We start from the raw sequence: 72,089 nt of genomic DNA, 5'->3' as shown, positions 1-72,089 counted from the left end.
TGGCAGAGCTCCAGAGGGAACCCAAAGTAAAGGCTAAGCGTTCAATGCGAACGGTTCGGGCTGGTCGTAGTTAGCAGAGCTCAACAAGACAAGAGGCAGTGAGTGACCCAACAACATTGATAGTTAGTAGCGCAACAATAGAATTACAATGTAGTTCTCTAATCAGACAATGAGTAGGCACACACTTACTTTCGCTTTTTCAATATTTTCCTTGTCTCCTTCAATCTGGACCCACACAGTAGCATCGGCGTCGTCACACGACACGATGTGGATACACCCGGAATCTCCAGCGTCATCCTCGCCGCTCTCTCCCGGCTGCGAGCAGCGCAGGAGGACGTCGAACGTTTGCTCAATACGCCTTTCATTTTCGACCACTGCCACTCGCTTTTCAGCGGGCACCACGAATTCGGCGCTCATTTTACCATGTTTCTGCTGTCGACCAGCAGAATAAAAATCACTGCTGCGGTCTATAGTACAACACGACCCACGCCATGGGTCGTAATTTTCACACGGAACGAAGACAGGCGTAGAATTAGAGATGTTGTTACAACAGTAATTGGTAGAAGTAGGGACGATCGTGCAACAAACAAGCGAAGCTTAGTTATACAGCGCCTGCGGCGGCGCGATCAGCGCGAACTTACAGCTCAGGAAGGGCTATACAAACGGTATACCATGCATGCCACGGGTAACCCTGAGCGCGCTAGCCAGCCCTTTGCTGTACTGTTTAACGTAAAATGTTATGGGCCACCTTCCGCAGGATCACTATGCATACAATACGATCAATTAGCTCGGTGTGTGGCGCCCTTCAGATCGGTAAAAAGCGGAAGTCCAGCAAATCAAATTCCTTCTTCGAAAGCATTAAAAGTAATTATTGAAGTAGAATAAATGTGATTTCGATGATTCAGCAATAAACGAAAGAAATTGAGGATATGAGTAATTGTAAATGCATGTAGAGCATACATACCATAAAGACAAAAATGCTGAGTAGTGTGGAACGGTTTGTGATTCATCATATGTGTATGTATAACCAATCATAGATCTATAAAGTGTTCGCATCCAGTAGCAAGTACCAATATCAATTTCATTTATCGGAACACAACTTTGAACGTTGAACTTTCGAATTCAATTAACTTGTTATACACGTGTTTTTTTTTTCTCACTGTTATACATTGGATTATTATTATAATTTCATTTTTCATTTCATTCATTAGTTTCATTTAATCCGTTAATTTTAATTGTATTGCATAGATTACATTCCAGTCAACCTTTTTTTTTTCACTTTCAATGTATCCCTTAAATATGGATGTAATATTTAGGGAAGGACCATATCTCAGAATTTTTGATAGGCCTATGTCCACGTCCTTTTATTTGTTTGTTTGTTGTTGTTGTTTTTTTTTTTTATTCCTATCTTCCTCGTGTTCATAACATCAGTTGCCACAATCCATTCAGCTGTTTAGTAGACCCGTTTCATTCAAGGGTATCACAAATAATATAGTCTTGCTGGTTGTCAAATGCTTCAAAAACTAATATTTTGTCCGTATTCGATGTGTTCATGTATATACTCTACTCTATAGCAGCCGCTAAAGTCGTGTATAGAAGTAAAATGTGCATGTACGTGTATGCCGATGAAGTAATATGAGCTAACTAGCGAGTATACAAATAACAATTTAAGTCCCATTTTGCCTTGATGCAAAGCGCCTTGAGCATTTAATCAGTGTGGAGAATGGCGCTATAGAAATTGTAATTGATGATAATTTCATTTGTTAACCTCATTCTTTTTTTTAATTTCATTATCACAGTTGAGGTTATACGCTCTACTACTCAATGATACGCAAAGCTATATATTATAGTGAAAATGTAAACATGACAAAGGAAATTGGCCATCCAAAACGACAACCGGAAACATTAATTAATGTCTGCCAAAAATATGTCTATCTTAGCATTTAAAAGTATTATCATTAATAATCATTGTAGATTTCTCATAACGAGCGACCCGTGCCTAAAAGGAAAGGGAGGCACTATAATGATGGATTCTTTCATTTCTGCAATATTTTTAAAGCAAAATATGTTTCCACATAAACATATTAAAGGGCCGCAGAAGGAGACGTACACACACACACACACACACACACACACACACACATATATATATATATATATATATATATATATATATATATATATATATATATATACATGATATATCAACACACGCAAACACATAGCCATAAACACACACAAATAGTAACACACGCAAACACATAGCCATAAACACACACAAATAGTTACATAGGCTATTACATAATAACCAACCACGAGCACTACCAAGGACCCCCTTTCCAACTCCAATACTACAGGTAAACACATCGCAGTAAAAGTATTTCGCTGCTCATGACGTTGACTTGTAGCAATAATTTATTCTTTGACGTTCATTATACGTATAGGCCTATAAATCTATTCATATATTTTATGCACATTGACTACATGTTCATGATTTATTGAGAAACAAAAGCACACTGCTAACCGCCGAGATTTTACGAAAAAAAAAAATCTTAATGAGATATTATCGACGTGAATTACTAAGAAAAATGAGAAAGCCAACAGAAACCGAAATCAACGTAAATCATTGATATCACTGATGAATATTACTCAGGCTACCCTTACGCAAGGTCGTGAATATGATTATGCAGTATTTTCCCTCTTTTCCCCCTCTAGTCCACCCCCGACTTTTCTCTTTAAAATCATGCATAAAGAATGTCGAGTCATATGCATTATAATAGACAAGAAAATTTAATGATGCTGTTCAAGTAATATCACATGAGTCATACCTAAAGATCGATGATAATGTTAGCGGGTAGCCCAATATCAGTTATGGTAAACTTGTCTGTGGCTATGGGTTGATATAGTTCGAGTGCATTATTTCTTCCTCGCGCTGTGTGTGATTAAGTTTCAGGTCTTATCTCGGCGTGATTCAATTCTGATTCCAACAATATATTATCACAAATTATTTCAAGTAGGCCTATACAACAATTGCAACAAATCAATATCATACATGCAAATTGACATGAAACCATACATTATTGAAAGCGGGGAAAGAATACAAAATTTGCTCAAAGTCATTAATAGCATATTCCGGGGTTATATTGGAAAATAAAGGTCCGCGTCTAGATTCTATATGTATGGTCTCATAGTATACAGAGATGTAATGGTCAGCCTTGTTATCCGTGTTATAGGCCTTGACGTGGCCAGATCTTAAGCTTTTTGTGGTTGGCTATCGACAGTTACTTCCGTCTAACACTAAACATGAAGCGTCCAAAAGGGGAAGTGGTTCAGAAACATCAAATTTTGCGTCCGTGAATGCAGAAAGAGGAGCGAAGAAAACTCGGTGACTAGGAGAAAGGTTGAGGAAGCAGAAAAGAAATAACCATTCAAAAGTAAAAAATCAATACTAGTACCCCCAATATGCAGTATAGTTTTAGTGTTTGGAAATTCCCCGTGTCGCCCTCTCTCATTTGTTTTGTGGAAAGTTATTGTCATGTCACACTATGATAAGAGGGGAAGGATAAATCATAACCAAGGGATTTCCATGCAAATCTTTCTTTCTCATGATATCACACACTCCTTTCTCCTCTGGTTACTGAATGAAGGCATAAGCTAGAAATATGTATATACCATGATCTTGGATACGGTTGAGCTATTATATTATGCCTATACGTCACAAATGCACTTGATGTCCCGGAAAATTGAATTTACGAATATTTAAATTATTCGGGACACCCGCATAGGTCATCTTGCAAGAATACTATCTTAGTAGGACGCGGAAACATGCTGATTACATGTACACTGAACCCTCAATTTAAGGAGTACTCACTACTAGTAACAGCTATTATGCTTATCATTTGTCAAATCATACATGATTATCGATGATAATAATGATGATGATAATAATAATGATTATAATAATAATGATTATAATCATCATCATCATAGTCATCATCATAAGCATCATCATAATAAAGTGCCTGTAATTGTATAGGGCACAGGTCCACCTCTAGGTGCTCATGGCGCTTCAAAAGAAATATGAATATGTAGATATATAAATAAATAAGCATATATATATATATATATATATATATATATACATACATATATACTAGGTGCTCATGGCGCTTCAAAAGAAATATGAATATATAGCTATATAGATAAATAAGCATATATATACATATATAGTGTATGATATCTTTGTGTTCATAGGCACTGCGTAGGCCCTATGCATTGGCACTGTCCATCTTTCTATACATATATCTCATCATTTTGGCCCAGGAAAACGAAACATATCAACCTATCAATCATAAAATTATCAATGATATTGTAGGAAGACCAGCAGCTGAAAGAGAGTTTCCCTTCTTTGTCCATTTGGTATATCTTGTACATAGGTCTACTGGTGTACGTTATGCTGTTCCTCTATGGTATACTCAGGGAGCACCTCCCTGGGTATACTGTATTCCGTGTGTGTGTGTGTGTGTGTGTGTGTGTGTGTGTGTGTGTGTGTGTGTGTGAAAGGGTGTTTGTGTGTGCATGTGAGTGTGTGTGTGTGTGTGTGTGTGCGTGTGTGTGTGTGTGTGTGCATGTGTGTGTGTGTGTGTGTGTGTGTGTGTGTGTGTGTGTGTGTGTGTGTGTGATTAGATCATTTCTGTTAATTCTCCGTATCAACCAACAAACGAACAATAAATTATTTATATCCAACAATGTAAACCCTTCACCCCGGGCAAACACTTTAAACCGTATGCATGTCATTGTCGTTGTTATGTAATATAAATTCTTGCCTCATTGTAGGTTCCTATGAACATGATAAGATTAGATTTGGCATAATGTATTGATAGAATGGTGTGGATGTGTGTTACATGTTCGAACCTGGTTATCAATTAGAGGTATATGCCTATATGGGGCACACGATATGACAAGTCATAACACGATATTAGTCCTCAGAAGTTCCAAAAACAATTAATGCATCGTTTATACGTATACCCTTTGTCCACTCAAAAATCATTAATTGCTTTCGTCACTGACGAGAGATTCGTAACTGCGATTGCCAATTTAATTTCTATTCATTCTTACGTCACAATGCCGTGATTCATTGCGTCGGAACGCCTCATCCAATCTAATCCGCGGACGCAACGCAGCTATCTCCGCCGTCCGCCCACATGATCATGATTGTCACACACAGCTATTGTCTGTATGTTGCCAATTAAGTTTCTACACTCATTAGTAATCATGAATGATTGTCAGTGACCTCTACAAAACATGGGCGTAGAGGGCAATGTTTTCTTAAGTGGGGACCAGACCATTAGGCATTACGGCGGCACTGAGTGGGGACCATCGATAGATACTAGTAATGAGTTCTTGATAGGTCGACGTGTATTTAAATTCTCTATTTACCATGTAGCCTGTACGGTATAGGGACATGGATAGTGCCAGTTTGGCACGGTGGCTTTCCCCTTGATTTTGCACCTACTATGTGAAACAAGTCCATGTGAATAGTTTGAATGCAAACATACACACGCACACACATACACACACACACACACACAAGTACACACACATATTTATTATAATATACATTTTACCTCAGTTTGTGACTAAAGCTACTGAAAAACAAAAGAAAATAATTGAAAATAATTATGTGATGATTTTGATAATGATTACCTTTGAATTGAGTGTAGTATAATTGGCAATATCTTATTTTTCTCTATGATGATTCTATTTGATGAATGGTGATTATCTATTTCTGTATCCAAACTTTTCATGTATAGTGTTTACCTTTATACACATCAGTACACAGTAAGCACCGTGTTGACATAAATAGCCAGGGTAAATTCAGGAAAAAAAAAAAACTAGTAGAGGATTCATCAAGACCGGATGTAAGAGTATATATAAGATTGTTATGGATTCTCGTATTTTCACACGTCTTCTTCAGTGGCGAATACGAGGGGGGGGGGGGGACGCACCGAGCGAGCCCCTCCCCCTTTATTTCTTTTAAAATAAAAGAAATAAAGAGAAAAAATGAAAGGGGCGCATGGGTCACACTTTATTTTAATTATGTGTCCCCTTTCATAATTCCAGGATCCGCATCGTTCACGGTATTAGGAATAACCACATAAGTAAATTGCAGGAGGTAAAGATCACCATCATAATTTAATTAATCACAAAAACATGTTTTACAATAAATTGTTTTGTTTACACACAAAATGGTATTGGCAATGTAAAGCGATAACATATCTATAAATACCTCTCATGCCTATATTGTAAAAACTGTTTTAGCACGTAGAACCACGCAGTTACAACTCAGATCTTTCCTCTTGAATTTTATTCATTCACTGGAAACAAAATGGAAAGATAATGGGACAAACGCTCTTACAAAAACGACAGCTGGTTTTATACAAATAACGTAACCTCTTCACCAACTTTGTGCACTCGGCTTACAATTTGATGTTGATAAATATATGGACACCAGACACGATTCAGAATGGATGGACAAAACCGCGAAGTTGTCCTCCTATTTCAGAAATGTCAAGAAATCTCAGAGATGTCAGCCCATACGTCGTGATTTCAGAAAAGAATTATATTTGTTATCTTTCTGTACTTCTCCTTTCTTTCTTCCAGATCTTTTTTTTTTCGAGACACGACAGTTTTTAGAGGTCTTTGTTTTTGAGCATACATAATTTCAAACATCAATAATGCAAAGGAACCTGTAATTAGTTATAAATTCATCATTAGTTCCTAATCTTTATTATGATTCACACTGGGATGATCTTTGGCATGGTTTTACACATAGGCACTGCTAGGTGTTAATGAGCATAAAAATATTCACTTATTTACCACGGTAGTTCAAAAAAGAACTATCATTACAGCTTCCGCGAAAAGCGCCAAAATTCCGCCAAAGCCAGACTAGCTATATATATATATATATATATATATATATATATATATATATATATATATATATATAACGCCATGAACTTGTGGTTGTATAATCTTTCAAGAAAATGAAAAAAGAAAAAAAAATGATAACTATGATACAAAAACCCTTAGATCCGGATCATGATCCGGATCACAAAACCAATTATTTATCTGTTCCTTTCACCGCAACTGCCCTTTCCTGAAAAGCCTTAATTCCGTTCATAACGTTTTGAGTAAGAAAAGAGTAATACTGCTCTTCGAGAAACAGACACAGGTAAACAACAACTACTACAACAACAATAACAACAGCAACACTTAAAAACAGAAAAAACAAACAAACTAAAAACCTCAAACCATATGACGAATCCACTTTGGATACTAACGGTTGATCAGTCACTATATACAGAGAAAATGATATATTCTCAATTTCTAGTGCTTTTATACAACATTACTCAGTGAATAGACAACGACGGTGATAATTCTTCCTATGTGTTGCAGAGGCCAGTGAAGTGTCTGCACGCTATAAGCCAAACATAAATTCTACTCACAAACCTTACCCATAGCTTTATTCTTATCCTCATATCAAAATAAACTTAAAACCCTAAAGTAACCCTAACCCTAACCCTAAGTCCATGGAGAAAATAAGGCCGGAGCAACTGTCGCAGGAGCAAATGTCATAATATTCATTTTCACCGTTGCAGATACGATACTTATAGTTGTTTTCTTTTCCTTCCTTGTCGTTTTGATTCTTTACTCATTAACACCGTCTGATTTGTCGTAAGTCCCTTGTTGTTTTTGTTGTTGTTTTTTTATGCCCGTCTTCAGATAAAAAAAAATATACACAATTTGTAAGAATTTACTATTATACGTAGTATGAAAAAATGGGGCATTGCCCCCGTCACGACAATACCTATACGACAATAATCCTATTATATCCCGGTATTGTCGTAAGTCCCTGGTTTCAATGATAAAAAAAAAAAAAAATCATTGTCTAAGGGAGACATACACCCTCGGATCCGCAAATTCGACGCAGCTCTTCCAGGGGGCTCTGCTTATTACACCCAAAATAATAATAATGATGATGATGATAATAATAATGATAATGATAATGATAATAATAAGAAGATAATAAGAATGAAAATAATGATAATAATAACAACAATAATAATAGTAATAATGATAACAATAAGAAGAAGAAGAAAAAGAAAAAGAAGAAGAAGAAGAAGAAGAATGAAATGAATAAAAAGAAAGAGAAAGACATCCCAATGCATTACAGATTTCAGATCTGCATGGGTGAAACATTTTGTTCAAACGTTGAACTCAACGGGCTATATACAAGATTCGAACGATTCAGAACCTTTTGTTATTTTCCAGGCAAAAAGAAAGAGGAAAAAACAACAACAGAGTCTTATCCATGGTATGTTTTTGTTACCATGGTTACACCATGTCGGAGCCGTTGTTCGTCGCGTCGCGCAAATCCAAGACGTTCCGCCATTGCGGGAACGTGGTGATGAAAATATCGTGCACTCGCGCTGACGACTGGCATGGCGGCTGGGGGGTATTCATCGCGGTCGTCTGCGTTTCTGCAAACATAAAAACAAGAGAGAGAAAGATATATATTATTATATGAGAGGAATGGGGGGGGGGGAGAGAAGACTTGAGAAGATACAAGAAGAGAAGATAGGAGAGAAGAAGTTTGGAGAGAAGAGAGTAGAAAAGAAGAAAGGATAAGAAGAAGATGAGGAGAAGAGAAGAGATAAGAAGAAGGGAACAGGTAAGAGAAAGACGAAAGAGAGAAGAGGAGAACAGAAAAGAAGAGAGAAGACAAGAAAAGAGAGAAAAAGAAGAGAGAATTTTAGAGAAAGAGAGAAGAGAGGAGAAAGAAAGAGGAAAGAGGAGAAGAGAAAAAAAAAGAAGAAGAGTGGAGTAAAGAAAAGAGAGGAGGGAAGAAAAATACCCCAAAAGGAAAGAACAGAAAGGAAGAGTGCAGAGTAAGGAACAAAATCGATGAAATATAATAAAAACAGAAAGGAAATGGTATATAAATGAAACAAAATGACTAAAAGTCAGAGGAAAAGAAATGGAAAGAAAAGAAAGTACTCAAATTATTAAGAAATGAGACGAGGCATGTAGTTCAATTAGTGAAACAGGTGCAGTTCTAATCAAAGGCTTGACCTTTTGTTGATGTTTGTCTGGTGCAAATGCATCACCCAAAAAAAAAAAGTGAATAGAATAAAATAGACAAATAATTTAACGAATATAGGTAAGTGAGTAATAAATAAATAAATAAATAAATAAATAAATAAATAAATAAATAAATAAATAAATAAATAAGTAAATAAATATAAACATACATGCACATAAATAAATGCATTCGCACATACAACTGTATGAGATACATATACACACATACATGCACACACTCTTGCGTACATACATACATACATACATACATACATACATACATACACAAAGGAATAGATGAGAAGGTACGATACGAGGGATACAGGATGTACACAGTAAGAATTACAAATATGCGCAAGATTGGCCGTCCGGTACGATATCTATTATACATTGTACCATATTTATGATATCACACACATAGTGCATCCGGTATAAGTATAATGTTATTATGAAGTTGATTAATGAGGCGAATCAGAAGCCCCTATAAAGAAGGCCGAACCTGCAGTGGTGTGGTTCCGGCCCGCAGTGCTCGCGCCTTTCTTGGGATCGCTGGAGGCGGTGAAAGGGGTGAGCGAGTAGATCCCGATAACGCCATCTCTCGACCTCCCGATCAGCTGGAGGACTTTGGAGCGCACCGAGTTCTTCGAGACGAGAAAGACGATAGGATCCAGAGTGTGGTTGGCCAGCAATAAGTGGGAAGCAAGAATGTCGCCCACTAACGTCGTCTTTATGCCAAGTTTCATTAGAGTAAACGTCACCTAAAGAAAACAACAACAAACAAACACACACATAAACAGATTATCCATCGTTGTATCATTCAAACATCATTATTATCTTCAACAATAGCAAAATGAGTGACTCTTCAGTTCTGACAGGAGCAGTCACAGAACAGGGCCGGCGATTGTTATTTTTTTTTTCAAAGTGACGGGGGGGGGGGCGGCATTTTATGGGAACAGGGACATCGATCCATTGACAGGATGGGGGGGGGGAGGGAGCGACATTTTGGAGGATAATGTTCGAGGGCGAGAAGTTATTTTGCCAACGGGGGGGGGGGGGGGGGCGTTTGACCCAATTATGATGGATCATGACAAGCAAAGAAAAAAAAAAGGATCTTATCACTTTTTGCTGCCACTTAAAATAGGCCGACAAGCAAAAAAGACAACAAAAATGTCTTAACATTTTTTGGCTGCCACGACCCTTTCAAAATCGGCTGACAAGCCCCCCGCCCCCCAAAACAACAACAACAATAACAAACAAACAAACAGAGAAACAAAACATAAAACAAACAAACAAACAAAAACTCAGGCTCTGTATTTTTTTCTGCTAACTAGGTTATAGCACAAAAAGTGCCCCCCCCCCCCCCGGTTGCGCCGGCCTTGCAGAAAATGATGTCATTTCAATCGTCAATATTATGAATCCTTGCTCCTTGGTAGTCAATACATTGTACATGTCAATTCCCATCCAGCCCATAGCACCCCTCCCCGTCTAGTAGTATGTACTATTAGTACTATGCAAACCAACTTGAGATACATATTTATGGATATATTCTATGATTATAATATATGAATAAAACGATTTATATATTTATATATTCATATATTTATATATTTGTATATTTATATATTCATATAGTCATATGTTTATATATTTATATATTCATATATTTATATATTTGTATATTTATACATTCATATATTCATATGTTTATATATTTATATATTCATATATGTATATATTTATATATTTATATATTTATATATTTATATTTTATATATTTATATGTTTATATATTTATATATTTATATATTTCTTTCGAAGTTATACCATCCAAGGTAGCCAGCAGATGACGAAGAGCAAGGTGGTGGCGAGGGTGGTACGAACAAACCGCACCTCACGGCCCTGATACATCTGGAAGCCCGGAACCATGGCGGCTACCTAACAAATTCAAATTCAAATTCAAATTGATATTCCTTTCCATCAAATAAACAGAGAGATGACATACAATGTATAATAGCAGAACATATTTGTAATAATTGCACAAAAAAAAAAGTAGATTAACAGAATACGTGTGAAAATGAGTAGCAAAATCAAGAAAGCATAATTGTGATTTATCAATATATATGTACATAACATGCATAGTACGGGAATGGAAATGGAGGGTCCTACTAAAAAGCAAAGTTTGGATTATTTGACAATGAAAAGGTGATTATTAGATACAAGGTCTTGCCACCCCATCGACGCTTTTTCTGCTGAATCAGAAACTCTAGCTCTCTCTCTCTCTCTCTTCGAGAAAAAATAAAACCACGAAAAAAAAATCACTACTTCTACGTATAGGTCATTACTAACATTACTGTTAGATTACATAATTTGAAGAATGCGACGACCCCCGTTTGAAATCATCAAAACGAATGAATTCTAATCATTTCTCTTTTTTTTTTTTTGTGCCAGCAGGCTAATGAAGCGTCAGCATCTCATTTATACTAATTACGTCACTGTGACTGCCATCGCTGTTCCGTGGAAATGTGATATCCTGAATCGAATGAATCTTTTGTAAACGTTTGGACAATATCATTTCATGACATGTATACTTTGTATTATGTTTTGATTTTCGTTGATTGGAAATAAACTATAATTGAATTGAATTGAATTGAATTGAATTGAATTGAAATGTTGACTCCTGCCTCTTATTTTCGTTTTCACTTTCAAGCTATTTCTCCAACACCTTTTACAATGCACCATCGAAAATAGAACAGTAACCTAGGCACCTTTTTTTTAACAATTATATTTTCCAAAAGAAAAAAATCAAGTTTTACTAACAAATCTTTTAAAGGGATGGCTAGTAACTGATCAGTGGAAATCAGTGGGAATGCTGGGGGATGATTGTTCCAATTCTTGGGGGATTCATTTAAGAGTGCATTAAATATCTATTATTGTGTGAAAATTATTTGCTTCAGAATGGTCTCATATTCAAGTAATGTGCAGTTTAATGGTTCCATGCTGGTATGCCTGTACAGTGACGGAGCATCAAACTGCACATTACTTCAATATGAGACCGTTCTGAAGCAAATGATTTTCACAAAACAATAGATATTTTTAATGTGCTCTTAAATGAATCCCACAAGAATTGGAACAATCATCCCCAGCATTCCCACTGATTCCCACTGATCAGTTACTAGCCATCCCCTTTAAGGTACAAAGAACAGTAAATCATTGCTGCACATTTTTTTTCTTCTAGGACATTATGGTATGTTGCATGGGCCGTATAGATAATCATAGTGATACATTAATAACAGGACTCGTCCTTAGCGGTGCGCCTTAGGGGCCTAGGGCGGTTTTAAAGGGGAAATCCAGTCCTAAAGTAAATTCTGATAAAAAAGAGTAAAATCTTGAGAGTTCAGCGGTAAAGATTTGACTGAAATCGGATGAAAAATAAAGAAGTCATGAAATTTTGAAGTTTTGCTAATTTCTGCGAACCCAATTTGTTTTTTGGAACAGTGGATATGGATATGCAAATGAGTGAGCTGACCATGTCATAACCTCACATCTTATTTTCCATTAATCGTGTACGAAAAGTGAAGAAAATTCAGTGTTTCTGCCATTGAAGTCTGAAACATGATGTTACTCCTGTGTGAATAGTGATCAGTAAGATATATCAGGATTTGAGCCTCGAGTATAATGGCGTTTGAATTGAAAAACTGGAAATTGAAAAAAAAAAAATGTTATGTACAAACTATATGACAAGTTGTGAGGGGATGACATGCTTACTTTGCTATTTGCATATTATTCATATTGACCGTTCAAGAACTGTTTCCTCAAAAATTAGCGAAACTGCAAAATGTCCTAACTTCCTTATTTTTTATCCGATTTCGATCAAAATTTTACTGTTGCACTCGTAATATTTTACTCTTTCTTATCAGACTAACTTACATTTGGACTGGAATTTCCCTTTAAATCGTAAATACCTTGCGTTTCATGCGAAAGAGTTCGAACACCACACGAACGTTGCACGCTATCACGATTGCAAGCAGACTCCATCCGCAGGTCGAATAAATGACAAAATGAACACAGTAGGTGGCGGTCTCGCTAGGTTGCCAAAACAGCTTGCACGACATAACCCCGTGGTACAGCACCTGATGGAGTATTTGAAGTGCAGGCTGAAATGATTATCTAATGACTGGCTGATGATAATGATGATAACGATAATGATAAGAGGAAATATGATAACAACAATAGTTACTATTATTATCATGATTATTATCATTACATTCATCATCATCATCATCATCATCATCATCATCATCATCATCATCATCATCATCATCATCTTCATCATAATCATCATGGCCGGCGTAGCCACTTTGGGTCCCCACTTTTTTTTTTTTACCCCGGAAGTGGCAGTAGAAAAAAAAAAAAAAAAGATTGAGGCCGGTGATGCTCTGAAGACCCCCCCCCCCTTTTTTTTTTTTTAATAAAAAGGATAATAATAGTAACTAAAGAAACCCAGAAGTCGTTCCCACTTTTAAAAACGTGGCGCCGCCGGTGATCATAACATATGAATTGTGAATGAATGATAATGACATATATTTTAATGTCACTTGGGTCAGAGGAACATGGTAGTGAACAAGTATGATGTGAAGGACGACGTGCACTGGACAGGATAATGGGGGATATTATCATTGAGGATTAAGTACAATAATCTCTCTCTTTTGCAGTTCTATTTTGTTAATTGTCCAAGTATAATGAAGTTTAAATGAGATGCTGTAAGGGAATATGGTTTACATGGAAACTTCAAATTCATACATTGTGCATTAACTGTATGTATTTTTAAGTGAGTCAGGTTTTGATGTCGGTAGCCATTTAAGAGCTGACATGCATATGCAATGTATTGTTCATATTTTTTTTTTTTTTGCTATTTTTTTTTATGCAGAAAATGACCTCTGATATTAATGGAATAAGAAAGATTGGTAGTTACACATATCCTAAATTGACACTTATAAAAAACAGTTGTTTTGTTTATGTTTTTGTTTGTTTTTATATATGCCTCTTAATGAAATGCCCCCCTGGGGGCCATTATCATGAAGGAACTTGTCGGATAAAATATCTGACAAGTCAATTATATCCGACAAGTTTTGAGAAATTCTTTCGTCTGATTGGCTGATTTCTCTGAACTTGTCGGATATAATTGACTTGTCGGACATTTTATTCGACATGTTCCTTCATGAAATGCCCCCCTGATCTCAATTATGACGTAATGAAATGGGGAAATGCATGCAGTGCAAACAAACATTAGACACAATACTTTTGTTACAGAAAAGAGAAATGCGATTGATATGCAATACCACTTATAGATCACACACTGATGTCTTGTTTATATCCAGAGAAAAACGCATTCTTAAGATTGATAATTTGACTTCAACTGTTTTTTTTTTATTTCATGTACAATGTAGAAATTAAAGCTATCCCCGCTGCATTTAAGGAAATGTTCCAAAAGAATACAGTTAGAAGGCAAGTGAATGATTGTCATCTTTCTAAAAATAGAACTAGTTTTGGCAACATGAATATCTTATGTTTATCCCTGTTACGCTTTGGAATAATAATTCTTTCGATCATTCACTGAAAAAGGCATGAGGCGTTCATACAGCTTTAAAAATGAGCTAAAAACGTTTCTTGATAAGTATTGTAGTTGAATGTCTATATTTTAACCAATATTTTCTCATAGTATTTAAAAATGTATACTCGAATGATAATCTTCTCTCTCATTCATAATTTTGAAAGCATATCAATGCATACGGTAAGCACTTTGTACATAAACTTTTACAAAGTAACCTTACATATACATCCATATGCAGGTCTCATATAGATGAACCCCTGTTTGTACACCATCATGTATATATTCGTTATAGCATTTTGTTTTTCTTTGAAATCTTTAAACTATATATTTGTATGTATTCCGGAGGGGGTCTACATTCTACAAGCACTGATTTCTTAGTAGTCCCCTCCCCATTTGCTAATCATATGCAAAATTTCACGATATTTTGTATAATGTCCACTATATGGAATATGAATAAACTAATTCAATTTCACTTGATTACATTTCATTTCATTACATTATACATTACATTTCATTTCATTTCATTTCGTTTCATTTCATTTCATTTCATTTCGTTTCATTTCATTTCATTTCATTTCATTTTACTTTATCTCATCTCACAACTTGGCATATAATAATGTGTAAAACATCTTGACAATCCATGGTTAGCCAATTAACCAAATCTCGTATAAACCATGAGGTGAGTTATCATTCGCTTTTGAAGAAAGTGTGTGTGTTATCTTTTTTTTTTGGGGGGGGGGGGTTGACTTTTGGACGGCAGAAATGCTGTTTTTGCCTAGGCTTATTCAATTTCTATTCTCTAATTTTTATAATCACTTTAGGCCTGCGCACTTATTTGAAAAATGAATAAATGAAAAAACAAATCTTTAAAGTGATACTCGTAATAAAAAGTAATATATAATGCGGACACCATGTCGTCACTATTATAAAAAGAATTTTATTGACAAAAAACAACAACGATATAATGATATGAATATGCAGTATCAAAAAAAAAAACACACACACACACACACACAACAAAACTATGGGGTTTTTTTCTTATCGAGGTGAAATGGTGTTTATACTGTTGATGTTCGTTAATCTGAAGGTTTGTTAATACGAAAATGAAATGAGGGTCCTTACTCCGAATGTGTAAAGACTGCGCGTAGGCCTACTGATTCGGAACTACAAGCCTTTTTTTTATCTCGTATTCGGCTTTTCTAACGAACCTTCGGAATAACGAACAGTAACCGTTTGTACTATCAGCCAACACACACACACACACACACACACACACACACACACACACACATACAAGTACCTTGATGACATCCGTGAGAAGTGAGCTGCTGCTATGAGTGGATGACAAAATATTCTTACGCGTGCAATCATTTTGCATAAAACTTGCGAAAACTATTTAAATGTGTGAACAAAAGGGGCTCTTAATGGCTTTGATAAAACAAAACCAAAAAAAAAAAAAAAAAAAAAAAACTTTTACGTGTTGCCACTGCCTTAGTGGTAAGGTATGAAAGAAATAATTGTTCTTTCTCTCTTGAACAAGTTTGCTTGCATGCACTGGCTAAAAGGTTTTTGCTGCGAGGGCTTTCGAAAGCTCTTCAAAATCAATTCCAGTTTTCTGAAGCATCTTTTTTAATGCGTAAATGGCATCTGCTCGTATGTAATTATTTTGTATCACATAAAGAAAACCTTGCTACACATCTAAGTCAATCATTCCATTGTTTCTGTGTATTTTCACAGTTCAAATATTAATCAGTATCTTTGTTCAATTTGCTTTATTTAAAAAGAAAAGGAGAAATCAAATTAAATCAAATAAAATTCAACCAAAAACAAAACTTACCCTCTGGTAAGATCCGATCCTCAAAAAAGGTAGCGATGCAATCAAGGCAGACATACACAACATTACCATTGTCATGCATCTGACCTTGGTGACCGCGAACAGGTTCTGGTATTTGAAGGGCTTCACGAGGGCGGTGTAGCGCTCGACCGAGAGCAGGGCGGTCATGCAGCCGGAGGCGATGGGGTAAAAGTTGGTCAAGAACCCGAAGAGATCGCAGTAGGCGGGATGCGTCGCGTCTGCGATAACGGCATTCACGCCCTTCCGCACCAGATAGGACAGCATGGCGGCGAGATCGACCCATGATAACGTGGTGATGAGGAGGGTGAACGGAGTCAGTCTCCGACCACACCCTGGTCGCGTGTAGACGACCACGGCCATGACGTTGCAGAAGAGGCCCGTGACGATGGTCAGATAGGTTTGAATCCTCGCCGGATTGACCATCACTGTGTCCATAGGTTGGTCAGCAGCGACGGTCGTGGTAGGCCACGTTTCGTTCTCGTAGGTTGTTGATGCATTTGGAGTCGCATGAGGAAAGTTTGGTACTTGAAATTGATCCATCTGAAGTAAATCGTCTTTTATCCTATTCTTTCACTGATACTTGAGAAACGATTTCTCCTTTTTGTGCATCTGTGAGAATTCTGTAACAAAAGTAAGAACTATTTACACTGTATAACGTCCACAAGATTTATAGAAGATCCAAAGATAAGCTGCAGATCTTTGAAATCTGATCGTGAGATTTCAAGTTTCGCATTGCAAGAAATTGCCAAAAATTTACCATATCATTATCGTTGTCTAAATTGATAAAGATTATGCTGGAGCAATTTAAAAACGTCCCGGCACAAATTGATTAAGGGTAAGAAAAAGTCTAAGTTATTAGAATACATCCCCCTGAAAAAAAAAAAATAAATTGCCCGAGAAACAAACTTGCTATGATGTCAATCTTTACTTATATAGCCTGAGCTCTGTAGCCATTGCAACTTAAAGAAGACGTACATAATGCATTTATTCTTTTCTTGAAAGGTATTTACTTATCACCTGCTCATATAGTAAAGAAATTCGACGATATATCGGGCACAATATTCGACACATCAGGATAGAATGAAATATATGCCCACATCTAAAATGCTGCTTGTCCTTACGCTTTCATCATTTTTCTGTGGGCTTGTGGTGTCTATAGGTTACATGCACATAGGCCCGAATTCTCAAAGCTTAGTTATTCCGGGGAATAAGTTATTCCGGGAAATTAATCGCGTCATTTTACGTCACGAGGGCCTGATTTGCATAAGAGGCGTAATAAATCGGCGGTATAAGCGGTGTAATAAAGTTATTCCACCTTTGAGAATTCGGGTCCCAAAGTCTAAGACTATATATAGATGACGTTCCTTTCTATAGAACCACGATAGTTGCAGATTGATGCTTTGTGCTCCCTGATCTGTTTTTCTACCCGCATTTCTTTCCCTATAGTCTAAGAGTCGGTGGAAAAAAAAATCCTGTCAATCCCTTTGCTGCATTTCTTTGGACCAAGGTATGAAATAATGATTACTAAAAATTGATCAATCTTGTTCCCGCCTATTATATCAGCTTGCAAATTGGCTTGAAAACGACCGGAGGTTATCAATAATCCCATTGGGGATATTGACAGAGCAAATCCAAGCTGAAGTTATCGTTGAAACATTGTTAAGTAATGATTGCAGGCCTTAATCATTAATGATGCTATTTTAGGGAGAGTTCTAAATTAATGATCACCACGAAATTATCACAGCTTGAGTCTTCGTCTTCTCGCAGATTAACTTCCCAGGTCATTTTGTTGTGACTATTTTGAATAGCGGCATATGATCATTTATCATCACGGAGCTACTACAATACGAGTATAGAAACTCCATAATATCATCCAGACTTAATTCATATTTCACACACACACACACAAACGCTCTTGCCAAGAACATCGGAGAGAGCGATAGCTACGGTTGACCGCTAACGATCCTGGCTAATCAGTGATTATCTCCCGCGTAAAAATTCAGTTGCTTTCATGCATGCTTCGCTGTGATTTTAACATAAATATATACTATGCGCATGACGCAGATTGCAACAAGTGCACGTCTGTCTTTGTCGAACTATTCTACTACATGTATTATTATTTTCTAACTAAGAAAAGGTTGTTGGGTGAATTTCTACGCGGTCAAATAGAATAGGACATGGATAAATCTATTTTTAACCGTCACGGTATACATATTTGTCAATGATGCTTCAATGGTGATGAATATCATTGCATATACATGATTATGTGGGTAAAAGTCATTATATATCATTTTAATAACAGTAACATCAAACTTGAATGTTGTTTGTATGCCGATGATGGCATGTTTCAGATATTGTGATTAGCCTACAATGCTGATGGCATAATTATGAGAATTTTGATTTGTAATCTAAGTTTCTACTGCTTTTTCAGCGCCATTCTATATCAATTTGCAATTCCTCCACCTGCTTATAGAGGCTTTTTCAAATCAGATTTGAGTTAGCTGTTTCCGGCTGCAAAACAAGGCCGAATAATCTTCATTATTATTTTGTATTTGGGGAAAAATCCTGTCTTATAGGCATTCTCTGCATGAAGTTTTGAATACATATGCGAGCCCATGTACATGTGTATTGAATGAATGCAGCAATATTAGTAGAATACAGCAGTGAAAGTCTGGGGGAAGATCGGACAATCCGTTCAAAAGTTATGAATTTTTAAAGTGTCTGCGCAGTCACTGCTGGATGAGAAGACTACTACAGTGTATGATGTAACATGCGTGGAACGATATATAATGAAAATATAAAGAGAATTTCACAAAATTTTAATTTGTGAAAAAAAGTGCACATTTCCTCGACTTGTCAGTGACGTATATGTTAAAGGGTGTGTACAGTTCTGGTCTAGGTGAGGATTTAGCTTTTAACATTTTGCGAGATTTTCAGAAACCACTCTATGAGACTGATGTCAAAGAGCATGCAATATTAAGGGGTATCAAAAGTTTATTTGATGAAAATCGGTTTTGAAATGGCTGAGATATCCAAAAACAAGGTGAAAAAAAAGATCCTAATATCATTATCACTTTTTTGGATATCTCAGCCATTTGAAAACCAATTTTTATCAAATAAACATTGAATCCTTCTTAAAATTGCATGCTCTTTCATATTTGATAAGAGGTTTCTCATTATCTCACTTAGAAATGTAAACAACATGAATCCCCACCTCAACCAGTACTGTACAGCCCCTTTAAGGATAATATTATTCCCCCTGCCTTCTGAAAGAGGCAAGTCAAGTGTTCTTTTATTATGCGAGAAAAGTGAAAATATGTTGAATTTTCTTTATATTTTCTTTATATCGTTGTACACATGTGACATCACAAGCTGTAGTAGTCTTCTCATCCAGCAGTGACTTAACAGAAACTTCAAAAATTCATATATTTTGAACGGATTGTCCGATTTTCCTCAAACCCTCACTGATGTGTTCTACTAATATTGGTGCATTCACTCAATCCACATGTCTATGAAGGTGGACTTGTCCTTTGATATTAATAGCCTCCCGTTTTACATAATTCCCATAGAGTTGATGTGTACACGGCTGGTTCCAGTAAGCGTCCGGTTGCTGGCTAATCTAGTATACAGTGAGTCAAAGTTTTTTGTTTTATTTTTATAGACGCCATACATAAAACTTTGAAATTGTAAATCTATAGAAAACGGTTTTGATTTAGTTAAACTAAAACAGTTAATTCAGATCATGGTTTGCAAATTGGGCCAGTTTACTGTGCATGAGAAGTAAAAGAATCACTTCAAATTGCAGCGAATAGAGTGTTACAACTTGACAGTAATTATGATCATGATGATGGTGATGGTGATGATGATGATAATAATGATGATGAAGATAATAATAATAATAATAATAATAATAACAATAACAATAATGACAATAGACGATGAAAACTCACATACCAGATGAGATCACATCAGTCCCAATCATCAGTTCGACGAAACGCGGCGTGATTAATATACTTATTCGTCAGCTGGCAATTTGGAATTGCTTCTTTCTTGCACGATTTTCAATTAAATGATAATACATCGTCTCTTTGTCCTAACAGAACATTGTCATGAGTCTGACACATTTTCGTATACCTCATTTTTATATCATACGTTTTATATTTCACTCTTAACGTATCGAATAGAAGACGTGGAAGAAGGTGGGTGATGCAACAAACAAAAAGTCGCAGTAAATCAATATAAAAAGAGCGAAAACAAAGGAATGTAGCCTGGATAAGTAAAAAAAAAAGATGTCATTCTTTGATCTAATCAGCTTTTCTTTGAAATTTACTTTTGACTTGTAAACAATCTGATATAAACGACCAAAAAAGGGATACATGTATTAAGCGTAACATGTCGATTGATCTTACCGTGCGAGAGGTTCCGCATCCAACGAAGTGTCTGCGGCAGCTGATCCTCACACGAAACTGACGCAGGTTGGAACATTGTGTTGAGGCTGGTACTCATGCAGTCAAGAAGGAGATTGGGGGGGGGGGGGGCGTTGGGCGAGAGAAGACAAGGAGGGAGAGATCTATAGGTAAAGAGGGGGAGGGGGAGAGAGTATGGATGAGAGACAACAATGCATTTACGTCACAATGAGATCAAGTGAGGCGAATGGCACTTCAGATATGAATTAAGAAAGAGGGAAGCGTATCAAAAAACAAACAAAACAAAAACGCAGTGTAGTCTTCTCAATATTATTATTTCTCTAAATGGTTCAGAAATTCTGAATTGGTAAACATTTTGAAAACTTTCATCGGTACCACAATAGTCAAATGACCGTCCTATACCATACTGAGGAAAGCAAGTTTAAAAGATCACATTTTGTATACGGATTGATAACTTATTAAAACCGTGAACCTTTACAACGGATAACATGTTCATCAATAATTGCTTATTTTGACTTCACCGCTGTTATTCATTTGTCATTATTCGTTTTTGTGGGGTTTTTTTTTTATAATAGAGGCAAGTTTGATCAGCATTTTTCAGTATCTTTAAGATTAATCATCTTATTCCTGAATTTTCCTTGGTTCAAATGCCAGATTACGTCAGCAAGCCATTGATCAAGGGTTACGCCCTTGCAGCGCAGCGATTTATGGAAGACGTATGTAATTACACTCGATGAGCTCGCTCGGTACTTATAATACTTGGCAAAGTGCGGCGATAACGTTGTATACTGTCAGGGAATGCATTTTGATATACTAGTATACGCATCAAGTATACGGACATGAGTTTTTTATTTGTATATTTTGTTCTATAACAATGTCTTCTGATTCAATTCAATTCACTTCAGTTCAATTCAATTCAATTCAATTCAATTCAATTCTTTATTTTTCCATCAATGATAGGAAATACATAATACCAGGTGATACATAAACAATTTGGAAAGACAAATAATACAAACTACATGTTCGAGATAATACAGTATTATAGCGAAAAGTGTGAGTGTCCGTCATAACTGTAATCTTCATAAACTAAAAATGATGACAACAATTTTATAACAACGATAACAAAATGATGAAAATAATGTAAGCTAGAAAGTTGGAGGCTCTTGGAGAGCTCAAACATCACACTGTGTTTTGGGCGCCAGAGACTGGACCTTGTTTTGCCGTCGGCCCAATACTTTTCTGATGGTTGACTTCGAGAGTGCTGACTCCGAATCTGGATGATGCAACTCCAACGTCATTGAGGCTTCTGAGATATTCTAAAAGCTCGCCGAAGCAGTGGCGTATCTAGGGGGGGGGGGGGCAAGGGGGGCACGTGCCCCGGGCGCCACTCCTTGGGGGCGAAAAAAAAAACGAAAAAAAAAACGAAGAAGAAGAAGAAAAAAAGGAAAAAAAAAACGAAGAAGAAGAAGAAGAAAAAAAAAAAAGAAAAGGAGAAGAAGAAGGAAAAAAAAACTCGCCCGGAAGGGGGGAGGGAGAATGGTGGGGGGGGGGGGGGGGCAGAAAACCAAATCAAACAAGATAAAAACAAAACATGATGATGACGCGGACAAAATGACAATGTTTATTGTGTTCACACAAAAATTCCATGTTCTGTGAGCTGAAATACAAAAATTTTCGGCTCGCTCGCTGCGCTCGCTCGCCAAAATTTATATAAAAAAGAAGGTAAGAACAAAATGTGATGATGACAAAATGACAGTGTCTATTGTGTTCACACATGTCATGTCATTTTGTATTTAGCAGGCAAAATGTTTCACGGAGCAGCGGCTGCAATTTCGTTCTGAAGCGATCGCCAATTGGATCAAAAGAAGGCGCCAACGGTTTCGAACATACGGGGGGGGGGGGGCGCAAAAAACCCCGAATCAAACAAGATAACGACAAAACGTAATGATGACGCGGAAATATACAAATTTTGGCTCACTCGCTCGTACTAATTTAGAGTATTTTTTTCAAGTACTCATTTTGTTGGTATAAATCGTTATCTATTAAGGCCGTCACTATATCTACTGCTTTATTCCTTTTTTTCATTTAATGTTCATGTTCAAACTCTTATTACGTAAGACCGACCGCCTTTAATCACAGTGCACTGCGAACATGGGTGTCGTGGTCAAAGTGGTTTTCGTGTACTTGTGAAAAGAATCGCTCTTTGTTTTTTGTTTTTTTTTCTCTCTCTCTCTCCCTATAGGTCTTTAGTTAAGACAACTAAATACCCAAGTTTGTTAATGCGTATCATTGACGCTTCGAGCTTAAGCATTTTCTTTTCATGAGCCTTAGACTTCCGGGGGGGGGGGGGGGGTATCGCCGCTGGGGTGACGGGACCTCGCATCTGAAATTTTGGTGAAAATGACTCTTCTGGATTAATGGTCAGATAATGCATGGGTTAAGTAATGTCCGGTTTCAATTTTAACTGTTTTACTCCAAAAATTGAAGCCACCACGGCAGGTCAAATGAAAGGCTTTCCCATTCACTCTAGTGCTTTGGCCGCCATGTTTTCTGGCTCTCCTGAACATTTGACATTTTGTTGATGCGAGGTCTGGCGCCCGACGTTATGCTCCATGTTCAACATCTAATTTCGATTTATTACGTAAAACTGACCGCCTTTCAGTTCAGTGCACTGGATTTTGTTTTTCTCTTTTCTTCTTCTTTTTGTTAATGCGGTATTTGAGAGTTCGCTGCCCTGTGAGTTCCATGACAAATATGGAAAGGGACTTTCTTGTGCTTTTTTCGTTCTTTCCTCTGTGTACCTGCAACAACAACTATAAATTTGTTTAAGTGCATATTATTACTGGCGCTCCGAGCATTCTTTCTCCAAGCGCTTGAGAATTCCAGGCTTCTTGGGCTTGGTTCAGTTCATTTTTCTCGTTCATTGCGTATGTACTACATCTATTAAATGCTGATTTATTACGTAAGGTTGACCGCCTTACACTTCAGCGCACTTCAGCGCACTCGATCTTCTTTGTGATTATTGTCATATAATTGAGAGTTCACTGCCCGATAAGCCCCTTGGCAAGAGTGTAGAAAGGAATCCCTCTAGTTCGTTTTGTCTTTATATACCAACATCAGGAACTCCAAGTTTGTCTTTGTGTATTCTTAGCGCTCAGAGTATTCACTCTCTCTCTTGAGACTTTCAGGCTTGGCTGCTTCTCTTTTTTTTTTTTCCTCTCTCTTTTTTTTTTCTCTCTCTCTCTTACATTTAATGTTCATGTGCAAATCATTATCACGTAAGACCGACCGCCCTTCATTTATGTGTGATTATTTAGGCGGTCTTAGGCTACTTGACAATTCGGATGTATCGAGAGTTCACTGCTCCAATGACAACTTCAATGGCCTCAAATAAGCATAGCATTTCGGAAGACAAGCTGAAGTCAATAAACACAGGTCTCGTATTTGTTATCCTTTTATGTAGATATCATGACTACAGGGACCATACCTTTTATTTGAATAATTTTGAAAAGAATGGCCTGATGTTGCTGTTGATCTCTCTTTTTCTATTTCATTGGGCCTTTGTGTATTGCAGTTGTGCATTGCCATTGATCCACCTGGGGTTATTGCTAGACATTCAGTAAAGCTTTGAGAGCAATTTTGAGAAAGCTGTCGTTGTTGTTTTTTTCACACACTGTCCGATAATTTTGAAATAAATACGTTTTATTCAGTAATTTTATTACGTTATAAACAGCAAACAACTGAGGGCTTGAATTTAAATTATTTGTTAATGTTTGATTCCAATCGGATGTGTTGGCTGGGTGTGCTTCGAGTTATTTGAGTTGCACACCTTTACTAAAATGTTATGTATATTTGTGGAAAATAGTCTTCTATAGTATAAGGTCTTTGAGAATAGCTTTGTTCTTGTTCTTGTTTTCTATAACAATGTCATCTTATTTGACTATGCTCTATAGGAGCACTGGACAACCTATGTCACGGGCAGATGACTTCCGGATACAATGGCGGATCCAGAGAAGACTGCACCGGGCGCACGCCCCCCCCCCCCCCCCCCCTTCATACTTTGTTAAAACAAAAGACAGAAAAAGAAAACGGGGGAGGGGTGCATGCACCCCCTTTTATTATCGCAAATTTCTGGATCCGCCCGGGAATATATCATTGTTACTTTGGTACAGGCATTGAACTCAGAAATTAACAATTGGACAGGTCTCTGTATAGTGTGTTCGTAATGAGACTTCGTTAATATGATGTGTGAACTGAGATGTAAATGACAGAGGGGCGTGGTTCGGTGAACCCCTGCCCAGATGCACTGAAATCTAACGATACATTTGACAATATACTGGCAACAAACGCTTTGATCTTGTTCAGTTTTGAGATGGAACAATAACTGTCACATACCGAAGGTTTACAATACATGCACCAGTGAACGCATTCTCGTCAAGTTTGTGTGTTGGGTGACGGAGTAGCGTGGCGTGACGAGGCTCGACCAATGAAAAGCTTCAGCCTAGCCCATACGAGCAAGTGTAACATCGGGTTCACTGGCAACTTCCATCCAGTGCACTAACTGAATACTGTACTCACAAAAAAAAAAAAAAAAAAAGATTGTAAATGCATTATTCGGAGTCTATCTTACCTGACCAGTTTTGACATACTTTTCTTGGGGAGGGGGGGGGGGGGGCAGGGAGAGCGATGATTGGGTTTAGTTTTTAGGAAATGTACCTTGGTTATGAGTCGATAGGTATGTGTTGTTTGTGGTGTTTGTCTTGTTCTTGTCTACTGTTTGTCCTTTGCTCTCTTGTAATTCTCCGGTATTTACGTTTTCTTTCTTATTTCTACTTCTACCACTTTTTCTGTTCCTTCCTCCTCCTTCTCGTCCTCTTACATTCTTTTATGCTCTCTCTTATCTCATCCTCCTGGGGTCTCTGCCATGCATGCTCGAACGCACACTGGCGCTCGATGGCACCGAGTACGTCCTATTTCTTTCTGACTCCTAGATGATGCGAGTCGAAGACTTTGCCTTTCATTCATTAAACAGTGATGAGTTCTTTGAAATGTTCAGTAATAACACGGAAACACAGGCAAATAATGACCCCTCTAGTAAAGATTATCAGTTACCTTTTAATTTTTATGAGGATAGTGTTAATTTTTGTCAGAATAACAATGAACAATATCCAAGTTCAGAATATTTCACTATTAACAATATCAAATCTTTCGTTGAAGGTAATGATTGTGACAATAATTTGTCTTTAATGCATCTGAATATAAGGAGTTTGGATCATAATTTTGATAATTTTCGCTTATTTATAGATGGCACTCATGGATCCTTTTTTAATGTAATAGGTCTTAGTGAAACATGGACCACTCATGGATCTACTTCTATGTTCTCACTCCCAGGTTATGATTTCATACATAATAGTAGAAATCAGAGAATGGGCGGAGGCGTTGCCTTATATGTAAAACAAAATCTGGATTATGTTATTCATGATGAATTGAACTGTATGAGTGAAATTGTTGAATCACTTGTTATTGAAATTAAGGTCCCTAATTCAAAGAATGTAATTGTGTCAGTATTATATAGACCTCCTAATTCAAATATCTATGATTTTTTTGACCACGTACAATCCTTATTATCAAACCCAACTTTTAATAATAAAGATTGTTTTATTATGGGAGATTTTAATGTTGATTTATCAAAATTTCAGACTTTAAACAATGCCCAAAATTTTCTGGATATAATGACTTCCTCGTCTTTTTTACCGCTTATAACAAAACCAACTCGTGTTACCAATCATTCTGCAACACTTATCGACAATATATTTTGTAACATCAGCCCTTTACCTGTCTCTGGAATTATTTTATCAGATTTAACTGACCATTATCCCATCTTCACTTATATACCCCTTAACCGTAGAATTTCTTTAAAGCCTCCTATGGTAAGTTTCCGGAAAATAACACCTGACAATATAGTTAGGTTACAAGACGAGCTAAACAGAGTGGACTGGACTGATGTATATGATAAAGAGGATCCAACTGAATCTTATGATTTGTTTATGCAAACGCTAATTTCCATTTTGGATAAACATGTTCCCATTGTTAGAAAAAAATGTAACAATTACAAAAGATATCCTAGGCTGCCTTGGATATCTAAATCTTTGTTACGATCGATTAACCGTAAGAATAATTTGTATTATGTTGATAAACTTAAACGCACTCAGCAATCTCATTATAGATATACTTCATATAAGAATGTTCTCACGCAAGTAATACGATGCGAGAAACGTAAATATTTCATTAATCAGTTATCTTTGTTTAAACATGATATTCAAAATACGTGGAAAATTATTAATACAGCTATTAATAAAAATACGGAGAAACCGCGTATTACCACAATCAAACATAACAATTTGATTATCGATGATGCTACATCCATTTCAAATATTTTTAATCAGTATTTTTCACAAATTGGCAATAATCTTGCTCACAATGTTCCGGATAGTCAAAAGAATTTTTTTGATTTTTTACAAACTCGTAATCCTAACTCACTGTTTTTTGTTCCTTTAGAGAGAAATGAATTGTTAGATATTGTTCAGAATTTGAAAAACAAGAAAAGTGCCGGGTATGACAGTATTGATAATGTTCTTTTGAAAAATATTATCAATTCTATTGTTGATCCATTAGTACACGTCTTTAATTTGTCTTTGTGTAACGGAGTTGTCCCTGAGGATATGAAAATTTCTAAAGTAGTTCCTATTTATAAAAAAGGGGATAGGGAAGATGTTTGCAATTATCGACCTATATCTTTGTTGACTTCTATTTCGAAATTACTTGAAAAAGTTGTTCATTTTAGATTATTGAAGTTTTTGGATATTCATAAAATAATTTCTGATTATCAGTTTGGTTTCCGGCAAAACCACAACACCTCCCACGCAATACTTACCTTTTTAGATAAAGTTTCAAAAGCTATTGATCAATTTCATCATACAATCGGCGTTTTCCTGGACTACTCCAAGGCCTTTGATACCATTGACCACAATATACTTTTTTATAAATTATCATATTATGGTATCCGAGGAAAGGCCTTGGAGTGGTTTAGAAGTTACCTTTCTAACCGTAAGCAATTTGTTTATGTTAATGGGCATACATCTGTCATGCAAAATGTTAATTGTGGAGTGCCTCAAGGAAGTTTGCTTGGACCTCTTTTATTCATCCTTTACATTAACGACATGCCGAATTCATCAAGTATTCTTTCCTTTCTATTATTTGCTGATGATTCTAATGTTTTTTTGTCACATTCTGATCCTAATATGTTAATTGATGTTTTAAATGTTGAACTGGATAAATTACTTCAATGGATAAGAGCAAATAAATTGTCCATAAATATTAAAAAAACTAAATGTATGATTTTTAGTAACTCTTTAGAAAATGTACCTAGAAATGTATATCTGAATGATACAGTTATTGAAGAAGTTTCTTCAATTAAATTCCTAGGTTTGATTATTGACCGTAAACTTACTTGGAATTTACATATTGATTCCATAAGCCGTATCATTTCAAGAAATATAGGTGTTATAAATAAAGTTAAATTTTGTTTACCCAAAAATGTTCTTTTAATGTTATATTCATCTCTGATTTTACCTTATTTGAATTATGGTATACTCGCCTGGGGAAACACACATTCTTCTCATTTGGAAAGATTACTTTTGTTACAGAAAAAAGCTCTTCGCATTATTTGCAATGAATCGTGGAGAAGTCATACTGATGTGTTATTCCATGAAAACAAAATCTTAAAAGTTAAGGATTTGTATTTGTTACACCTAGGACAATTCATGTACAAACTTACCAATAATTCTCTCCCATTTGTGTTTGAGTCCATGTTCACTAAAAATAGATCTGTTCATTTTTATCCTACCCGGCAATCCAACTCATTTCATTTGCCATTAACTAGGACTATGTTTGCTAAATCCATGTTTTCTTTTACTGGCCCCAAATTTTGGAACACTCTCGATAATAGTGTGAAACAAGTTCTAAGTTTAAACACATTCACATTTAAACTGAAGAAGTTGTTCTTAAATTCTTATATAGTTGAATGAGTTATATTTTAATTAGCCTTAATTCTGAGCTCTCTTTTATATTCGTTATATTCACTCTTTTCTTTTATCTATTCCTTTCCTACATTATGTACATATACCTCGGTGATCCACCGCATCATGTGCCTCGCGTGTGCTGGTATAGACCCTTCGTCTCTTCTCCTTTCTCGCCTTTCCCTGTCCTCTTGTCTCTTTCTGTTTCTTCTTTCAAAATAATTTCCTCTTTTCCTCTTTTTCCTTTACTGTGTTTTGTTTTTTTCTCTCTATCTTTCTCTTTACAAGAGAGGTTGCTTGTGTTTGTTTGTCCTTTTGTTTGTTTGTTTGTTTGTTCATATGTATAGGTCTGTAAGTGTTGTACACCGATATATTAGGTCTAGCTAATTGCTTTTTGATGTTATTTAGTCTTTTTGTCCACGAGGAGACTGCAAAATACAAGCTTAGCTTTTTAGCATGTCTCCTCCATTTCCTGCAACTTTAGTTTCAATTCAATTTTCATTGTTTACTTTGCTTTTGTGATGCGTAGTATTGTCAACTTCACGTAATTTTCTTTGTTACTACATTGCATTGATGTTGTGTTATTTTGTGTATGAAAATGTTGTTGGAAATGAAATAAATGAAATGAATGAAATGAAATGAATCTTGATTAGAATTGTAAGATTTGATAAGCAAAAAATGACAAGAGTTTCATGATTTGTAAGCTGAAATACAAAAATTTTCGGCTCGCTCGCTGCGCTCGCTCGCCAAAATTTGTATAAAAAAAGAGAAGAAGATAAGAACAAAACGTGACGATGACGTAGACAAAATGATAATGGCTATTGTGTTCACTCATGTCATTTTATATTTAGCAGGAAAAATGTTACACGGAGCAGCGACTGCAATTTCATTCTTTCTGAAGCGATCGCCGATTGGATCAAAAGAGGACGCCAACGGTTTCGAACATACGGGGGAGGGGGGCGCAAAAAAAAAGATAAGAAAAAAACGTAATGATGTCGCAGAAATATACAAATTTGGGCTCACTCGCTCGTACTAATTCAGAGTATCTTTTCAAGTCCTCAGTTTGTTGGTATAAATCGTTATCTATAAGGTTGTCACTATAATTGTGAGATTTAATAAGCAAAAAATGACAAGAATTCCATGTTTTGTAAGCTGAAACACAAAAATTTTCGGCTCGCTCGTTGCGCTCGCTCACCAGAATTTATATAAAAAAAGATAAGAACAATACGTGATGATGACCAGGACATATACAAATTTCAGCTCACTCGCGCGCACTAATTTAAAGTATTTTTTTAAAGTCCTCAGTTTTTTGGTATAAATCGTTATCTATAAGGCCGTCACTATATCTTGATTAGAATTGTAAGATTTGGTAAGCAAAAAATGACAAGAATTCCATGTTTTGTAAGCTGAAAAACAAAAGTTTTCGGCTCGCTCGCTGCGCTCGCTCGCCAAAATCTATCAAAATTCATTACATTTAAATCACCCTCAAAAGATCCCTTTTAAGTGCCTGAAAAAGCATCATGTGGACTTTGTTTAAAGTCCCTACCGGGTGGTGGTGGGGTTGAACACTTTTTCAGAAATTAGGGGCGCAATTTTCGTGCTTGCCCCGGGCGCCGTTTTCCCTAGATACGCCACTGCGCCGAAGTGGCTTTACCATTATCTATGAAGTGATATACAATTTCTATAAGAATGGTGAAAATCATGTGTTTTGATGTGGTGTTTGTTTGTTGTTGTTGTTGTTTTTTTTTTCATGGGACGATGTGTACACACCAATGATCCATATTTCGATTCACATGCCGTATTTGAGCAAGGTATTATTCATCTTGACAAATCAGCCAATACAAGAAACACATGCAGAAACGGCAGCTTATAATTATTGTAACGCAATGGTCAATGGATCATGCCTATAAAAGGCATTCAAAGTTTGCTAAGATGGCTACCAAGATGTAAAATTCCTCCATTTTAGTTATAGTGTTTTCTAATTGGGATATAATGCTAGTATGAAAGCGAAAGAAGACACATTCTAGGTTAATTATAACTAATCCTTTTATAATTGGACAACTGGTTTCTTACTCTCGTAAAACTCATCGTATGTCATTTGAAATTCCTGCTACCATGGCGTCTTCCATAAAATAATCTTGCTGGAGTAATTACTAGGCCTACATCATTGAGCACAACCATAACATCAAAAAGTACTATATAGACTGTTCTTTAATCGGTAATTTCTGCAACCATTCCAGCTGATGCTTACTGCGTTGTAGTCATAAGCGAGCTTTAGAACTGCGACAGTGATTAGACAAAGAAGAAGAAGAAGAAGAAGAAGAAGAAGAAGAAGAAGAAGAAGAGAAAGAAAGGAATTGTGCATCATGTGCTAGACACCTGTTTCCATTGTCCAAAGACTGCGTCGTCTTAGGCCGTGTTAATGCTTCCCCTTTTCGGGCAAGAATCAGCGTTTTGATACGCGTTTAGTTCAAAACGGGGTTGCGTCCTCGATCATTTCGATGTTTCAAAACGTCGTTTCAAAACGCACAAAATAGTGCGTTTACGATTGGCGTTCGTACAGAAACGCTGTTCGAGGGGACCGCAGCACGTATGCTATTGAGCCGATCCGGCAAGATATATTTGCGTTCCGAAGGTGTCTCGTGAGTGCGAGATTTTGTGAGAGTTTGACAGGGTTATGGTTTTCACAGTGTAGGGCTCACACCTGTAAATAAAATGGAATGTCCCAGACCCCTTCACAAATTCGTACCAAAGATACCAAAATAGATGAAGAAAAAAATAATTAAAAATCATTAATGCAGTTTGGCATAAAACTGAGCTGCAGATATTGAGTATGAATTCCTCTACAAACTCCATTTTGGTTTGAAGATGAAAGCTTTTCTCATGGAATTTGAAGGGGCTATATTTCATTGGGTGCGTGTACGGAAAATAGGTGATTTTTTGAGTGAAAAGAACTCGTAGTCATGGCTTTGCGGACCCTTGGACAGAGTTACAGCCAAAGAACCTGCCTTGGAAATTTGATGGATGACAGGGTATATAGCTCACTTATCCAGATAGTGAAGATGAAACACCTCATTTCTCCCAGCTATTTTTCAGAATTTTTTGAATTTTGAATTTTAACACGTTTCTATGGGGAATTATTTACCCGTGTGAGCCCTGTAGCGACTTGTACATACATTCATCATGGTTACAAGTCACGGTAAGTTGTTCTCCAGACTTTGATCTTTATTTTGATACCGAATTGGCGCATAATATCGGTTCTATCATGACGATATAATCAGTTGAATTTGCGTAAATTTTACCTGCTTTTCACGGAAGATTTTGTCGTCTAAAGTTCGTTTTTGGTTCCTGACCGGATTAAGAAACTGTTGTTTCTGATTTTGGCTTTCTCGTAGAGAGGAAACTTAACCACCTTCCTGCTTAGATGCTAATCATTCATTATTGTAGTCAAGGAGACGGCAAGCATGCGCTATGCACGCACGTGGCATGCCTCCTCAGCGTATTAAAACGACGTAATGCAAGCGCTGAATGCAAGCGCTGTCCAATGAGAGAGCTTACTCTTGAGATTGCACGATTTCAAGCTGACCAGCACTGACATCGATGTATATTTTACTGGTTCCTGACCGGATTAAGCAACAAATTGTCAAGATATTTACATGGATACAAAGATTAAGAGATGGACTTCCAAATAATGCATTTTCATTGAGACGTAAGGTAATTTTTTTTTTTTGACGTCTTGAACGTGTACTACACAAATTACTTTTTTCATCATTTTTCAAGCTCAAATTACGCTATGATATTTTTCATTTACAATAATTTGAGTAACATGTGACGATAGCTTACATATTTTCCTTGAATTTGATACCAAATTTGAGAATATAAGGTGTAGTTTTGTTGCCGAAAGCCCAAGGACAAAATCCCCTTACGCAGCTTATTACGTATGCAAGCCTCGAGCGGGCTTGCATACGAGTTGAAATGCGAGCGAATTATCGGGTGCTGCGGTCTGACTGCTTATAGCGTTCGCGTTGTAGCTCTAAAAAGCTCGCTGATTTGTAGCAAGTAGACTACTCATGAAAAAAGGCCATGTGATTATGGTCCAATGTCTTAACAAAATAATTTTGGATGAAAGTGATTAATTCCTTTTCCTATTTTACACCATATACCACCAGCAAACATTGTACAGTTCTATGATGTGTATGTAAGGAAGGTGTCAGTGCAAAGGGAGAATTGCAATTTACATGGACACGATTGTATTAGCATCAGCTTGCCGTATCAGATTCCATTAATTTTATGACAGGGCGGTTTTCGGATGTGTTACAACACTGTTGCATGCACAGGTTATGTGAGAGTCAGCGCTTGTTACATACCGTAAATGACTCAAACTTGTCAACCTCCTGAAACATTCCATGCAGCAGACAGCTTTTCTAAATTTCATGCTTTGGGTGCAAAAGGGAATAAGTAAGTTTTTTTCCGATGCTCTGCATTTGTATGATAATCATCAACGCAATGATTTATACAGAGCTAGGTGCGCAACAACATCCAATAGCAGCTATAGATCCGGATCATGGTTTGGATCCCCATTATAATCAGCAGATCAATCCTGATCATTGATTAAATCCATTTATAACCTCTTGAGTGATATTGCTGACTTATACAAACACTCAATGAAAATTTCAGAAAATACACGCAACCTCACATTTTTGTTCTCTGTAAACTTCCGCACTAATAACCTGAAATCTTATAGTCTATATTGTTATCATAAGGAGACTGGGTATACCAAGAGCACAACACAATTTCCCTCTTACTCGTCATTTCATCTAGGAGACCACTTGAGTAACGTGCCCTTTGATGAGACAATAATTGTTTCTTCGATTGTCTTACTGTATAATGCCACAATAATATTATGTGAACGTAATGAAGTACTTACCGTGCAGGAGCCGTTTACAATTTGACCTGTTTTGCGGGGGAAATTATGGTTATACAAGGCAGAAAGGCAGAGGTTTTATTCAATATCAGGCATGAAATGAATCCCACGAAACTTTAAATTTAGCATGTTTAACAATCACTTTATCATGATTAAGATGAGGGATGGTGTTCCACGCCCCATATCTTTCAGTTGTTAAGATTATGATTTCATGATAATATAGAAACTACAAATTGTCCCTTTATGTATAAAAATTATCGTCGCTATACTCATAGGTAGTCCTACTTGCAACAACCATAAGGTTATACGAAAGATAATTTGTTCCTTTTCTTTTCATGTAAAAAAAGGACATTTAGTGATAATATGCGTGCAGGTTATAATAACAGGAAACTTACGAGGTATTTGCATGGGACACCATCACCGTCAACTACATGACAGTCTGCATAATAATTATTATGATTCCAAATATGCATACATGGCCGGCGTTTTCAAAGTGGGAGGGGCCACTTCCGTGTTTCATGGGAAAAAAAAGAAAAAAAAAAAGGCCTTCATCGCAACACCGGGTGCTTTTTGTGGGTTTCTTCAGCTGTCAAGCAAAAAAAAAAAAAAGAAAAAAAAAACGTTCTATTTTTTTTTTTGCAAAAATGTGTGTATGGGGGGGGGGGGAGGGAGGGGAGGGGACCCCCCCCCCCCCCCCGTTCCTCCGTCCCTGGTGTAAACTTAAAGTGAACAATCTCATTTCTCTTTAGAGCGTGTATACTATGTTTCATTATTTATGATCTGCTATCTAAAATCCGTGTGTGCATCAATAATGTACGTGGTTCGGAAGGAGGAGGAAGAGGAGGAGAAGGAGGAGAAGGAGGAAAAGAAGACGTTTCCATGGCAATGATGATCCTGACACTGCTACTCCTACACACTGATATCATGTCAGCATATAGCGTGTTTGAAAAAAGTTGAAAGGCAGCATGGTCAGTAATGAAAATTGTAGGACTTACGCATCTCCATGCATGGACTGCATGATCTTTAAAAAACAAAAACAAAAAGCAGCTAATCGAGAAAACCGGTGGGATTCCAACCTCTCCCACTGATATTAATATTGTTTAGCATGCTCATGTCCCAAATTAAGATGAATGGCTCTCAGTGAAGTATAGCGCGAAACTACATGCACAAAATTACTACTCCACGCCTGAGGAATATAGGATTGCCTTTTTTTTTCACAATTTGGCAGAATTTTATACTCTCGGTCGCCACGAAATCGCGAACAGCGACAGTATTGCTGAGATTGTCGTGTGTTTATATACAGGGGATTTGTTTACATCAAACGTATACAAACTGATATATAGGCAGATGAAGTAGATATGAAAGTTTGAGAAAATAAAGTGCCCTATCCATTCATTATTCCCTAAATGCAAACTGCATGCACAAATCGAGAATGGCATGGTCTTATGAATTTTGGATATTTTGCTAACATTTATAAGAAAAACGAAACTTTTTTTTCTCTCATTTAACAAAAGTTTAACAGCTATGTGACGATTACCCATTGAAATCTCATCATTGCTTATGAGTAATTCGATAAATTATCACTAGATGAGAAGAATAAGGTTTGTATCTCCGCAGTTCTGACCCGCCACCAACGTAAACGTATGTATTTACGGAATTCTTAACCCAAGCGTATAGGTCTACTCGTCATGCTCACTATATTATTAGGATACCTCTTTCATTAATTCAATACGGATTGTATATAATACTAAAGATATTTGATCCTGAAATAGTTGCGGGACCAGGGTGATCCGCAGAACGCAAAATATTGCGGATTATTTCTAAGTTGCGTTCAAAGATGATTTTTTTTTGTTTTGTTTTTTGTTTTTTTTTTCATGGGAGGGGAGCGTGCAGTGCATGACAGTTTGTTATTCCGAAGAATTCCGAAGGTTCATCATTCCGAAGGTTCGTTCGATCCGAAGATACTGGAAAAGGATCGTTATTCCGAAGGTTCATTAGTTAAGCCGAAAGGATTGAAGAGTTTCCGGTTATCCGAAGGTTCGTTAATCCGAAAAACGAAATAAGATTCGTAATTCTGAAGGTGAATTCGTTAAAGTAAGAAAGCACTTTTTTCCCCCATTTTCGGAATAACAAACCTATATTGCAATCTTCAGGCCAAGCGAACCTTCGGAATCATTGACAAACTTTCAAAATAACGCGACAAAGTGATTTTCGAATTAAAGATTAACCCTGTTTCATTTTTTCGGACTAACGAACATCTTCGGAATAATTGCATAATTATATCTTTAGAATAACGAACCTTACTTTTCGGATTAGCGAACCTCACCCGTGTGCAGTATACAGAATACCATAATTATGATGATTATCTGTCTTTGCCGGGCTTCCCCCTTTTATTAACTGGCGCTCTTGAAGAAGAAGAAGAGGAGGAGGAAGAAGAAGAAGAAGAAAAAGAGTTTGTAAACGCAATGTCCGAATTATCATTAGCCCTGCATGCTCATCTTCAAACAATGCGGTGAAAAATATCGGCGGATGTATTTACGGGCATACACAGGTCATGAAAGAACAATGATAAACAAAATTTGTATAGCTTACAGAGATCTCACAAATACAAAAAACAAAAACTAGAAAAGCACTGAGTGCACAGACCTCCGCCAAGCAGCTAATTTCCTCCCAGATATTATACAAACTGCTGAAAATCGTCCAATTTCCCAATACACAGTACATGTATATAGCAGCCTTTTGTTTACACCTGTGTATACGTCATCAGCTCCTGCGCGGCACCTCGCCCGAGAAGAACACGTTATGCAAACCAAAGATAGTAAAGATAATAGAGATTAGTTAAGCGTCTTTGATGCAAACCTCAAATACGCGCAGCTTAAACTTCCAAGTTCATTGACCATCTGCAAAAAAAAAAACTTTTTTAATCCTTCCAAAGTCCATAAGAATTCACAGATCACTACCAAAATTTACTCATCTGTTTCTTGTGCCATTATCAACTTTTCATGCAAGATTCATCAAAATCCGTCCACAACTTTTTGAGTTATTTGGCACATAACCAACCCGACCAAACAAACAAAAAAAACCAACCACAATGAAAACATAACCTCCTTCCTTGGAGGAGGTAAAAAGGGAGTAGCAACAGCGAAGTTCACTTCTGATACACACGCGCACACGCACAAACACACACACACACACACACACACACACACACACACACCAACACACACGGCCGGCGCCACGTTTATAAAAAGGGAGGGGCAGTTTTTTATTTCTGATACCACTTCCGGCTTTCGTCTGCTTACAGAGATCTCACAAATACAAAAAACAAAAACTAGAAAAGCACTGAAGGCACAGACCTCCGCCAAGCAGCTAATTGAAGACCTGAATGTAAGAACGACCCAAGTCCAAATTTTGGCCAAATTCGGTTTGACATGGGAAATTGTAGCTTATGCATGGACTCATCTTGTGTATAATGATACATCCTAATTACCCCCGGAAGTGCCTTAAATGAATGAGTTAAATCTTATATGAATGTAAAAATGAAGGACTTGAGTCATTCTTACATTTATATTATAGTGCCCTCTCTCATCCTTCTCTCATCTCTATCATAGCAGAATATTATGTATATGAATAAAAGAACGACCCAAGTCCATATGATTCAAAGAACGACCCAAGTCCATCACACAAAATGGCCTCTCCACAATTAATGTAAATGTTAATTGTCATAACATAATTATGTTCTAATTTGTATATAATGTTGCCTTCCCATCACAGTTAAATAGAATATTATTGGACAAATAAAAAAGATATGAAGTTTTGTTTTTTTTTAAGTTTACTCGAAATGGTCTTCCATGAAATTGGGTCGTTCTTATATTATTCAGATACTCAATTTCCTCCCAGATACAAACTGCTGAAAATCGTCCAATTTCCCAATACACAGTACATGTATAGCAGCCTTTTGCTTACACCTATACGTCATCAGCTTCCAGCTGCGCGGCACCTCGCCCGAGAAGAGCACGTTTATTATGCAAACCAAAGATAGTAAAGATAATGATGCAAACCTCAAATACGCGCAGCTTGAATTTCCAAGTTCATAGACCATCTGCAGAAAAAAAAAATAATAATCCTTCCAAAGTCCATAAGAATTCACAGATCACTACCAAAATTTGCTCATCTGTTCCTTGTGCAATTATCAACTTTTCATGCAAGATTCATCAAAATCCGTCCACAACTTTTTGAGTTATTTGGCACACAACCAACCCGACCAAACAAACAAACAAACAAACAAACAAAAAACCCAATGACAATGAAAACATAACCTCCTTCCTTGGAGGAGGTAGAAAGAGAATAGCAACAGCGAAGTTCACTTCTGATACACACACACACACACACACACACACCAGCACACACGGCCGGCGCCACGTTTTTAAAAAGGGAGGGGCAGTTTTTATTTCTGATGCCACTTCCGGCTTTCATCAGCTAACAAGCAAAAAACAAAACAAAACAAAAACAAACAAAAAATAAAAAACAAAACAAAAACAAAACAAAAAACAAAACAAAAAGGCCTTCAGCACAACTTTCTGGTGCCACTTCCGGGTTTCTTCAGCTGATAAGCAAGAAAAAAACAAACAAACAAGCAAACAAACGAACAAAAAAAAAAAAAAAAAAGCCTTACCAGCACTACGTACGTGGCAACTTCAGGGTTTCATCGGCTGGCAAAACAGAAAGGTTTAACCACTTTTTTTTTCTAGTGCCACTTCCGGGGTAAAAAAAAAAAAAGAAAAAAAGAAAAAAAAAAGTGGGGACCCCGAGTGGTTAGACCCTATATGTATTCCTTTGTATAGGCTATTATGCAAAACAAAAAAGGGGCCCGAGGGCTCCCCTCCCCCCCCCCCCCCCCTTGCGCCGGCCCTGACACACACACACACACACACACACACACACACAATGATCAAATTACGTCATGGTTGCGACCTACATGACCTAGGTCTGGGTCCTCCTTTTTTCTCCTCTCTCACCTATTTAAAAAAAAGCCTGGAAATGATATAGGTTTTCCCGGCCAATTTCCCACTTTTTGTCAGTCCATTTGATAGAAGGTTCATTCAATTTAGCGAAAATCCTCATCACTGCACATTCTGTCATTCAAAACTGCAAGTTGTTCGTTCAATAACAATTTAGCATTTCGATCAATGAAATTTGCACATGTGGCTTTCGAATTCGTAAAACGGGCATTCAAATTGGCACGCTTTAAAGTCATTCAAATTCGCCAGCCCTGGCCGAAAAGGATATTTCAGTCATTAAATTTCGCGTATGGGCAGTCAAATTCCAAACATGTTCATTCAAATTAACGTCATGTTATTTCTATTTTGAAAAGGTGAGAACATTTAAACGCGTATTTTTAATGTGACTTTTTGTTTCATCCACGCACTATTAAGCAGTCAAAGTGTCATATTATTTTTTACCCTCTGTAACTCGAGTTTGCTGTTCTATAACGCCCCATTTCTTTCATACAGTCATGTCATTTTAGGCCTACATGTACCAATACTACAGATTATCTTCATCTTCTTACAGTTATGACAGCACAAGTTAGATGCAGACGTGTATCTCAAGAAGACAGAAAAAGAATTAGGAACATTTGATGATCATAACCTTGACTTCCTAGAAAAGGCCGACACACTCGGAATAAAGCGCTCAACGGCCAGATATTAAAGTTGAAATCTTCGGACTGGAAGACTCAATAAGTCTTAAAGGGATGGTACAGTATTGGTGGAGATGAGAATTGGGCTTTTAACTTTTTGCGAGATACCAAGAAAAAACTTATGATATAGTACAGAACATACCATCTTAAGAGGAATTCAAAGTTTAGTTGATGAAAATCGGGTTTGGAATGACTGAAACATAAAAAAACAAAGTAAAACAAAGCGATCGTAATAAGGTGTAGGTCCCACACTTTATTAGAATCGCTCTTTTTTTAGATATCTCAGCCATTTCAAAACCAATCTTCATCAAATAAACGTTGAATTCATTGCAACTGATTGACAAATTGCCCTACATCGACGTAAATAAGCACTGAATTGATCAGTGTTTTAGTAGTAGCCATGATAAAAAATCATGGGCGTCGATGTAGGGCAATTTGTCAATCAGTTGCAATGAAAACATCTCGACGGAAGAATTTCATGAATTTGAATAACGTTGAATTCCTCAAAGAATTACATGCTCTTTCATATTTCATACGAGGTTTCTCATTATCTCACCAAAAACGGTTAGAAACCTGAAATTAGGTTTCAACCAAAACTATACGATCCCTTTAAGCACATTGAAGAAAAAAAAAAATGTTGCCAAAATCTCTTAAATGAATACGAAAATGTTGAAATGTATATGACGCTTGCAAAACAGAAAGTATGTTGAAAAAAAAAAAATAAAGAAAGAACCAAAGCATAAACATGCGTGCTACATTGACTGCAAAAGATGTTAAATTGGATGCCCAAAAATGAATTCGAATGAACGAGTGCAGCATGTCCGCGATCACGACGTATCGTGGCTATAGGTGTTACCTATATCATTCTAAATTGAATGAACGAATAACGAAATGGTGCTTGTTTAACGAATTTCAATCGAAAAAGTGTTAATTAGAATGAGGCTAAAGGTAATTTGAATGCTCCAAAATGAATTTGAATGAAGAGTTCATAAAAATGAAATACCGAACACGTCATGTGGTACCGGTACCGGTACGCTAAATTTTGCTAATAGAATGCAGCAATTAGGAATTGGACTGACAAAGGTGCGAAATTGGCCGGGAAAACCTATATTAGGAAAAAACAAAACAAACAGAACTCATTCCATGTGCCTAACATTGAAATGAAGAATCAATTAGGCCCTGTAATATGAAATATTAATTTATTTCCCTGTGTCTCATTACTAAAATGTCAATTATAAAAAGGATGTTCGTGTTTCACGATGTCGAATAAAGATTTCAATGATGAAATACCGTAATGATATTGCAGAATTCCAACAGTAGGAGGCCCGTAGTATTCCTTGACATGAGAATTCATTCAATTATGACGTGATTATAACATAGAATAACAAATTAGTGGAAGATCGGATTTGAATTAAAGCAAGACATTCCAATTTCCAAGAAAAGGGTGAAAAATAGAAAGAATCAAATTCAGCATACGCATAGAGCTACATAATGATCACGCCTAGAATTTACCGGAAGATGTATTGCTATTCAAACAGTCTTCTTACTCTTCTCGGCAAAATAAAGCTGAGAATGAATGCAAACCTTGTTTTTGCATATTATGGTGAGAAAACCAATAATGTACTGTAGGTAAGGCCTATGTACATTTATCAACGCGACCCGGCGGCAGTTCTTTTCACCAGTTTCTACACATTAGCCATCCCAACAGAACTCTGTGATCCCAACTGGTGATTTCATCATCCACTTCAACTTCCGCTGCTGAGGTCAAAGGTTAGATATTTCATGCAACACACATGTGTCAATGTGCTCTATCTACTGTACTACAGTACTATACTACGGTACGTACGTACGTATGCAATATGCTAGACTGTATGTAGCTAATGTAGTGAGCGTACAAGAAAAGCAGTCAGAATGGCCGGAGAAACAGTCATGAATCCCCACCTAGCGGAGCAGAATCTCGATACTTTGGTAATAATCACTGTTATTAGTATTTTGGTATTTATACTTTTTGTTTTCCTTGACTCTATGTATGTAAAGATAACACGGTTTGAGAATACATATGGGTCGTCGCTGTCGTTGTCTCGACTTCTCGCTCTCGCGCAGAGACCGCATAGAACTAGAGACAGTACTGGCTCCAATCGTTCATATGCGTACAGTGCAGCAGTGCCTGCCTGCCTGTACGGTACCGTGCCGTGCCCTGCTGTAAAAAGTAGATTGATGGTGTATCATGTGTATGGTGCCGATACCAGCTGCTTTACAGACCTTATCAAATGTATGTTTTCATCGGCGTTGGTAGCTAGTTTGATTGTTTGTTAGTTTGTCTGTTATGTTATCTAAATAGATCTACGTAGAAAGTCTGTGTGCAGAATAACTCAAAAAGTTGTGATTGTGTACGGATTTGTGGATGCATGATTGCCATGAAATTGAAACTTGCAAGAAAACTTGGTTGATGATAATAATATTATTATTGTGAATAATGTCGCACAATAAAGGAACAGATTAACAATTTGGTAGTGATCCCCGAACTTTTGATGCCATGATGGATTTTTAATTTTTTGATATTTTTGCAGATAGGTTACCTAACTACTTACACTACCACAGGCTACAGCTGTAGGCCGGGCCGGGTCAGTGAACTTTTGGGACTCCTGGGAGTTCAACATGTTCAAGCTCTATGGGATCTAATATAAAGTGCCTTGCTAAATTTCATCATGACCCAGTGTGCAGCTCAACCCATGTATTATTAAATTTGTCTGTTTGATGTTTAAAACATTTGAACAGAATCTTGATACTTTCAAAGTGTAGCTCATCAATTGAGCGTAAGTTGTATAAGTAGCCAGATATGCAGATCTTGTGGAAGCTCAGTGTGTCGTAGAATAGGTGGATTTTAATTTGTTCATTTGTTCATTTTCCATCTGAGAAGATATAGCTGGATAGCCCATTTCAGCTATGCTAAGCTGGTCTTCCATGGTGTCCAGTTTGATGTGAGGCGGGACCACTTCAACGGGTTAAACACCCTGCTCTTTGTGATGAATGAATGAAGTTGGATCTTTTACATGCATAAGTTGTGACTCTCTCACACACGGGACCTCCATTTTATGTCCTATCAGAGGGACAGAGTGTTTTACCTCTTGCTAGAGGGGACGGTATGATAACACACAACATTGCTCAGTCCAGACACGGGTTCGAACCCGGGTCACGTGGGTCGGAGGCAAATGCGCTACCGACTGAGCCAACTCAGCGCCCTTTTGTTATATCAAAATTTCATATGGCTGAACAGTAAATATAAAGATGATTTTCGAACCTGAATTTTCACTTCATTTCAACAAGGATTTAAGTCATAATTGGATTACACTGTGCAATGTACAGTTTGTAGTATGCTTGTGGTGGTGCGTAAGACTACACGTACATTAGTAGTGTGAGTTACAATTGTACAGTATAGCTATACACATTAAAAATTCAACTGTCTGTTACTAATTCTGTGAATATTGAGCTGGCTTTGTGTATTTATCATGTTATTAACATTTCTCACTTGTTTTCTTTTTGGAACAATTCCCCCTTACACAGGATCCTTCAAAGCTGAATCCTCTCTCGCCGGAAGTAATAAGCCGACAAGCTACCATAAATATTGGTGAGTGACTTGACATGCCTGGTAAAGTGACCTGAAAAAGAGATTTATTATCACAGAAATGGATCGGTATTGTCTTGTTTTGCCAAAGATGCCCACAATCAATAGGTTGATAATCATGGCACTAGGAGATGTACATTGTATACTGGCTTGACCTGTTCTGCATTGACTAACCAAACTGCTATTAACAGTGTACAATGTTTTTTTTTTTTTTTTTTTTTTTTTTTTTCCCAATCGAGAAGGCTGGTTATTTGCTGACCCTTGACATAAATGTGTTAAGGGTTGGAGTAGCCACTTTTTCCTCTGGAAGGCTGTACTGGTCATTTATGGTCCTCAGTAGCAGCAGTAGGAAAGATAACCTCCTGTATTGCGTTCTGCAGGTGACAAGCTGGAACAGTTTGCTACGAGAGCATCATTAATAGCGAGGGGGTATTGGGAGAAGTTTTTGATTTGATTACTGGGCAGTGGGCGTGGTCATTGTTGATCCTGAAACCTGAAGAGCATGGAGAGACGTGAGACCTTTATGCGGTGTTCCAGGGACTGACAGCCATGATGGGTCTCGATCATCTGGCTGACACTTGATGTGTTATGGTACTTGTATAGTGTACCTGTTCAGCACAAAGTGAGCAGCTCGTCTCTGTATAGACTCCAGCTTGCTGATATTCTTTTCTGAGTGGCAGGATCCCAAACAAAGGAGGCATACTCAAGTGCTGGTCTTACAAAGGCCTTGTATACTCTTTCCTTGATCTTACTATAACTTATTTTGAGGTTTCATCTGAGGAAGCCATGTGTTCTGTTGGCTTTATTGTAGATGACATTTATATGGCTATCATATATTCATGTTAGTTTTAGCTCACCTTATTCATTCAGATATTGACTACAATAAATCACTTTTGTTTTGCATGGTTAAATTTTGGTAGACTGTTCAGAAAAAAAAAGTATCTGTACCCTGTTTTAAAGTTTCCTTTTTTTTTTCATGTTTCCAGGCACCATTGGCCATGTGGCCCACGGAAAGTCAACGGTCGTCAAAGCAATCTCCGGTGTTCAAACTGTCAGATTCAAGAATGAGTTGGAACGAAATATCACAATCAAACTAGGATATGCAAATGCAAAGGTGCGTGAACTCATAATCCTAAGTGAGTTAATTGAGGTTTAGGATTTATTTATTCCTTTGTCTCCTACTTATAAATTGATAACTTGTCTTAATAGAGGAAAGGGATTATTCATGCTGAGGGGAGATGTGCTGTAATAGATTTATAATCTTTGTCAGTTGTCACCCTCCGTATGTTTAAGATCACAACTGATGATCTACAATTTTAACCAATATTTGAAAAAAATAAAACTAGTGGGATTTGAACCTGAAAAAAAAAAAATGAAACCAGTTGGTTGTGAACCTGCCCCATTAACTGCCTTTCTGGGCAGCGACACTGCCACCAGGCTATCCCTGCTTCTGGGCAGTGACACAGTGATCTTGGAACAAATACCCAGGCTCCAAATTCTGACATTGTTATGTTTGATAGTCCAAGGTGGAAAGGATGATTAAATGAAGGAAATAGAGATTATTCATGTCAGGAGATATGCTGTAACAGATTTCATCAAATGTCACATTCTGCATTTCTTAGATGCTGATCTACAGTTTGCTTGAAGTTGATAAAGGAGTAGATTTGAATCGTAGATCAGCAGTTGTGCTCTTAAAAACACAGAGGGTGACATTTGATAAAATCTGCTACTGGTACATTGTATTTATATTTCAGGATGGTATCAGGATATACTTCTGTTTTTCAACATTTTGAACATGTTGGAGGAGGCAAAGTAGAGTCCATAATTTCGTCCTGTGGAAGTCAAAGGATTCAGAAGAATGCATCAGTGAGGAAATGTGTTGATAATGTTTTATCAGACTCGGATAGAAGTCAGGGCATAACAAATTTTTCATCCCACTTTCTCCACTGAACAGTCATGTAGCACTGGAAATATGTTCATGCCCATTTACGACACTACTTACCTACAGTAAGTTTTACTCACCCTGGTCACGTGGGCAAGTAGGTTTTGGAGAACCCTGATTAACCCTTTATTTATGTGCCAGTGAGTCAAATGTGCACGAATTTCACACCCAAACCTATAGACAGGAAATAAACATGATACTCAAAGAGTTAATTGCATGGCATTCCTCCTTACATGTGCAGGTTTATAAATGTGACAGCCCAGCGTGTCCCCGGCCCGCCTGCTACAGGTCGGCAGGCAGCAACAAGGAGGACTCCTTTCTCTGCGACCGGTCAGGCTGCAGCGGCAGGTTTCGCCTGCAGAGGTGAGACTGGGCGTGCCACTTGACAAAGAATTTTCTTCGCTTTCATGATGCAAAGTTATGAAGTCTGTGACTATTGGTAGCCGTGTGTGTGTGCCCATTGAAAAGTCCAGGATCACATATGTTGTACTGCATGACAAAATTCTATGTGTGCTCATTTTCCCCTGCATTGATTTACCATCGCTATTAGACTACATTGCCTGTCTATCTGTAGCAAAGCTTGTAAAATACCAGTATTTAAATATTTGGGAGACTTCATATATCGTGTACAAGAATACGCTCATCAGTGCAAGAAATTGATTTTGGGAAAGTTTCCACATTGCGATAGTTGACTACACACAGATTATGGCAGAAATACAAGATGCTGAAAGCATTTCTGCTACTGCAATGCACCGATGCCAAAATATTGTTATTGGAACAGTGTACCATGTCCTGTCTCAGTCATATATTTATGCCGGGGTGTTTTGTGGGCAAGAAAGCAGCAGTGTACCATCGAAGGTCAAAGGACACTTCATTTCTCGTATATCATTCACCTTATCCGTGAATGGGTCGAAATCAAAAGTAATTTTTGACGATAATAGTGCCTAGTATCAATGAATGAACACCTAAAGCTGTCATGGGAAGGAGTGGAGCTTAACCCTAAAAAGACTGGGCTATTTTGGTAGCTCGAAAGACTGGGGGGGGGGGCCTAAAGGGCCCCCCCTTAAGATCTCGGCCGTGGATCGCGCGATCGCCGCGGAAATTTGCACAATGGTAGTGTGCGATGTAATCTACAAGATCGTATATTTAAATTTTCCAGAATAGTCTTCTTTTATTTTATTTTGATTAATTATTCTAATTTATGCGAGAAATCAGACTTTTTTATCTAAATCAGTAAATAAAGCTCCAAAAGTGCTCATTTTTGGTCTAGATATTCTGTGTAGCATTCTTAGCAAATGTACTTGAAAAAAAATTCGGTATCAAAATTAATTTCTTATTTATTTTATTGTTTTATGAATTTCTGATGTATTTCTTTGTTTTTTCGACCTTTTGTTTTTGTTGTTTTTTTCAGCAAAATTTGTGGCAGACCCTTTTTGAAGCATAATACCACTAAAACAAATTGATTTTAGCCATTGAGAGTAAAAATAAGCATATTTATATGAACCATGTGATAAAACTCAATTTGTATTGACTTTGTACACAAAATCGCATTTTTGAGCCATTTTCGGTCTCACGTGCATGTACAAAAAGTTATGTAACTTCAGAACCGTACCCCCGGGGGTCACAAATTTGGTGTCAAAATGTGCGGGAAACTCGAAAGAAAAAAGTCACAGAGCATCGCGGCGAGTGCATTGCGTGTTGCTGAGTAATCGCGCGAAATGTCGAGGGGGGGGGCCTTTTAGGCCCCCCCCCAGTCTTTTTAGGGTTAATGGACCATGGCTCCTTGAAAGGTTGCATTCCTGTTCAGTGCTACATCAGAGGTGCCTCTAAATATTTTTGATAATGCATACATCCAGACTAGAAAGACAATTTCACAAGTGATTTGTGAGTAAAAACTATGGTGACAATATGAGAACAACATACATTGCATTTTGTCTTTTATAAGTGAAGAGCGATAGATTTGCATGTTACTGATGTTACAAACAGATGTCGGCTGCCAAAATATGTCAGTGGAAAAGCACCGCAAAGTACTGTATACGCTGAATATTTCGCGAGTCGGGTGCTATTCGCAAAATTAAAGACACGCAAAAATATTGACTCTGATCCCGATGTGAATGTGACGTACACGTGTACACTTCTCCGTTCAGCACAGGACTCCATGATCTCGAATTTAATGACTCGCGAAATCATTGGGAATTCCCGCTTCGCGAAATATATGACGTATACAGTATATGATGTATACTGTTTATGATATCTGTGGAATAAGTATTGCCCGATCCAGATTCAATGTAGAGCTTTTCCTTTGTATTTTTGGTCCTTTTCATTTCCCCAGGCACGTGTCATTTGTGGATTGCCCCGGTCACGACATTCTTATGGCTACCATGTTGAACGGTGCTGCAGTCATGGACGCAGCACTGCTACTAATAGGTGAGTGCTTGTACTGGTTAAGGTGAGGATTCAGCTTGTAACATTTTGCAAGATATTTAGAGACCCCTCTATGAAATGTTATAAAAAGAGCATGCAATTCTATGGGGAATCAAAAGTTCATTTGATGAAAATTGGTTTTGAAATGACTGAGATATCAAAAAACAAGGTAAAAACAAAGAGATGCTTACAAAAGTCATTGCCTGTCAATTTTATTAGGATCGCTTTTTGGGATATCTCAGCCGTTTCTAGACCAATTTTCATCAAAGAAACGTTGAATCCTTGTTGGAATTACATGCTCTTTCATATTTCATAAGCGGTTTCTCATTATCTCACCAAAGAAATGTTATGAACCTGACATTAGGTCTTGACCAAAACTATACGATCCCTTTAAATGAACCCGTGTCTTGTTAGCCTTTAAAGACCTGGCAGCTTGGGGACACCGTGGGGTGGGAAGGCTGGTCTGGCTTGGATATATTCTGGAATCCCCGTAAAGGGATTGCGAACAGTTTTATCACTGATCTGAATGTACGTACACACACAGCTGTAGAATATCAACTGGAGCCTACCGTTGCCATTGAGCATATGCTTTGATGCACATATTTGCCGATGGATGCTATTCATAGTTTTCAAATGTACCCGAGTGGGCAGCGAGTGAAGATGATTCAATCAAGCCGTCCGTGTCTCCCCACACTGCGGGGTCTTTAAACATTGGACGGAATGCAATGAGAAGGCGTGAAATGTAATTAAAGATAATATAAAGTTTTGGTACCTCAAAAGTTTCCCTGAATTTCCTTGTCTTAGTTTGTGTTTTAGGTTAAAGTACCTTTCATATAACTAACACTGTGAGACTTACTCGCCCCAAAGTGCTCTCCTGGCTTAGTAATCATGCAATTAACTGCAACCAGCAGCCCCATACGCATAGCGTAATGGGGCTTCGCATTGTAGTATACAGGATCATGAAAGATTTAGTATCGCGGGTAAATATCAACTTAAAATCCAAAAATTTCTTCAATTTGAAGACTTGCCAATTAAGTTGAAGTATTGAAAACAGGCTTCGGGCAACGTTTGGTTCTGCCAATAGTCCCTTTCTGTTCAAATTGATGACTGAATTTGACTCGGTCGAGAGGACCTTGGGAGAGCTACATACACTGAATACTACGGCCAGCGCATTGGCACACATCACATGCGCACAAATTTCAAATCCATGAGTGGCTAAGATGTTTGTGTGCGCATGCGCTGGCCGTCAATTCAGTGTAGCTCTCCCAAGGTCCTCTCGACTGAGTCAAATTCAGTCATCAATTTTAACAGAAAGGGACTATTGGCAGAACCAAACGTTGCCCGAAGCCTGTTTTCAATACTTCAACTTAACTGGTAAGTCTTCAAATTGAAGAAATTTTTTGATTTTAAGTTGATATTTACCCGCGATACTAAATCTGTCATGATGCTGAATGCTACAATGCGAAGCCCCATTTAGCTATGCGTATGGGGCTGCTGGTCACAGTTAGCTATGCGTATGGGGCTGCACGCTGCTGGTCGCAGTATGGTTGTCATGCAATAATGGTTTCGTACAATACGTGTACTACCTCGCCGCCGTGGCTCTGGTACCAAACCATTATTGCATGATTACTAAGACATGAGAGCACTTTGGGGCGAGTAAGTCTCACAGTGTTAGTTATATGAAAGGTACTTTAACCTGAAACACAAACTAAGACAAGGAAATTCAGGGAAACTTTTGAGGTACCAGAACATTATATTATCTTTAAACGTGCTCAAAGTTCAAAACTATCTTTCATATTGCTTGAGCATTCTTACAGAAAGTTGCCAGGTTTCAGTTGGTTCATAGGATTTCCGCAAGTGCCCCGCATATGACATGCGCTGGAACAGCTAGTTTGCATATAGGCATCCTTCCACATGATGCTACAAATGTTTCCAGCATTGGCACATAGTGAATCTTGCCAGTGCATGGACCATGCACATCCAAATGCGTGCAAGGTGTCAGGTTGGCTTTTTATGACTAAAGCCAGTGCCCAGTGAACTCCTCATTCAATGTATCATTTCTCGCCTTTTTGCAGCGGGAAACGAGTCATGCCCCCAGCCCCAGACTTCTGAGCACCTCGCCGCCATCGAGATCATGAAGCTGAAACACATCCTCATCCTCCAGAACAAGATTGACCTAGTGAAGGAGACGCAGGCAAGGGAGCAACACGAACAGATCCTCAAATTTGTTCAAGGTACATGTATGATCATGAACTCATTTCTTGTGTATACATGATACACCAAACTATACATGCAAGAGGAGATCCTCAAATTTACTCAAGGTGTAACCGTAGTCTCTCCTATGTACATGCACATTACAATGGGACCCTCATCAACTCATCAACTTGGAAGATAGTGAATCAATCCAAATGCAATTTCAGGCTATGAAACTACAACTTATTACCCACATCTTATGCAAAAACCCCATCTTTGTAAAGCATGTCGGAAATCCCATCCCTCCAAGTTCTGTCCATTGTGTTCACACATTAATATGCAGTTCTGAGAGACTCCAAGTGCTAAACTTGGAAGAAACAGACCCATGACATGCTTTACAATGATCCACATTTCTCTGTAACCATTTAACTAAATGGAATATATTTTCTGCAAAATATAGACTGTAAGATTTTGTATCTCTAATAACAGAACTCCAGACTTTTTTAATAGCAGGCTTGACCATGAAGTAAAAGATAGCAGGATAAGACAAAACCAAAAACACGATAAAAACAAAACAAACAAAAGCTGACTTCAAGAGTTGAATTGTGCGACACTAAATACCTGGGGGATATTTTGTGGGATATCTACTGCTAGTTGAGAGTAGCCAGAATTTTGATGATTTTTGGAGGCAGTGCCTGATAGAAAAATTGGTTTCTTTTCAAGATTTTTATGGCTGTCATCGAGAGAAACTCATTACGTGGGAGGGTACTCCTAATGAATTTGTGTCACTTCTGTGTCACTTGAGTTTGAAGTGGTTGAACACAAAGCTGAAGTGATGTCCTGGAAGAAGAGTCTAATCTAGACTGGAGTGTTGTTGGTTGATGCAGGTCCCCATCATTTCCGCTCTCGAGTGACAAGAGTGGCTTTCTCATGATTGCATTGATGTGTAGATTTTGTTTTTCTCTTATTATTTCTTGTTTGAGGCAAAATTAGAAAGTGAATGTGTATGTACTTTTAATGGCTTTCAGTGCGTGGGTTTTCATATCATGAAGGGAGAATAGAAATATTGTTACAAAGCTTGAATTCTGTGTAGAGTTGAGCTACTCAGTTGATGAATTCTCCCTTTCGCGTACTGTATACGCCATATATTTAGCGAGTCTTAATTTTTGTAAATCGGGACTTACCAACAATTTTGTGAGTGGTTAAATTCGCGATCGTGGAGTCCTGTACTGAATGGAGAAGTGTATACGTATACGTCACATTCATATCAGGATTAGAGTCGATATTTTCGCGTGTATTTGATTTCACGAATAGCACCTGACTTGCGAAAATAAAAACCTCACGAAATATTCGGCGTGTACAGTATATATAAATGTAAACACTTGGTGGCTAGCGGTTGGGTGCGTGCACTGGCCGTACACTACGTACAAATGAATGAGGTGATCTTACACATCCACGCACAGCATGTGAAGTTCAAGCGCAGTCACATTTTTGGTGGTTCACTCATGCACTTCCATTATAAATGTGGAGATACTGTGCAGCAGGCACTTGCAGAACCACTTAAAACGTCTTTAATGGAAATTCAGAAGAAGAAGCGAGAGTGCTGTGCAGTGTGGATTTTAATGAGTGAATCTGCATGAATGAAAACAGAAATTGAAAATTTTAAGCACAGTCACTGAAGTTAGTCTGAAGTGTGTTTCATTCTGTTTTGATTACTGGACACAAGAGAATTCCCCCAACCAGTTTGCGCTTGAGAAAAATCTTTTGACAGTTGTGTATCAACAAATGTGGACAAGAGAATGTGTCACTGTATTCAACTCATTTTTTTTTTTTTTTTTTTTTTTGGAGAAAACACAAGAGTGCAGCTGTTTGTATCTTCTCTCCTGTCTACTTTAAAAGCTACAAGTCTAGTTTGGAAAATTGCCAAAGTGCAAAATAAAAAGCCATATTATTGTGGCTGTATGCATCTTGCAGAGTCGAGAAACAGTCTTGGAGATGTGGTGAAAGGAGTACAATGTGTGTCATGAAGGCTCATGTAATTAGATCATTATGCAACCTTTTTGCAGGCACAGTGGCAGAGGGGGCGCCGGTCATTCCCATTTCGGCCCAGCTGAAGCACAACATCGAGGTCATCTGCGAGTACATCACCAAGAAGATCCCCATCCCCGTCAGAGATTTCACGTCGGAGCCACGCCTCATAGGTCAGTGCTCAGCAAATATGCCTGCCTGCAACAAGCAGGCTCTGTCAGTTTATTAATCAACATGGCAGCTACTGTATTAGTGCATTCAAGAGGTCCTATCTTTGAGATCCACTTGAGACCTGCTGTGCAGTGATGTGTGTTTGTGTGTGTGTGTGTGTGTGTTTTGTTCTTATGTTTATGTGTGTTTTTGTCCTTTAGATGTTTTTGATACCATCCTTTCAAAGACTATGCCGCATGAATGTGTCATCGAAGGGAAGTCCCATTTGTTAGAAAGATACAACTTGCGCATATCAAAGATCCAACATAACTTGCTGCACAGAGCTGCTTAGGAAAAAAAAAAATCAAACTCAAACACACTCACAGAAAGAAAATGATACCAATTCTCTGTTTATCAGCCCAGGTGACTTCCAACCCAAATGCTATAAAGAAAAAAAAAATGTGTGTGAAAATGTAGCATTGTTGCTTTGTAAATGTGTTATGCAGCCCACTCTGCAGCAGATTCGTGTATTAGAAGCCGACTCACAGAAAATGCATAAAAAGTCGCTCTGAGCATTACTGCAGTTTGCTGAAATCCCTGCATATGATGAGAAATTTTGACTCAGCCTTATGTGAGCAGAACTGCATATGATACAGTGTATTGGTTCAACATTATTTTGTGACAAGAAAGTAAAAATTAAGGTCCTAAAATTTCTTGGTCAGCTCTTAACAAAATTTTAGTATATGAAAGAAAACTGCTGGTCCTGAGGACTTCAGTATAGCAGAGGTTGCCTGTGTTTGGGCACACTATGCCAAATACACTGTACAAGTTTCCTCAATTTGGACATACTTTACTGAAGATCGTTTCCTTGTATCTGTCTTTCACAGTTATCCGGTCGTTTGATGTCAACAAACCTGGCTGTGAGGTCAAGGACCTCAAAGGGGGCGTGGCAGGAGGCAGCATTCTCCGAGGAGTCTTAAAGGTAGGAATGCTGAAGTCTTAAAGATAGAATCTCCCAAAACCTATGTGCGGAGATTGCATGCTAGTTTTTTAAAAACCAAGTGTTAGAGACCAGTGCCTTTTGGTTCCCTATTACCGTTGTTCAATAAAGAGGACAGACCTTATGCTTGTATTTTAGGAGAGTGAAGAAACCTCTACTTCAATAGCGTCAGTACCTGTACAGCCATGAATCATTTTTGCTTTATCACCAAGCCTTGAAACATTTGTCTTGAAGATCACTCTTGTGGTTATGCCGCATTTTGGATGGAAAATTAACAGAATTTTGGTTGAAAATGGAAAGTCAGAAAACTGTCCTGTAACGTACCAAAGTGGACACTTGCCATTTCTTCTCAAAATGCCTTATGGTCACTCGGCCAAGAAAGAAGTTTTCACAAGAGATGAGGGCCACACATGGAAGCATTTCACTTTTTCCCAAACGGTCTGTCGTTCCGCTATATTGCCACTTGGTCTAATATCAGATGTTCTACTTCCCAGTTTGTCTAACACCACTACATCTAAACTCATTTGATGAACTATCAATTTTGTTTAATATCTGTTTGGTCTACTTCTCACTTGGCTTAATGCCCTGTTTGGCTAATTATCGTTTCGTCTTATGACCAGATGGTCTAATTGTCATCTTGTCTCCTTTCCCTTTTTCCCATTTTGTATAATAAACTGTGGGTATCAGACAAAATGGGCACAGCCCATGTGGAAGTAGACCAACTGGTAAAGAGGCTAAGTGGCAATTGGACTTAGTAGTCGTTAGACAAACTGGTTGTAGACGAAATGGAATTAGACCACTTGGGTTGAGACTAAATGGCTATTAGACGAAGTGGGAGTAGACCAGGGGCCCGTTTCAGAAAACTTGTCGTCAGTGACAAGTTATCATAGATGTGACAAGCTACTGAAATCCTTGCATTTGATTGGTTGAGAGCAAATTTGTCATAGAAATGTGGCATTTGTCACTGATAGCAAGTTTTATGAAACGGGCCCCAGGTGATAGATCAACTGTTGTTCCTCTCTCCCCTCAGGTCGGTCAGGAGATTGAGGTCAGGCCGGGCATCGTCTCCAAAGACAGCGAGGGAAAGCTGCAGTGTCGTCCCATCTTCTCCAAGATCGTGTCCTTGTTCGCCGAGAAGAACGACCTCCAGTTTGCCGTGCCGGGAGGTCTTATCGGTGAGTTTCTCCTTTGAGGGAGAGAAAATGTTCCTCATCCTGTAGCATCTTCCTATCCTCTGTCGTCTTCCGATCGTCACTCTGGATTCCATTTCTTTCTTCACATGCCAGGCTGGAGTGCTTGAGTTTTCATGTTTGCTTGCTGGTTTTGTGGGATTTTACCCCAAAGCACCTTGAGAAAATTATGCAGAGCAGGTATTACCTCATGGGTGACTTCATGTACCTCCAAGTAATGATCGATCCTCATAAAGTTGACATTCATGTCAAAGTGTCCAATTCTTTACCTCTCATTTTCTCTTAAAGTAGAGTATTATTTTCAATTTCTAGACAAACAACACGGTCTTTATTGATTGTTTCAGGCTTTTACCATTTGCAGTGGAACATTATTGTTTCACTCAATGATAAGTTGTTGCTGACCTTGAAATGACTGCAGGGTTATGAATTGTGCAGGCATAGAATGGCGGTGCAATGTAGAATATTCTTTTTAGAACGCTGAGGGAATAAGCAAATGCAGTACTTTAGAAGTTATTAGCTACTCTCATAACGTGTGTGTCTGTGTGTGCGTGTGTGTGTCGTGTGACAGGTGTTGGAACCAAGATCGACCCCACGCTGTGCCGGGCGGACCGTCTGGTGGGCCAGGTCCTGGGTGCCGTCGGGGCCCTGCCGGACATCTACACGGAGCTGGAAATCTCCTACTTCCTCCTGAGGAGGCTGCTGGGCGTCAGGACGGAGGGAGACAAGAAGGGAGCCAAGGTGAGGCCATAACTTGAATTTTGATCTAAATGGGAATTCTGGACCCGTTAAAGGCATTATTTACCTTTTTCAGATGAAACAAACCCCCAGCTTTAGGGCTTCAAAATAGTTCTAAAACGAGAGTTAGGGATAGAAACAACCAATGCGAACAATAGTCATAATAAAATTGTTTCTAGAATAAACTGTCTACAGTTGAGCTATACTGACAATAGATAATGATACTGGTAATATTTCAATAGAGCATGATAGAAGTGCTGTACAATGGACTCCCATTATAGCAAAGTCCTCGGGACCGGCAATTTTCTTTTGTTATGTTTAAATTCTGTTATAACCCAACAAATAAACAATGAAATAACATAGAGCCAATCATGTTGCGGCCTGAATTTTTAATTTGTTGAAGCCGAAATTTTGTGATAACCATGTTTGTTAAAGCTGGAGTGCTCTGTATTAAACAGGTCCTTCTCTCCCCTTCAATCCTTTAGGTCCAGAAACTGACCAAAGGCGAAGTGCTGATGGTCAACATCGGGTCATTGTCCACTGGAGGCCGTGTCCTTGCAGTCAAGGCTGATTTGGCCAAGATTGTGCTGACCAATCCCGTCTGCACGGAGATTGGCGAGAAGATCGCCCTCTCGAGGCGAGTGGAGAAGCACTGGCGTCTGATTGGCTGGGGACAGATCAGGAAAGGCGTGACCATCAAGCCGACGACGTTTGATTCCTAAGGGTCGCCGACACGGATCCTCTACCTATTGGGACACACTCCTCCCCTGCCATTCTGCTTCTTCGCATCTCCCTCGGAGATGTTCATCATGTTAGTCTGAAACACGGAACTGTCTCTCTGCATGCCAAGATGAAAGAGTGTCCAGTGATATTGTACACATTTTGAATGTGTATTCTGCAGGTTTATGTGCAGTATGCTACCTCCTCCCCCCCCCCCCCAACAATAAAACACATTTGCAACACCACCGAGGTAAAAATGTGTTTAACATCTGTCGTGTCAGATAACCTTTTTCTTTGCTGACTTACTGAACACATCTAACCCTTTTCTGTGACAAATGTGACTTTCCGTTCATTCACTCCTTAGGCAATAATCAACAAACACATTTATTGTTCCACCTTTGCGAAAATATAAAAGGGAGTATATAATACGTTTGTGTAGTACACATTGTATTTGAGAACATGAGCAGCTTATGACCGGCTGATGGCAAGTCTTTTGCACGTACAAACTGTTTTCCTTGGGTGCTAGCAGAAACATGTGATACAGTGCAGATCTGATTACAGATTACTGTCGTCTCTATGAAATATAGAAAGAATATTAATGAAGGAATGAAAGGTGAAAGCCATTCATGTTTCAGATGGGTTTGAAGTAAGTGGTGTCTGGCATTGAATGCAGTTACTTGTTTCAAAACCTGAATGTCTTATCATATCAATTTTGGTATGTAAAGAATGGAAACTGTGAATTTTAGTATGTAATGACACCTCAGACCAAGGAAAATAGGAATACAGACAACTACAGGTACTATTGAATTGTTCATTCACAGGGAGTACACAAGTTTTAACATAACACCTCCAGAAATGATACATTTACTTGGTACATAAAATTGTTTTATAGCAGGAAATTGACTTTTATTATCCAAACAGCAGAGAATTAACCTGGTGATGCCTGATCAAAGTGTTAAATTCTGCTCATTTGAAGAGTTCTTGGGCTGGTAGCAAAATGCCTATCCAAAGGTTATAGTTTAGATGACTGCTAAAATCCTATGTCCCACTTCCATCTGAGAACAATGCAAAAGCCCCTTTGAGGTCAACTTGAAATACAAACAGAGTGGTTTCTCTCTTCTCCCTTTGCTGTATTTTTTTTTTTGTCTCTTCTTTTTCTGGTAACATCACATATATCTTTTAGTAATGATAAGAGATTGAAAAGTAGAAATGATGGATATTTTTGAGATGACAAAGGAGCCCCTGTTTTTTATATCCGTGTATGTGATCACACCCATGTCATAAAGAGACTTAATCTGTGACAAATAACGTTCTCTACTATAACTGATATGTGTACTATGTCGTTGATTTGTGTGTAGTTCAATCGACTTGCTGAAGTTGTAGGACAGAGGCAGTCTGCATCCAGCAGCAAGCAAGACTTGTGAAATTCCAATTAAATATCAAAATGCTGATACAAATTTGTGAAGATGAAGGCCGATACTGGTGTCGATTTTATTTCTAGTGTCTATTTCTCTTCTGTTTTTCTTGTGTGTAGTTATCTGTTTAGCTTGCCTTGCCGCCTTATTTTTATTTGGGAGCGAGCGTTCAGAGTTGTGTATGTGAGCACAGTAATAGCGTGTGTACAGTTTGTGTGTATAAACTTGCGTTTGTATGTAAGATCATCAAAGTCTTTCCAATTTGAGAATAGGTTAGTTGACTGCAGGGTAGTAAAAGTATTATTTGTTTTCAAGATTTTCTTAGAGTAATAGCCTTTGGTTCATTTTATGTGTGCTTTCTGTCATTAAGCACATAATAGTGTGTGGTGTATTTCATGAGGGTATAAATGTGTCAGGGGTAGGGTGAACCAGTGGTAACAAGAGTGGTGATGTTTGCATGTATAAATGTATGAACGTATGAACGTAAACATTTATGTATCAATGGATACATACATATAGAAAGAATATACTATTATCTGCACACAAGTCATAAGATATATATATATATATATATATATATATATATATATATATATATATATATATATATGTGTATATATATGTATATATATATATATATATATATATATATATATATATATATATATATATATATATATATATATATATATGGGCCGTGACGCGAGAAAAGGGCCCTTAGCACCGCTGCGCTCAAACGCCAGAAAACGGCACAGATGTTTAACAAAGCAATACGCGCAACAAAAGATCAATTAGCTAACTATGCGCACGTGCATAGACACATCAAAATGTGACCGGATTTGGACAAAACATGCTGTTATGAATGTCGTAATTGGGGCATTTAGGAGTGGAATTTCAGAAAAAGGTTTGCATATTTAAATATGTTATATATATATGTTATATGTATATATATATATATATATATATATATATATGTATATACAAATGCATATTATATATATATATATATGTATGTATATATATATATATATATATATATATATATATATATATATATGACAGAATCAAATCACATATATTTGCCATACCTCTCATGCACTATTTCTCTTTTCCCCTCTCTCTTTAAATCCAAACTTTTTGGAGAGTTCTCAATGCAGCCATTCACTGATGCAACAACTAGTTTATCTGTGTATGTTCTAAGTGACATTTACAGATTGTATATTCACAATATACCTTGAAGCGTAAGAAAAGAGTAATGTACAATCAATCTTTGCCCCTTCACATAGTACACAGTATATCTTAAAGTGGGGTGCCAAATGGTGCCCCCACCCCATCCACTCAGAAATTTTTTGTATGAAGCTGCCATGCAATTGCTGAAATGTGAAAACGCCCTGCAGTGATTAACCAATCAGATCTGCATCTTATCAGTGTACAACTTGTATTGTGCTTATCATTAAGGTCCTAACAATGCCAACCTTTGCCAAGACTTAAAAGTTTGCATGAAGAAATAGAGAAACAATAAGGGATGGGCTACAGAGACACACTTGATCTAAAATATACAAGTAGCCTACAGGAAAAAAAAAAGAGAAATAAAGTGAGACAAAATAGAGAAAACGAAGTATAGAAGAAGTAAGAGAGAAATAGAATAGAATACTAGCAGAATGTATGGCAGGTGGAAAACAAGAACGCAACAGCAAAATTGATGTCTCCAGAGGTGGTAGGTACATTATTGAATCGCCATAGTTCTTGATAGTAACCATACCAAAGCGTTCCTGGTGATTTTTGCCACATACCCGATACTTGTTTGTTTGCTTGTCCCCTATTTATAGGCCATGTTTTTGTACAAACTTCGCATAAAGACTAGAATAACAAATCAACAGCGAACATCATTAGTATCGAGCGGTCGCGATCGTAAAAGTCCTTTGTTCTCGACTCTTTTCACCACTTTATTCCCCTACGGTAGGACGCAGAATTGCCCATTCATCGGAGTATCGATTTGGCTTTCAGGCGATAATATCGACCGTCGACCGCGTAATTCCTTGCCTGCCCTTTTCAGTGCAGGGCAAAAAACAAGAGTAGAAGGGATTTAGGGGCACTCCTCTTTTATATCTCTGCCGCGGTTGTGAAGGGGCGAGATGTGTTTTGTGCACGGCCATCCCATAGGAACGACGGGTTGACGGGTAGTACTAGGTCCAATCACTTCAGCATTGAGAATGTGGATGAAACGCACACACGCACACGACACGGACATACTTTACACCAGCACGCAAAAGTGACATCGGAATGCCAAAAACTTTCCCCGCTCTTTTAATAATTTGATACGAATACTGCTTAATCACGGCGAGACGTATATCCATGGAATAGACAAAGGATTATGATAAGTTTGATTGCGAAACGATCATGTGGATCTCCTTAAGGTCAAGCAACTTAAGGGTAACTTGATGGTGTCCCATTTCGCGTGCACGATTTTGTGTCGTTTAAGAAGATGACTTGTTGCCATGGCTACACGGACATAGGACCCAACATCGTTGTGAGATCTTAATGACGATGGCCCTGGAACATGGCTAGCGTAGCACTGGTCATTCCCAGCCCCGTCAAGCCGGTGATGTCGCCGGCGCCGATCATTCGACCGCGGGGTGGTAGTCCGGGTCGCGAAGCTGCGGCGGAGGAAGAAGACCAGGTCGACGGTGAGAGCGGCAGCACCAGTGGAGGTGGTGGTGGTGGTGGTGGTGGAGGAGGAGGAGGAGGAGGAGGAGGGAGATTGGGAGGGAGGGGTCAAGGAGATGGAAAGCGGCGGAGATCGAAGTCTGATTGCACGGTGCTGCGGAAGAAAGTTGGTGGATATGTCTTAGGGGATGTGATTGGTGAGGGATCCTTTGCCAAGGTCCGCCTCGGGACACACATCTTGACCCAGGAACAGGTGAGTGACCTCACAAGGACTACTGAGTGAGAATACGTAGTAACATTCGTCACCATGGCGACGCTGAAGATGACGATTTTGGTTCTTCTCTTTCTACCTTTTTTGTTCGTTCTTTTTTCTTTTTCTGCTTCCATCTTTTTCTATATGATACTCATCTTTAAGAAATTCACAAAAACTTATTTCGGTAACCACTACTGCACATCCTTCTCCAACTTATAGAACAATCGTCAAAACTACAGATACGACCACTCTGATTATCGTTATTGTTATTTCTACTACGGAATGGTATCTGTATTCATGGTATTAGCAGCAAATATCGGTAATGGAGAAGATGGTGATCGGAATAGTACTCGCATGGGAACCATTGGTATCAATAGCATAATCTGATTATCACTATGATTATTATCAATGTCACTATTGTTTGAATATTACCATGACCATTGTTCCTTCAGTGTTGGCGTTATTGCTGCCGTCATCCATGTTCATATAGTGAAAAAAAAAATCATGAATAAAAGGTCAGCCAGACGAAAAGGAGCTTCCTCCCCTTTCAGAGTTAAATGACATAGCGCACATTGGACGCTCGTCTTCCAATCTAAATTCCCAATATTTCGAAAATCTTCTTCAATTCTACGAAAAGACCTTCCTCCACGTCTACGAGTTTCCTCGAATTTCCTAAAATTGTAAAATGGCCCTAAAGAACGCGGAAATACAACCATATATTTCATGATATTCGATTCATGACTTATGCTTAAAAAGAGTCTTACGGATAAGGTAGAGTTTCTTATCGTCAATTGGATTAATTGGTGGTCAGCTTTCGACACCTCGCCGTGAACGGACAAAGTGTTCATCTTCATGTACATGTGGATTGAGTGAATGCAGCAATACTCTTAGAACACATCAGTAAAAGTTTGGGGGAAAATAGGACAATCAGTTTAAAAGTCTCTGCGCTGTCACTGCTGGATGAGAAGACTACTGCAGATTATGATATCGCATGCGTAGAACAATATAAAAAAAAGATTAAAGAGAATTAAAAGAGAATTTTACATTTTTTTTTTTTGAGGGGGGGGGGTACAGTACACATTCCCTCGACTTGTCACTGACGTATGTTATGGAAGGGTAGCATAATACCCCCTGCCTTCTGAAAGAGGCAAGTCATAAGTGCTCTTTCACTGTGCACGAAAAATGAAAATAATTTAATGATATGTTGAATTTTCTTTATAGGTTCTTTATAATTGTTCTACACACGTGACACCACAAGCTGTAGTAGTTTGCAATGGCAGCATGCCCTTGAAGCTTCAAAAATTTACTACTTTTGAAAGGATTGTCCGATTTTCCTCAAACTTTCACTGATATTCCTATCAATATTGCTGCATTTCTCAATTCGTGTGTATGAAAGTGAACTTGTCCTTTAACTCACTACAAATTTTAAACTTTACAGAAGCCGATAATTTTTCTCACAATCTGTTTGTTTGTTTGTTTGTTTGGTTTTTGGGGTGTGGGTGGGATCAATAATATAAGGCATAACGCTTATCAAAATTCATTCGTTATCCGGACATCAGAGTATCCAAGAAATATTTTTCGACTTAGACTGGAGCTCAAATCAGTCTTTGATTGTCTATTCTGAAGTATGATTGATTCTTATCTGAAATCATGGAGCGCAGCAGTGAAAGTGAGATGAAGCAAAACAACTTCTCAAGCTATGCACCTTCCTATATCCATGCAATGTCGCGTTCCGCATGCATGCGTAATTCTGGTACAACGATCATGTTAGAATGGTCAGCATCTGTTGAATGATCATATTTATTGTCTGAATATTACAAATACTTGAATACATAGGGCCTATAATCTGTAAAGGTTAAACAATCTGGACAAAATAGGATCTCCATCGGGCTGAGAAGAAAACTCTTCAGGAGATTTGTGGTATGCCCGCGTAATCAAAATTTCTCGATTCTCAGGAACAGGTCCTGGAGCTAACAAATACGTACGTGACCTTCACAGCACTAACCGCAACCTTGTCCGGCCGCATTCTCTCTGATTGTGCCTGGTCCACTAGTCGACGTTCTTTCTTATCTGCACGAGTTCCAGGATCAATACCGACAAATCAATGATTGTCTTGTAGTGATATTCCCGAAGCGGGCTCTGTTTGCGTTGTTGAATTTCACAAAAGCCCATTCGATTACAGTAGTCATCATTCGTCATAAGGCTACACACGCCGTACAGTGGGGGATTATATAACGTACTGGTACACGCGTTACTCCAGATCAATTCATGTTCACTTTTTGTGTACACAACAGTCTTTCTTTTGAAGATGTCTGTAACAAGCTCGCTTCGGTAGACTCTTTGTTGATATTACGGCCGCATGGTGTCGCCTTCTTTCTTAGGTCAAGTTGTTATTTGGGTAATGCGTTCAGATATATTACTTTTAAAGCATGATTGCAGGAAACGTGGCATTTTGTATTTGCAAAATATAAAACGATTCGGTTATAGATCTATAGGATGAGTTACCGACTCCATCAAAGCGTACGTTGCAATCTTGCATGGATCTTGGCCGACGAATATCACGGATATAATGTGCTAGTATCATACACACAAATATATTGTAGTTTTGTTCAAACTTAATAAATTGGTCATAATACTGATAAAGTCTGCGTGTTTTGTCTAAACGTTTATCAACCCTTATAAAGTAATACTATCATCCAACGGATTTTAATGTAAATCTATTTTCAAAGTCTTTTGGCCAAGAAATATCTGAATAAAGATATTTTTGAATCTTAGGAAAACATTAGACGAGAAAACGTGCTTCAACTTTCGATAAACAATATTTATGTCATAATTGCATATAATTTGTATACGTTTATGCAGACAGCATAATATACAAATGCTTTATGTTTCTGGCTTTTTATGCGTATCCGATTAGGCACCGTATATTCTCAATTGAACTACAGTGTACATTGTATAAGATCCTCTTAAGTCATAGTCTCCCACCAATCAGACCCACAGCACTCAGTTGTACTGATGTTCCTGTGTATCGTTTTGAAATACATACACATGCATGTGTATATAATTTGTATCTATATTAGATACACATATTAGTTAATATTAATTAATATATCAACGAATGTTGGCGGGTGGGGTTGACCAAATGCCGATGGCACATGACCAAAAATGAGCAAAAATAAAAAAATAAATAAAATAAAAAAGCCCATGGGAGATTACACTCCTAAACCCAATTACAAAACAAAGAAAATAAAAGGAGCCCCCCCCCCGGGGGGGGGGGGGGGGGGGTTAAACCTAACCCCACCCACCCCGTAGATCCGCCACTGAAATATATGTACTAACGGTCTCTTGAGCACGTGATATCAAAGACAGTTACGAAACTTTATGATTTGCACAACAAAATAGGCCTACACGCCTTATTTCTTTTACTATAAGTTTACACAGACATGACAGAGGCATACCTGTGCTCTACATATAATACCTTACACAATCAATGGATTTACACCATTCGTGTCATTTTTTTTTTCTCTCTCTCTCTTTATCTCCCTCGTGTTATAAGGTTGCCGTCAAGGTTATCGATAAAAAGCTGATCGCCAATCGGGACTACGTGCGCAAGAATCTCCGGCGCGAAGCGGTCGTGCTGCAGAAGATGCGACACCCGAATATCGCGCGCCTCTACGAGGTGCTGGAGACGGCCAGCAACTACTACATCGTCATGGAGCTCGCTGAGGGGGGCACGTTCATGCAGTTCCTGTGTCGCCGCCGGAAGCTGAGCGAGCGCGAGACCCGGAAGTACATGCGACAGCTGGTGTCGGCAGTTGATCATATGCATCACCATGATGTCGTTCATAGGTGTGTATTCAAGGAAGAAATAATCGATCATTACAAAGCACGGTGCAATTAATGATTGATTATGTAATATATTTCATTATAGACGAATTCATACTTTCGATAAGTTTCAGTGCAAATATCACTTAAAGAGGATAAATATCTGTATCAAAATGTTCATTGATATCAATCAAAAGTTTGTGGATCCGTGTATAACAAAGATGTATACATGCATGTGTGATATATTCCAACTTTTATACACGAATATAATACTTCTGATCCTTGCAACGTTCACTTGAAATAGTAATATTTGCCCACTGTTTTGATGCAGATTTTGAAGAAAAGAATTAATTCATAGTAAAGTAAATATGAAGAGAACTTATTGGAATTTGGGGATTGTACCCGAAATGAAAACAACCCTTTTAATGTGAGCTCAAATCATAATGATACAAAACAGAAAGACACGTAATGACACTCATCTTACGAAGATATGAAATGATCGATGTAAGCCTATGATTATGACAGCAATTAATGACGAAATTATCAATTCTACTATCATAATATTTCAAACTCTTTACCCTAGAATCTTAAAATAAGAGATGAACTTTATTTCCGAATCGATTACTGGCATTGCGACCATTATGACTTTATACAATGAATAAATCAACAATGCATCCGTTGACGGTGGCATAAAGTCTGACCCACAAGACACGACAAGATCTTGTCGCCGCTTGTTTGTAGGCCTACTGAAATAAGCTGATTGATAAATGTTTCTTTTGTAGCGAGATGATTATTTCTTGTTTCCCTTTATTTCAGGGATATCAAGATCGAGAACTTTCTCCTCGATGCGGACCAGAACCTCAAAGTCATTGGTGAGTACCGTGATTATGACGCGATAGAGATCAGTAATGAATCACAAGGACATAGTTGGTGGCGCTATATGCAAGAATGCCGGGTCGATGAAAGTATTAATAGTGGAGGCTATCAGTCTTTTGTGAAGCAATATAATACATAAGTAGGGTTGATGGGGAATGTCGTCCCCGGAACATAATTCTGTATATACGAATAGTTAATAGATACTTGTCTTCTTCTTCGTGACATTGTAGTCAGCATTAATATACGACATATTGATCTGTTCTGTAAAAAGTAATTGAATCTCGTGACTCTCCAAAGAGTTGTTTTCCCCCAAAGAAGACATTGAAGACAAACCGTTTGTGCAGTTTTGTTCATTTTGTTGTAGAGCTCAATTATCATGCTGATTAGGGCCCTGTTTCACAAACGATGTTAGGATAACGACTCCTGCTAGAATAGCAACTTTCCGTGGCTACAGCCAATCAGGAAGCTGGATTCTTGTTGTTACCATGACAATTGCCATTCCAGCAAGAGCTGCTGTCGTAGCCTCTTTGGTCTGTCATCAAACATTAATTTTGAGCATTGAGAGCCGATGGTTTTGGCGTATTTTGACCCATCGTATCTCATAAACCAATGAAAGGCATCTCAGTCCATCGCGTACGAGCAAAGGTTACGACAGTTACGATGTATCCCGCTGTATAAACAACATGTCTCATTTCTTCAGATTTCGGGCTGAGCAACATTCTCGGGCACGACGGCTTGTTGCGGACGCAGTGCGGATCGCCAGCCTACGCCGCCCCGGAGATCTTCTGCAACTCGAGCTATGGACCCGCTGTTGACATATGGAGCATGTGAGTCAATCTGTTCAGCATAACAATTGTGTCCCTCCCCCCCCCCCCCCCATATCTATCTCACATTCAGGCTTTGGGGGGTTGATCTGCTCATGGACCTACAGGAATAGCCAAATGATATCTTCCCATTTTCTTCATTATTTTAAAACTCAGGCAATTGAATAGTTTCCTCTACCTCGAGGATAAGACTTGCAACCTTTTGACATATTTCCGCCTTGGATGATATTTCATTGATGATGATATTATCTTGGTACATTGCAATCAACTGAAGTAGATACTTGAAGGGATTACGAGTCTTATATCATTCCTTTATAATTCACGAGAACACAATGAAAACATTGACGTCATTTATTGCGTTAAAGTGTCGCGAGTAGCCGAAGGCAATACACGTTTTCAACTTTTGTATGAACTGTAACAAAAGGATGTTTCAAACTATCGTGGATATCATTCATCGTGTTACATACTTCACAACACATTCGAGTTGCCTTTGCCCCCCCCCCCCAAAAAAAAAGAGACGCAGCAGAAACATAACAAATGAAACAAATACAACAATGTACATAAAAGTTACAAAAGGGCCACCAACAATAGCATAATTTGGAGCCAAACCTATATTGACAAAAACATATTAAAGTGATTCAACGAAATCATGATCAAGATTGAACACAATCATGACGCGTGGGTTTTCCTCTGGACTCTTCCACTTCTCTAGAGGGGTGAACATGTATGCTATGCTGACGGGCGAGCTTCCCTTCGTAGTGGATCCACCAAACAACATGAGCAAATTGCACACCAGAATTCTGCAGGGTGTAAAACTACCAGAAGGAATGACCACGGGTAAGTTTTTTTTTTTTTTTGTCTCTTTATTCTCCGTCTTTCCGTCATTCCTTTTTATTTCCTTCTCATTTTTTACTCTGCTGTAATTATTCTGTGAATCAGATTGCGTGTCTTCTAAGCAAACTTTTTTCCCAATAGTGGCATTCCTTTAGTCCTCCTAATAGATGTTGGTGTATATATTTCACATCGACGTGAACAGATCAATATCATAAAATCGTTTCACTTGTGAAAGCATGAATATTGATAGCAATGTAAACCTAAGTAAACTCACATCGACTTTTTCTAAATCACTCTATGATGAAAGAATTATTATACTGGTAGACCTTATGGATACTGATAAATTATGAAAAATGACTCGGGCAGTCACTGCTCACATTAAGATTCTACGTAAATGTTTGTTTTTTGTTTGAAATTCTTGTTTCAGACTGCAAAGATCTGCTTCGGAAATTACTGGAACCGAAAGAAAATGTCCGCATCAGACTACCAGACGTAATGCGCCATCCCTGGATCAACAGAGGGTACTCGAGGCGCCTCTACCCTTCCCGCTTCGGGGATACACCGGAGCGAATCCCAGTGGATCACCGAATCATCAGCGCCTTGGTTCAATGCGGACATCGGGAAGATGTTGTCCTGGCATCGGTGCAGGAGAATAGACCCGCCCCCGAGAACGCTGCCTACTGCCTATTGGCCAAGCGCATCGCGATGGGATGGGGCTATCCGGACAGTAACCATGGCAACGGATCAGTGGTTGATACGGAGCGAAGCGATATGACTTCCCTCGTTACAGGACTAGGCGGTGACGATGAGACGAGTATGGACACGGAAGCCACGCCCAGTCCACCTGTTGCACTTCGTCGGCCAGTCAGTGGGCGTGGAACGAGAAGCATGGCTGCAAAGGAGAAGGATTACGAGATGGAAGGCAGATTTAAGAGCAATCGGGTCGAATTGGACGGTATTCCACCCATCAGTCACACGCAAACACGACCAAAATCGCCAACGAAACGAGAAATTCAAGACGATTTACGAAAAGCTTGGAACAAAATACAAACGCCTGTTCCAGATGTTGAAAATAACACCGATGAACATGACAACCATGACATCTTGATGAACCCGCCCAACGATGGCAATGACAAACTCTCGAACGATACCAAAATGGACTCCAGCGACTCCCTGGCTAACAAGTCGAAGCCTGCCCGGGCGGGAACTGAGGATGCTTTCATCGTCCAGTTGAACAAACGCCAAAATGGCGTCCTTCCTGTCAAACCCGGAACCGCCCCGACTTTATCGATGCTCGATCAGGGCAGTGCGCGTTTCCGGCCCACGTTTCAAAGCAACGCGTGCATTTTCATTGTGAACGGGAAGATCACTGCTGCGGATCAGCTGGTAGGGCGTTCCGCGGGACGCCACCGCGCCGTGTCGGGTCTTCACAGAGCGTCAACCGGCGACGCGGAAAGGCTGATCTACACGAAACGGGGTCTTGAGAAGGCCAGGTCAGTACCAGCCCCTGTGAATGTCGACAACACAACGACGGCAAAGATCGGAGACATTGACGAGTCCCAGGGCATGGAATCGACGCTACCAACGGATGGAGTGGTTGGGCCGCTTGCCTTGCCCTATCAGCCACACAGTACGTAGGCCTAATATGTCTATGTTATCATATTTTGCAGGATGATTAGTGCCGTATCAATATGTCATCTCGAATAGCTGAATCTTGTACAGTTAAAGCAATAAAAATTGTCAGTTTGTCAGATATTTATACTAAAAGACAGCGAAATTCTAAATCTTTTCTATTGCCGCAAATGGCAAAAAAGGGAGAAAAATTAAGGCATTAAACACGCGGACGATTGTTGAACATGTGATCATTTTGATACAAACAGATTCTTTAAAGTCAGGCGTGATTATATATAGCAGGGAATTTCCTCCTTTTATTGTGTATGTAACATCTCACTTGCTTTTTGCCCCTATACTGCAGAACCTCACTGATGAATTTCCATTAATTTAATTTCCATCATGTGTTTTTCCCCCCTTCACCAATATAGATGCGTTTCCTGGACATCGTCTGGGGACGAACTTTGCCACACCTGTGTCGAGTTCCCGCCCAGTCAACCGCTACATGTCTGTCACCACGCCTTCCTCCGCGCTGGCGGGACATTCCCCGTACCACCAGCATCATTACCATGGCAACCGTCAAACTGGCTTCCGACATGGGCGTCACCAACGATCTTTCACGGCTCCTTCGCTCCAGGGACGCGTTCAGTCGGCTCTGCCACCGTCACCCGCCAAATCATCCCTGGCGCATGGGGCCCAAGCCAGTGGGAGAAGTAAGCCGGCCAAGGCAGTGGCGTGGCAGGACCAAACCGGTACCACGCTACCTGCAACTTCGTTAAGACACAAGTCCAAGCCAAAGGAACTGCCAAATATCAACGGCTTCCATGGCTATCGAAAGATCTGAATTTTTTATGGCGATGATAATGAAAGAGGAATATAATCAGAAAGGAAGAAAGAAAGAAAGAAAGAAAGAAGCAGAATGAGGGAATGGAGAAGCAACAAGAAGATGATGTCGATATCGCGTAACAAGAAAAAAGTACAAAGCTTATTAGATAACTGTGCGTGGAGAAATACCATCATTCCCCAAAATTCGCACCAATCGTTCATCATTCACTCAAAGTGCTTGATTATGATCATTGATGTACTTTGTCATGTTTTAATTCAAAATATTGATATTTAGATGCAAAACTTTAAAGATCGCGGTACATGGGTAGCTGTCACACAGACCACTACGAAAGACAAAAGCGCAGAAGACAAGATGCGACAACGGCGCGGGGCAACTCGGTAGAGCTTGAGGCGTCATGCATTTGCCCCTTGAATGTAAGAATATGCGTTGATGGAAAATAATTCTAACTGAGGAAAAAAAAAATGGACGTTGTGCTCCTTTGGGACTTGTTGAATGGACTCCATGACAAGAATGATTCATTTCATTACTTTTGTCTGTTAATTTTTTTGTCATTTTTTTTATCTTTATTTATTATCATTTTTTTTTTTTTTTTGCTGACTGTTTTTTTTTCTCCTTTTTCTTTTTTCTTTCTGTGCACCCATTCTCTATCAAACATTAACTCGAAGGTAAAGGCGTGGTCAGGAACACTTTTACTGTTTTGGTGGTATGGGTTCTATCAATCTCGGCACGAAGGTACAGTACATTTTTAATTTAGAAAAAAAAATAGTCAATCGGAACTTTATTACGATTCGTCGGGCAGGATAGGCCCTATATACAAACTTTTGATGGTAAACGTTACAAATAAAATCTTTCTCAACTGTATAGGTAAAGATTCGCGTCACACCAACAGCGCATATCAAAAATGACGCGATGCATTCCATGCGAAATTATCGATGATGATTCCGGGGAATGTTTCTTTTATTTTTCCTGAGAGCATACTAGTAGTGACTTAACACCTATCACCTAAATTTGCTATTAAGTGACTGTGAAAAATCTTAAAAAATAATAGAAAATATGACGCTGCACTCTGATGTGCTTTCGAAATTCATGAAATTAACAAAATGCGAGTGATTAAATAGATAAGAAAGAACTTACAAAACACAATTCGTCGCCATTAACACGATTAAGGGCAAATGGAAAGTGAGTTTTGCGCGCTTTGCTAATTATGCTGTAACAATGAGAACCTGTAGATAAGAAGTTATATCATGCAATTTGACCGACACTCCTAACAGCTTTCAATATTCTTTTCGGGATCATTTTTGTGTGACATAACATTATTTTTTTTTATTCATATATCTTTATTACCTTCTGACTGCGCCGTTATGCCAAAATGACGGGTAAAAATCTAGAACTCATATTTTAAATTCAATATTACGCTAAGAAAAAAAAATGTAATGTTGACTACTATAGTTTAAGCTGTTGTTTTATAAGAAACATACGGGTTTATTTTGTACGAGACAATCATTACGGTACTTAATTTATCCTATCACTTGTAAGCTATGGAAACTGCTCTCTATTTTGTGTCACATAAGAAAATTGTCCTCATCATTTAACGATATGACACATGAAAGGTCGACAAGAAGGCGTCATTGCATGTAATTGCATATTACGCACAGTAAAGCCCTCTGGGCATCTAATTATTATGTTTACATTTTATGTGACCTAGTGTACTTTGTTTTTGCTCTTTCGTCATTCTTTTTTTTTTTTTGTTAAATCAAGTAGTATAACTAATGGAAATGTTGATGAGGTTATTTTCATATGTTTCATTGTGTATGTACTAATCGTCATTGTTTTTCAAACGAGGACATGCTATCTAAGGCTACATATGAAATGTCAAATACAATGCGAAACAATATTAATTTTTAGATATGTTGTATACTAATGTTGAATATGTTATTCAACAATTTTTTTTTTCAATGTTTGTGTGTGGACAATCATAAGATATCCAGATGATAATATACGATATACAGGTGATATACGAAACTATCAAAGTGCTACTCACAGACACACTGTCTTTTTTTATTCACAGACCACTAATACTGTACTGCGATGATATTTCCAGCTGCCTGCCATACTTAGAATTATCACTTCTCGTCAAAGATTATGATCGGTGGTTCATAACAGAATTTTTTTTTTATTCATTATATAGAAGCTCTGTTCGACTTCCTGTACTGGAGACCCGATTACACTGATCCACTATCAGTATGCCCTATGTTACATAATTATCATGTATCATAAATTGGTGATATGGATCCTTGCCAAATGATTGGCCGAGAGCTGTCACGTGACAAGTTTTTCATCACGTTCATACTGCCTATTCAAAAGACCACACTTTACTATTCACTCATAACCGATCTGTGTAATGTGAACTATTTGTATATTGGCTGGATATGCAATCTGTATATTGTGATGTCCTCATACATATTTTCATCAATGCCTCGTGTATATTGTTTACAAAATGGTCGAATGATATTACGTACCGATGATAAGAGCAGTAATAATAATGATAAAACTAATAACAATATTACACTACTGTACTACTATTTACATTGCTAATAATAATAATGATGATGATGATGGTGATGATGATAATAAAAATAATAACAATAATAATAATAATAATACATGTAATTATAATAATAATAATGACAGTGATGATGATGATGATAATGAAGTAGAAGAATAAATCGCTCTGATAGCAATGATATTGATAATGTAATGACAATAATACCACCTGTAACAATTGTATCAAGATTAAATGAGACGTATATTATGTGTAAATGGAACATTACAAGGAAGTATAAAGAAAGGACGCCAGGACACACAAAATGATACTTGTTAGTACTCCATCTCGGTACTTTTATTATCGTACTGTTGAATACTAGTATTTTCTCCTCTCATTATTTATGTACAACATTTCACCTGTACCCAAGTGTGGCCTTCCACATTTTGGCAGGCCTGGGAACCTCTTTGTACAAAAGAAACAATCTTGCTGCATCATGAGATCTCGACAATCAATAAACGACAATAAAACATAATAACAGAAATAAATACGAAAGGAGACGGCGTGGGAACGACTGTGTAGAATTGGTGTCGGTACTGGCTATATATCGACTGTGTGTGCTTGTGTGTGTGTGTGTGGCTTCTTGAATGC

General features: G+C 38.1%; 4 protein-coding genes across 4 annotated transcripts in view; 2 read left to right on the top strand and 2 right to left on the bottom strand.

Annotated features, from left to right (window-relative positions):
* LOC140242978 (uncharacterized) overlaps positions 1 to 447 on the bottom strand; it is a 37,134-nt gene extending 36,687 nt beyond the window's left edge. The window contains exon 1 of the mRNA XM_072322720.1: positions 190 to 447. Coding sequence (XP_072178821.1) covers positions 190 to 417 — 228 coding nt within the window. The 5' untranslated portion in view covers positions 418 to 447. The remainder of the gene's footprint in view (positions 1 to 189) is intronic.
* Positions 448 to 8,397: 7,950 nt separating this feature from the next.
* LOC140242977 (prostaglandin E2 receptor EP2 subtype-like) lies at positions 8,398 to 17,150 on the bottom strand. The gene is made up of 5 exons (XM_072322718.1): positions 16,593 to 17,150; positions 13,107 to 13,274; positions 10,969 to 11,079; positions 9,644 to 9,902; positions 8,398 to 8,543 (listed from the first exon to the last, which is right to left on the bottom strand). The coding sequence occupies exons 1-5, from the start codon at positions 17,148 to 17,150 to the stop codon at positions 8,398 to 8,400; spliced, it is 1,242 nt and encodes a 413-aa protein (XP_072178819.1).
* A 24,441-nt stretch (positions 17,151 to 41,591) lies between these two features.
* Positions 41,592 to 57,209, top strand: LOC140243009 (eukaryotic translation initiation factor 2 subunit 3). The gene is made up of 11 exons (XM_072322751.1): positions 41,592 to 41,705; positions 43,302 to 43,365; positions 44,349 to 44,476; positions 45,546 to 45,667; positions 47,637 to 47,731; positions 49,804 to 49,962; positions 51,988 to 52,122; positions 52,987 to 53,081; positions 54,130 to 54,274; positions 54,858 to 55,027; positions 55,510 to 57,209. The coding sequence occupies exons 1-11, from the start codon at positions 41,649 to 41,651 to the stop codon at positions 55,744 to 55,746; spliced, it is 1,407 nt and encodes a 468-aa protein (XP_072178852.1). The 5' UTR covers positions 41,592 to 41,648; the 3' UTR covers positions 55,747 to 57,209.
* A 2,510-nt stretch (positions 57,210 to 59,719) lies between these two features.
* On the top strand, positions 59,720 to 68,893 carry LOC140242976 (uncharacterized). The gene is made up of 7 exons (XM_072322717.1): positions 59,720 to 60,079; positions 63,636 to 63,928; positions 64,721 to 64,776; positions 65,481 to 65,607; positions 66,317 to 66,441; positions 66,866 to 68,068; positions 68,481 to 68,893. The coding sequence occupies exons 1-7, from the start codon at positions 59,720 to 59,722 to the stop codon at positions 68,891 to 68,893; spliced, it is 2,577 nt and encodes an 858-aa protein (XP_072178818.1).
* The last annotated feature ends 3,196 nt before the right edge of the window (positions 68,894 to 72,089 follow it).

Source organism: Diadema setosum, chromosome 19 (genome assembly GCF_964275005.1).
Source record: "Diadema setosum chromosome 19, eeDiaSeto1, whole genome shotgun sequence".
NCBI classification, from domain to species: domain Eukaryota; kingdom Metazoa; phylum Echinodermata; class Echinoidea; order Diadematoida; family Diadematidae; genus Diadema; species Diadema setosum.
Note: the sequence above shows the minus strand (reverse complement) of the source record. Positions and strands in the feature narration are given on the sequence as shown.

Coding starts and splice junctions, on each gene's coding strand:
- LOC140242977 (XM_072322718.1), bottom strand. CDS start 17,150: ATGGATCAATTTCAAGTACCAAACTTTCCTCATGCGACTCCAAATGCA. Junction 13,275..16,592: donor GGATCGGATCTTACCAGAGG/GTAAGTTTTGTT, acceptor ATACTCCATCAG/GTGCTGTACCACGGGGTTAT. Junction 11,080..13,106: donor TCTTTCGCATGAAACGCAAG/GTATTTACGATT, acceptor TGAATTTGTTAG/GTAGCCGCCATGGTTCCGGG.
- LOC140243009 (XM_072322751.1), top strand. CDS start 41,649: ATGGCCGGAGAAACAGTCATGAATCCCCACCTAGCGGAGCAGAATCTC. Junction 47,732..49,803: donor CGCAGCACTGCTACTAATAG/GTGAGTGCTTGT, acceptor GCCTTTTTGCAG/CGGGAAACGAGTCATGCCCC. Junction 52,123..52,986: donor GTCGGAGCCACGCCTCATAG/GTCAGTGCTCAG, acceptor TGTCTTTCACAG/TTATCCGGTCGTTTGATGTC.
- LOC140242976 (XM_072322717.1), top strand. CDS start 59,720: ATGGCTAGCGTAGCACTGGTCATTCCCAGCCCCGTCAAGCCGGTGATG. Junction 63,929..64,720: donor CACCATGATGTCGTTCATAG/GTGTGTATTCAA, acceptor CCTTTATTTCAG/GGATATCAAGATCGAGAACT. Junction 64,777..65,480: donor CCAGAACCTCAAAGTCATTG/GTGAGTACCGTG, acceptor TCATTTCTTCAG/ATTTCGGGCTGAGCAACATT.